Genomic DNA, 72,089 nt, shown 5'->3' with positions numbered 1-72,089 from the left:
CTGATCTCCCTTTGCTCTGCGGCTGCTTCCCACTATCTATCTACCTTACGTTTGGTAGTGTATATATGTCCATGCCTCTCTTTCGCTTTGTCACAGCTTACCCTTCCCCCTCCCCATATCCACAAGTCCATTCTCAAGTAGGTCTGTGTCTTTATTCCCGTTTTACCCCTAGGTCCTTCATGACATTTTTTTTTTTAATTCCGTATATATGTGTTAGCATACGGTATTTGTCTTTCTCTTTCTGACTTACTTCACTCTGTATGACAGACTCTAGGTCTATCCACCTCATTACAAATAGCTCAGTTTCGTTTCTTTTTATGGCTGAGTAATATTCCATTGTATATATGTGCCACATCTTCTTTATCCATTCATCCGATGATGGACACTTAGGTTGTTTCCAGCTCCGGGCTATTGTGAATAGAGCTGCAATGAACATTTTGGTACATGTCTCTTTTGGAATTATGGTTTTCTCAGGGTATATGCCTAGTAGTGGGATTGCTGGGTCATATGGTAGTTCTATTTTTAGTTTTTTAAGGAACCTCCATACTGTTCTCCATAGTGGCTGTACCAATTCACATTCCCACCAGCAGTGCAAGAGTGTTCCCTTTTCTCCACACCCTCTCCAGCATTTATTGTTTCTAGATTTCTTGATGATGGCCATTCTGACTGGTGTGAGATGATATCTCATTGTAGTTTCGATTTGCATTTCTCTAATGATTAATGATGTTGAGCATTCTTTCATGTGTTTGTTGGCAGTCTGTATATCTTCTTTGGAGAAATGCCTATTTAAGTCTTCTGCCCATTTTTGGATTGGGTTGTTTGTTTTTTTGCTATTGAGCTGCATGAGCTGTTTATAAATTTTGGAGATTAATCCTTTGTCAGTTGCTTCATTTGCAAATATTTTCTCCCATTCTGAGGGTTGTCTTTTGGTCTTCTGTATGGTTTCCTTTGCTGTGCAAAAGCTTTGAAGTTTCATTAGGTCCCATGTGTTTATCTTTTTATTTCCATTTCTCTAGGAGGTGGGTCCAAAAGGATCTTGCTGTGATTTATGTCATAGAGTGTTCTACCTATGTTTTCCTCTAAGAGTTTGATAGTGTCTGGCCTTACATTTAAGTCTTTAATCCATTTTGAGCTTATTTTTGTGTATGGTGTTAGGGAATGATCTAATCTCAAACTTTTACATGTCCCTGTCCAGTTTTCCCAGCACCACTTATTGAAGAGGCTGTCCTTTCTCCACTGTACATTCCTGCCTCCTTTATCAAAGATAAGTTGGCCATATGTGCGTGGGTTTATCTCTGGGCTTTCTATCCTGATCCACTGATCTGTCTGTTTTTATGCCAGTACCACACTGTCTTGATTACTGTAGCTTTGTAGTATAGTCTGAAGTCAGGGAGCCTGATTCCTCCAGCTCCGTTTTTCGTTCTCAAGATTGCTTTGGCTATTCGGGGTCTTTTGTTTTTCCAAACAAATTTTGAAATTTTTTGTTCTAGTTCTGTGAAAAATGCCAGTGGTAGTTTGATAGGGATTGCATTGAATCTGTAGATTGCTTTGGGTAGTAGAGTCATTTTCACAATATTGATTCTTCCAATCCAGGAGCATGGTATATCTCTCCATCTATTTGTAACATCTTTAATTTCTTTCATCAGTGTCTTATAATTTTCTGCAAACAGGTCTTTTGTCTCCTTAGGTAGGTTTATTCCTGATATTTTATTCTTTTTGTTGCAATGGTAAATGGGAGTGTTTTCTTGATTTCATTTTCAGATTTTTCATCATTAGTGTACAGGAATGCCAGAGATTTCTGTACATTAATTTTGTATCCTGCTACTTTACCAAATTCATTGATTAGCTCTAGTAGTTTTTTGGTAGCATCTTTAGGATTCTCTATGTATAGTATCATGTCATCTGCAAACAGTGACAGCTTTACTTCTTCTTTTCCGATTTGGATTCCTTTTATTTCCTTTTCTTCTCTGATTGCTGTGGCTAAAACTTCCAAAACTAGGTTGAATAAGAGTGGTGAGAGTGGGCAGCCTTGTCTTGTTCCTGATCTTAGTGGAAATGGTTTCAGTTTTTCACCATTGAGGACAATGTTGGCTGTGGGTTTGTCATATATGGCCTTTATTATGTTGAGGAAAGTTCCCTCTATGCCTACTTTCTGCAGGGCTTTTATCATAAATGGGTGTTGAATTTTGTTGAAAGCTTTCTCTGCATCTATTGAGATGATCATATGGTTTTTCTCCTTCAACTTGTTAATATGGTGTATCACATTGATTGATTTGCGTATATTGAAGAATCCTTGCATTCCTGGAATAAACCCCACTTGATCATGGTGTATGATCCTTTTAATGTGCTGTTGGATTCTGTTTGCTAGTATTTTGTTGAGGATTTTTGCATCTATGTTCATCAGTGATATTGGCCTGTAGTTTTCTTTCTTTGTGACATCCTTGCCTGGTTTTGGTATCAAGGTGATGGTGGCCTCGTAGAATGAGTTTGGGAGTGTTCCTTCCGCTGATATTGTTTGGAAGAGTTTGAGAAGGATGGGTGTTAGCTCTTCTCTAAATGTTTGATAGAATTCGCCTGTGAAGCCATCTGGTCCTGGGCTTTTGTTTGATGGAAGATTTTTAATCACAGTTTCAATTTCAGTGCTTGTGATTGGTCTATTCATATTTTCTATTTCTTCCTGAGTCAGTCTTGGCAGGTTGTGCATTTCTAAGAATTTGTCCATCTCTTCCAGGTTGTCCATTTTATGGGCATAGAGTTGCTTGTAGTAATCTCTCATGATCTTTTGTATTTCTGCAGTGTCAGTTGTTACTTCTCCTTTTTCATTTCTAATTCTATTGATTTGAGTCTTCTCCCTTCTTTTCTTGATGAGTCTGGCTAATGGTTTATCAATTTTGTTTATCTTCTCAAAGAACCAGCTTTTAGTTTTATTGATCTTTGCTATCGTTTCCTTCATTTCTTTTTCATTTATTTCTGATCTGATTTTTATGATTTCTTTCCTTCTGCTAACTTTGGGATGTTTTTGTTCTTCTTTCTCTAATTGCTTTAGGTGCAAGGTTAGGTTGTTTATTCGAGATGTTTCCTGTTTCTTAAGGTGGGATTGTATTGCTATAAACTTCCCTCTTAGAACTGCTTTTGCTGCATCCCATAGGTTTTGGGTCGTCGTGTCTCCATTGTCATTTGTTTCTAGGTATTTTTTAATTTCCTCTTTGATTTCTTCAGTGATCACTTCGTTATTAAGTAGTGTATTGTTTAGCCTCCATGTGTTTGTATTTTTTACAGATCTTTTCCTGTAATTGATATCTAGTCTCATAGCATTGTGGTCAGAAAAGATACTTGATACAATTTCAATTTTCTTAAATTTACCAAGGCTTGATTTGTGACCCAAGATGTGATCTATCCTGGAGAATGTTCCATGAGCACTTGAGAAAAATGTGTATTCTGTTGTTTTTGGATGGAATGTCCTATAAATATCAATTAAGTCCATCTTGTTTAATGTATCATTTAAAGCTTGTGTTTCCTTATTTATTTTCATTTTGGAAGATCTGTCCATTGGTGAAAGTGGGGTGTTAAAGTCCACTACTATGAGTGTGTTACTGTCGATTTCTCCTTTTATGGCTGTTAGTATTTGCCTTATGTATTGAGGTGCTCCTATGTTTGGTGCATAAATATTTACAATTGTTATATCTTCTTCTTGGATCGATCCCTTGATCATTATGTAGTGTCCTTCTTTGTCTCTTCTAGTAGTCTTTATTTTAAAGTCTATTTTGTCTGATATGAGAATTGCTACTCCAGCTTTCTTTTGGTTTCCATTTGCATGGAATATCTTTTGCCATCCCCTTACTTTCAGTCTGTATGTGTCTCTAGCTCTGAAGTGGGTCTCTTGTAGACAGCATATATCTGGGTCTTGTTTTTGTATCCATTCAGCCAATCTGTGTCTTTTGGTGGGAGCATTTAGTCCATTTACATTTAAGGTAATTATCGATATGTATGTTCCTATTCCCATTTTCTTAATTGTTTTGGGTTCGTTATTGTAGGTCTTTTCCTTCTGTTGTGTTTCTTGCCTAGAGAAGTTCCTTTAGCATTTGTTGTAAAGCTGGTTTGGTGGTGCTGAACTCTCTCAGCTTTTGCTTGTCTGTGAAGGTTTTAATTTCTCCATCAAATCTGAATGAGATCCTTGCTGGGTAGAGTAATCTTGGTTGCAGGTTTTCCTCCTTCATCACTTTAATTATGTCCTGCCACTCCCTTCTGGCTTGTAGAGTTTCTGCTGAGAGATCAGCTGTTATCCTGATGGGGATTCCCTTGTGTGTTATTTGTTTTTGCCTTGCTGCTTTTAATATGATTTCTTTGTGTTTAATTTTTGACAGTTTGATTAATATGTGTCTTGGCATATTTCTCCTTGGATTTATTCTGTATGGGACTCTCTGTGCCTCCTGGACTTGATTAACTATTTCCTTTCCCATATTAGGGAAGTTTTCAACTATAATCTCTTCAAATATTTTCTCAGTCCCTTTCTTTTTCTCTTCTTCTTCTGGAACCCCTATAATTCGAATGTTGGTGCGTTTAATGTTGTCCCAGAGGTCTCTGAGACTGTCCTCTGTTCTTTTCATTCTTTTTTCTTTATTTTGCTCTGCAGCAGTTATTTCTACTATTTTATCTTCCACCTCACTTATCCGTTCTTCTGCCTCAGTTATTCTGCTATTGATCCCATCTAGAGTATTTTTCATTTCATTTATTGTGTTTTTAATCGATGCTTGATTCATCTTTAGTTCTTCTAGGTCCTTGTTAACTGTTTCTTGCATTTTGTCTATTCTATTTCCAAGATTTTCGATCTGGGAAATAGAATCTTGGATCATCTTTACCATCATTATTCTGAATTCTTTTTCAGGTAGACTGCCTATTATCTCTTCATTTGTTAGGTCTGGTGGGTTTTTATCTTGCTCCTTCTCCTGCTGTGTGTTTTTCTGTCTTCTCATTTTGCTTATGTTACTGTGTTTGGGGTCTCCTTTTTGCAGGCTGCAGGTTCGTAGTTCCCGTTGTTTTTGGTGTCTGTCCCCAGTGGCTAAGGTTGGTTTAGTGGGTTGTGTAGGCTTCCTGGTGGAGGGTACTAGTGCCTGTGTTCTGGTGGATGAGGCTGGATCTTGTCTTTCTGGTGGGCAGGTCCACGTCTGGTGGTGTGTTTTGGGGTGTCTGCGGACTTTTTATGATTTCAGGCCACCTCTCTGCTAATGGGTGGCGTTGTGTTCCTGTCTTGCTAGTTGTTTGGCATAGGGTGTCCAGCACTGTAGCTTGCTGGTCGTTGAGTGAAGCTGGGTGCTGGTGTTGAGATGGAGATCTCTGGAAGATTTTTGCCGTTTGATATTATGTGGAGCTGGGAGGTCTCTTGTGGACCAGTGTCCTGAAGTTGGCTCTCCCACCTCAGAGGCACAGCACTGACTCCGGGCTCCTCAATTTGGGATGATGTGTTGTCTATTCATGTATTCCACAGATGCAGGGTACATCAAGTTGATTATGGAGCTTTAATCCGCTGCTTCTGAGGCTGCTGGGAGAGGTTTCCCTTTCTCTTCTTTGTTCTCACAGCTCCTGGGTCTCAGCTTTGGATTTGGCCCCGCCTCTGCGCGTAGGTCGCCGGAGGGCGTCTGTTCTTCGCTCAGACAGGACAGGGTTAAAGGAGCAGCCTCTTCGGGGACTCTGGCTCACTCAGGCCGGGCGGGAGGGAGGGGCACGAAGTGCGGGTCGAGCCTGCAGCGGCAGAGGTCGGCGTGACGTTGCACCAGCCCGAGGCGCGCCGTGCGTTCTCCCAGGGAAGCCGCCCCTGGATCCCGGGACCCCGGCAGTGGCGGGCTGCACAGGCTCCCGGAAGGGCGGTGTGGACAGTGACCTGCGCTCGCACACAGGCTTCTTGGCGGCGGCAGCAGCAGCCCCAGCGTCCCGCGCCCGTCACTGGGCTCCGCGCTTTCAGTCGTGACTCGCGCCCGTCTGTGGAGCCCCTTTAAGCAGCGCTCTTAATCCCCTCTCCTCGCGCACCAGGAAACCAAGAGGGAAGAAAAAGTCTCTTGCCTCTTCGGCAGCTCCAGAGTTTTCCCGGACTCCCTGCCGGCTAGCTGTGGCACATTAGCCCCCTTCAGGCTGAGTTCTCGCCGCCAGCCCCAGTCCTCTCCCTGCTCTCTGACCGAAGCCCGAGCCTCAGCTTCCAGCGCCACCCCCCCTGGCGGGCGAGCAGACAAAGCCTCTCGGGCTGGTGAGTGCCGCTCGGCACCGATCCTCTGTGCGGGAATCTCTCCGCTTTGCCCTACCCAGGTATGTGGGGAGTTTCTTGCCTTTTGGGAGGTCTGGGGTCTTCTGCCAGCATTCAGTAGGTGTTCTGTAGGAGTTGTTCCACGTGTAGCTGTATTTCTGGTGTATCCGTGGGGAGGAAGGTGATCTCCGCGTCTTACTCTTCCGCCATCTTACCCGGAAGTCTATCCACTATTTCTACCAGCACTGATGGGGCTCTCGTTGATATCTGGCCTGTGAGAGATCCATTTCCAAAGTCCTTTCTTAGAGTCTGCTTTCTCAGACATGCCTGGCACCAACTGTTATGGGTTGGATTCACCATGAACCAAATTCTGAGACAGAGATTTGTATACAGGGGCTTTACTGGGAGTTGCTCTTGGAATCAACTCCTGTGGGGAAACAAAGAAGCAAGATTGTGTAGAGAGAAGAGTTGAACAGTGAGGCAGTCAAAACAAAGACCATGGGCTATCCAACAGAGCTCCGGAGTTGGGATGGTCCTCCAGAATTGCCCAAATTGAAGCAATGAGGTTAGGACTTTACACACCTGCATCAACCAGTCTGGATATGTGAATTGTCTCTAGGAAGAAGGTGTGACCTCGGACTAGGCAAATATAGACTGGCTAAGTCTTCCTCTTTAGCCAAGGAAGATTCTCTGAGAGAGACTCAGCTGAGAGCTGAGAGCTGCCAACACTCCCAGCAGCTGAGGGAAGGAGTTCTTCTGACCTGGGTTTGGCACGGGTATCTGGACTACACACCACACCATCCACTACACAGACCAGGGAGAATCAGTGTCTCTAAACAAAGACACATTCCCTATTTCTTCTACATACCTGCAGTTGGCCATCTTTTATTCCTTAGTTTAACTCAGCTTTACTCAGGTCCATTATATGTGCTTGGCACCAGGAATATAATGATGAATCTCTATATTCTCAATGCCGATTATTTCCTCCCTGCCTCCATGTCTCCCGTAAGAGAATGTGCCCATTCCCCTTCTCGAAGAGTCTACTTCCCTAGTCCCTTCTTCAGAGTTCAGCTGCTACGTTTTCTGTCCTCTAGGCCTCAGCTGATTGGTGCAAGGGTGCCAACTGGACCCAAGCTGCACCAATCTGACTTTCTGTTCTGGTATTTTGGGACGGGCACATATGGACCCAAATCAGTCTTTTTTATTTATTTTACTAGAAATTCCATATAAAGCCAAGGCTGCAACAGAAATAACTGGCTTCTGTGTCCTGAGAAACAGAGAAAACAAGTGGGAAAGCAGCATAAAGTAGACTTGCAGAAAGAAGCAGGGACAGAGATCATGAGTATCCTGTGTCAAGATGATGATTCTGGCTGCAAGTATTAGAAAATCCCAGCTCAGCTTTTCTTACACATACCACAAACTGGATGACTAAAACCACAGACGTTTATTTCTGATAGTTCTTGAGGCTGGAAGCCAAGATCAAGGCGTTGGCAGGTTTGGTTCCTCTCAAGGCCACTCTCCTTGGTGTGCAGATGGCTATCTTCTCTCTGTGTCCTGTTCATGTGTCCCTGATGTCTCTCCCTCTTCTCATAAGGACACAAGTCATAAGGACTACCCTTATGACCTCATTTAAGCTTAATTATCTCTTTAAAGCCCCTAACTCCAAATACAGTCACATTCTAAAATACTGGGGTTTAGGACTTCAACATATGAATTTGGGGGGAACAGAATTCGGCCCATAACACCTTATACAACAGGAAGTGCTCTTAATGTAGCCTCCAGGTACAGCTTAATGACATAATCAAGGTCTCAGGTATTGTCCCTGTTCTGTTCCTCTTGGCTTCAGGTTCATCCTAAGACTCGTTCCCCCTGTAGCTGAAAGGTGACTGCCAATGGCAATTGGGATTATAAACTCTCTTTTTAAGTTTGATAATAGAAAAAGATAACTCTCCACCAAGTATGGAATATATGGAATACAAGATGCCCCACGTCAATCTCTTTAGGCCAACCTAGGTCACCATGCTTACCCCGGGACCAGTAACAGCCATAAGAATGTCATCTGTTAATTGGCTTAAACGAATGAAGATCTACCCCCAGAAATGAAGATATGGCTGTCTTCTCCTGAAGTTAGAAGGGGAAAGGATGGTTATCTGAACATAATCAAGAATTTGTCAGGAAGGAAGAAGGGAGAATGGATGTTGGATACCTTTGCTGTCAAAGCTTGAGAAAGAATCCCCAGTGGGGACAGGAAAGGCAGGGAGAATTCGTTGTTACAACCGTTCACCTGCCAGCAGTATATTTCTTCCCTTCATTTCTCTCTAGCCACGTATCTCAGAATAAATCAACACGGAGGAAAAAAAATCAGATTACACTTTCCATACCTGTTTCCTTACCCTCTCCTCCCATTCTCCTCTCCCCACTACCTTGCCAACGGTCCTCAGTGCACCACCAAGGAAACAGAGAGTAACTTTCCTTGTCCACAGTAGAATTCAGTTTCACCTTGTATTGTTGAAAATATTAGAAAACAAACTTGATGCTTCAGAACATTTGTTCTTCAGGACTTTTCAAAACTCTTGTCCAAACTCATAATAAATAACAAGGGAGGCCAGGTTTGGGATCACTGACCCTCATTTCTTCTGAGTGTTGGTTCAGTTCTTTTTCATCTTAGCCATACTCCTTCTCATCATTGGTTGTATGCAGACAAGACTCTTGATTTTAGGCAATAGAGAAACAGCATAAACCCAACTTTTTCTCTTCCTTAAAGAGGCAGCTGTTCAACAATTAGCAGTAGGTTTACACTGAAAATATTAACATATAAAATTAGGTTCCCATCTGAGATCACAGACCATTAGATCTAAACTTTTTCTCTTTCTGAGTGAAAATTTCAATAATCCTTGGATTTGTGTATATGTGCAGTCTTTCCCACATAGTTTCCAGGTATTGGCTAAAGATTAATTTTTCCATTTATGTACTTTTGAATCAAAGCTGACTGAAGGGCTTTGTCTTTTCTGGGCATTTGTGGCAATAAAATGTGTACTTTGTGTATTTAATTGGGTGTTAATGGAAGTGGAGCTCTGCTGCAGGTGTGAATTCGTAAATATCTACAATCACATTGCTTTGTGCTGGGAGCATGGGTGTGTGTTTGTGGGGAACTAACATGGACGTGAGTCTGGATGTGAACGGGAAAATCGGGGTAAGGGGCGTTACACAGGGTCAGTACAGGTCTTCATTCTCAGGGAGGAGGCAAGTTGCTTCTCAGTTTCCCAGTGACCTCAGTCCAGCCTGTCAAAAAGCTATTTGGCTTCTCATACAGCAGCCTCTGATTTCTATCCCAGGAACTCCTTTCTTTCAGCTTCCCTTGCCAGAGAATTCCCTGCTTATTCCTTTTCCTTCCACGTCAGTGAGGCCAAAACCCTGCCCTGCTTCTTACATGGCCCCAGAGCAGGATTTGCTATTTAGAAACTAGTGGGAACAATAGGAAAGGGGAGGGAGGAGGAATGTGTGACCAAGACCTTCCTCCTGACTCCAGACCCACATCTACCTCAAACTAAATCCCTACTCTGGGGGACTTCCCTGGTGGTCCAGTGGTTAAGAATCCACCTTCCAATGCAGGGGACGTGGGTTCCATCCCTGGTCAGGGAACTAAGATCCCACATGCCACGGAGCAACTAAGCCCGCACGCTCTAGAGCCTGGGTGCCACAACTAGAAAGAAGCCCACGCGCCGCAACGAAAGTTCCCGCGTAACACAACTAAGACCCAACACAGCCAAATAAATAAATAAATAAATATTAAAAATAAAAAATAAAACATAAATCCCCACTCTGTTTCCTAACCACAGTGCTCTCTGCGTGCCTGGCTCTGAAATACCCAGGGGAAGCCCTAGGTCTGGCTCTTCTCTAAATGCAAATAAATGCTATTGAAGTCTTTCTTTACCCCAAAATTCGCTCTTAAAACTCCCATACTCAACGTAAGTAAAAAAGAAGGAAGTGAGAATACAGGAGAAAATGTGTGTGTGTGTGTGCGTGCGTGCGTGTGTGTGTGTGTGTGTGTGTGTGTTTGGGAAGGGAGGGAGGGAGCTGTTTTAATTTACCACATGATTGTCATTGTTATTAGACTTAAATAGGATAAAAATAATACAAAATTAAAATAAAAATCCCCAAAGTGCTTCAGGATCAGGCGAGTGGGGTAAAGTTTTTAGATGTTTGTTTTGGTTCTGTCTCTTTCTGTACAGCAGTGAGCAAGTGAAAGAAGCAATGCCAGTGGAAGAGGAAAGCAAGGGGGTCAGTCCTGAGGCCTCAGAAGAAAGCTACAGATTGAAAGTTATCACCGGCTACACCAGCAACTGGCCCAAAATGGGCACTGGGATTGACTCCCCAGCAGCCACTATCAGATTACAGTATTATAAATCATGGTAAGCCCATCCTCTTTGCTACTGCTTGGTTTGGAAATGAACTAATGACCAAATTCTGGCCAATGACACATGAAGGGAAGTTTGTTGTGGGAATTCTGGGAAATTTTTCCCTTGTCTTGCTACCAGCTAGGAAATGAAGTCACTACCTGGAATAACAGAGTATAAAAATTGAAAGTCTGAGTCTTTGTTAACACAATTAAGCCACTTGGGGTAGCCCTTCCCTGGAACTACTGTTATGTGTGATAGTAAAAATTTTTTTCAATATTTAAGACCTCTGAAAGCATCCTTCTAGGTATATGCTCCTTTCTCATAATCCCCTGGAACTCTCACCACACCCACCTCCTGACCTGTTTTGTCCATAAGAGCTACCCCCAGAGAGTCAGAATTGGAGAGTGTCTCTTACTATGTCCCCAGGGATAAAACAGGGTATAAAGCGGAGTCCTAAGGCTACATCAGGGGACGCAGTGTCACACATAAAAGCCGAGTTCAGCTATAGTAGAAAGAGTGCAAGACTATATATATGTCAAGTACAGTACTAACGAAATGAACTTTTAAGAGTTATTATTATATAACATGGTTTCCATGGAAAATGGATTTTCAGTTTGAGACAACTGATTTACAGAATACAACCTATGGTAAATTTAAGACTGTATATGGTTCTAGCTTTCATTGAAATCCTTAACTGAGGAATAACCTGGCCTGACCTAGATGTTTGGAGATTTTTATCCTAATATCAGGGATGAGAGGAAACACAGATTTGACTCCATGCCACAAGTCAGGGCTTCACTTGGCCCAGTGGGCATGTGTGTGCACGTGAGGGGAGGGGCTGGAAAGGACGGGAAGCAGAGGCCAATCTCATGGTTTCTCCCTACACTCCAGTGCTGTCATCAGGCAAAATAAGGTTAAAAGGAACATTTAGAGCTGTCTTGAAAAGTCAGAGAATCAAAAAGACCAACTGTACCCTGCTGAGGTTCCATCTCCTAATACTGGTGTGATAAAAGAGATGTATATAGGCTAAATGCATGTGTATGAATCTTAGATATCTCTTCGGAACCAGATGGAAAAACCCTTTCCTTCTTTGCCTGTCCTGTCTGTACCCCAGGACAGCCGTGCCTTTGAGTAGGAGGGAGTTTGTGTGGCTGACTCAACCAGTTATCAGTCTACAAAGAGTGGACCAAGCGGGAAATAACCTAATTTTCCCACAGTCCCCGTGACTAGGATTTCCCCCTTACTAAATTACTAGCTAGTGGAAAATATGTCTTAATAATCTGTATTCCTATACCCCCTTAGCCCAATGTGATAATAACTACCTTTAACTAAACACATGCCAGGCACATATCTTACATTATCTCATTTAATCCTCACACCAACACTGTAACATAGATGTTACCATGCTTGTTTTAATTATGCAAAAATAGAGCAGTTTGGTTAACTGACTTGATTGAGATCACATAGCAAGCATTAAAGTCAACTCTGAAACCCACACAGTCTCAAAGAACACATCTTTACTAAGCAGCTGTGACCAGGGTCCTCAAGACTGCCCTCAGGCTCAGTGATTCACTAGAAGGACTCACATAATAACTCAGAAGAGCTGTTACACTCCTGGTTACTGTTCACTATGGTGAAAGGATACAGATTACAACTAGCAAAGGTAAAAGGAGTGGGAGGAGTCCAAGGGAAACCAGGAACAAGCTTCTAGTTTTCTTTTCGCAGTGGAGTCATAGGAACAGCACTTACAGACAGCTGCTTCTCCCAGCAACAATGTGTGTCAATAAATAAAGAAGACTGCTGACCAGGTAAGCTCACCTGAGCCTTGGCGTCCAGGGTTCCTGGTAGGGATTGGTCACGTCAGCATAGAGTGCCCACATGACTGACCTTACTCAGTCCCCCGTCCCTCCAAAGGTCAAACTGACTCAGCACGGCCCAAGGCCCCAACCATAAATCTCATTGTTGGCATAAACTATCTGATGTGGCTCAGATATGGGAACAGATGTATATGTATAACTGATTCACTTTGTTATAAAGCAGAAACTAACACACCATTGTGATGTGACTCAAATCTTTGATGAATTAATCCGAATGTCAGTTTGGGATCAGCTCACATTCCCAGGGCCATAGTCAACAGGCTGAACAATTATATTGATATTTCAGGGTCACTGTAGCTCTTGTCTTCTACAAGTCAGAAGGCGTATGTGAATTTTAGAGGGATATTAGAGTCTGCTGAGTTCCAAGCAATTGAGAAGAAAATGAGACATTAGATAAAGAACAATAAAAATATTTTAATACATGGATAATACAAAAGAGAAAGAGAAATGTATTTAAATATTCTTAAAAACAAATATGCTTTTTTAAAAATTGTAAGGTACTCTGGACCTACGAGTGGTATAACTGCTTTTCATTTATTTTTTCGTCTGCGTTGGGTCTTCGTTGCCGTGCGTGGGCTTTCTCTAGTTGCGGCGAGCGGGGGCTACTCTTCATTGCAATGTGCAGGCTTTTCATTGCGGTGGCTTTTCTTGTTGCGAAGCATGGGCTCTAGGCACGCAGGCTTCAGTAGTTGCGGTGTGGGGGGTCAGCAGTTGCGGCATGCAGGCTCAGTAGTTGTGGCACACAGGCTCAGTAGTTGTGGCGCACAGGCTTAGTTGCTCTGCAGCATGTAGGATCTTCCCAGACTAGGGATCAAACCTATGTCTCTTGCGTAGGCAGGTGGATTCTTAACCACTGCACCACTGGGGAAGTCCCACAAGTGGTATGACTTTGGACTTAAATGAGCATCAGTTTCCCCATTTATTAAAAAATACTAATAAAAATTATGCACATACACATACCTTGCTGTGTTCTGTTGATTAAATCATGCAATATTTACTTGCTATCTACTATGATCCAATCACCATACTCACTATGAGAAGTCAGTAAACAAGCTCTCATAGAACTTAGTCTTGTGGGAAAGACAGAAATCAATTAATTAATCACACTGATGCTTAATTACAAATTTAGACAAGTGCCCCAAAGTGAAGGAACATGGTTGTACGAGAGTGTAGACCAATGATTTAAACTGGGGGGAGGGAAGGAAGGTCAGAGATCTAAAGGATGAGAAGAAGCTAGCTAACCAAAGGGGAGGGATCAGCAGGAATAGAGAATTCCAGGCAGTGGGAACAGCAGCGAGAGATGAAGAAAAAAAAACAAACGAACGCCAGGGCTGGAAGGATGTAAAAGAGGCTATAATAGAGAGAATGAAGGAGAGCAGCCTAATAAGAGATGTATCTGGAGAGGTAGACAGGGCCAGAACACTCAGGATGTTAGAGGCCAAGGTGAGAATTTTGTTCTTTATCTTAAGAGCAATAGGAAGTCTTAGGATTTTAAGCAGAGAAGAGACTTACCAGATTTTCATTTTAAAAAGATCACTTTGACTAAAGTTTGGAAATAGTGGCTGGGGAGGGAGAGAGGTGTTGGCTGAAAAGAGTACAAGGAGATAATATTGTGGAGGTGCCAGCAGAGTTAATAAAATATAATATAGAAAAGAAAAGTAAACTAACATTAACTAAGTATTTGCTATGTTCTAGGTGTTTTATGTATCAATATACTAGCTGGTAGGTTAACCCTCAGTCTGACTCTAACACCCATATTCTTTCTGTTCTATCATGTACCTTCAGCAAGTATTCCATGAATCCAATTTTTAAACATGAGAAGGATCAAATGCTCAGCATCCCATCGAGAAACTTTTATTATATACTAAATTTTGATATAACATAAGGAACGGACAGAAGAAAAAGGAAATTCTTTCTAGATGGAGTTTCCTAAAGAAAACAGTTTTCAACCCAATTATGTGAGAAAGATAATGATCAAAAATACTTTGTAGATTAGTAATAATTACTCATAAAATTCTTTTTTGAATTTTTTAATTTTATTTATTTTTTTATACAGCAGGTTCTTATTAGTTATCTATTTTATACTTATTAGTGTATACAAGTCAATCCCAATCTCCCAATTCATCCCACCACCACCACCCCCCGCCACTTCCCCTCACCCCTTGGTGTCCATACGTTTGTTCTCTACATCTGTGTCTCAATTTCTGCCCTGCAAACCGGTTCATCTGTACCATTTTTCTAGGTTCCACATATATGCGTTAATATACGATATTTGTTTTTCTCTTTCTGACTTAACTTCACTCTGTATGACAGTCTCTAGATCCATCCACATCTCTACAAATGACCCAATTTCATTCCTTTTTATGGCTGAGTAATATTCCATTGTATATAGGTACCACCTCTTCTTTACCCATTCGTCTGTCGATGGGCATTTAGGTTGCTTCCATGACCTGGCTATTGTAGATAGCGCTGCAGTGAACGTTGGGGTGCATGTGTCTTTTTGAATTAGAATACTCATAAAATTTTAATGAATGTGCTTGCATTTTTTAAAAGACTGAATAATTAAATAAAAAATCCTAGCTGTTTCTCAAGTAGAAGCTAAAATGGCCCATCAGAGCTGTCCCAAATTGGGCTTAAAAGGCCAGGCCCTTATACCCTCAGATTGGTCAGTCACTGGATGTGGGCTGTCCTGGGAAGGGTGTGACCTTGGCTGCAGCGGCTCTTTAGAGCTGAAGTGATCCTGGAGACACTGCCAGGGAAGCTGTCCACTTGACAGCACTCCCAGTAGTTGTGGCAACAATCCTTCAGTGCAAGGGGGTCTGGGCAACACATCACCATGCCCACTATGTCTCCACAAAATATCACCATATCTCTTTAGGTCTCCCTCATACTATCCCTCTCTACTTGGAGGAAAGAAAAATCCCACAAATACTTTAAAGTAAATTTCAGAATAAATTCAAAAGAGATAGACAGATGATAGACTTACTCAAAAAGCATTTTTTGAACATCTACTTGGTACACAGTGTCAGAACCAGTTATTGTACAAAGGTGTAGAAGGAACAGAGCTAGAGTCAAGTCAGGTACATAAACATTTACGATATCAGGCAGGATGGCACTGCTCTGTGAGTGGTATAGACTGAGTACCACAAGAATGCAAAGCAGGATCACGGAGGAATTGAGGAGGAGGCATACTGGGGAAAGATGCAAGGAGCAAAGAAAACTTTGATAAAATACACTGTACCCTACCACCCCTCTTTGCCCTGTACCAGTCCTCTTTCTGAAGCTGTTTGCGTGAATACTAGAAATAAGGACGCTGCTGAAGTGAGTTTTACACAGATGGGATCTCAAAAAAGATCTCTCCAGTCCAAACACTCCTATGGTCTATTTTCCTAAATTTGTAGCAATAAGCTTATTCTATAGAGGCCATGCCACCAATTATTGCCACTAAAGGCATATTAGAGTGAAAGGATCCTGAGTTACAAAGTTAAGAGAAACCTGGGGTTCACCTTCAGAGTTGGCCACTTCCTGAGGCAAATTACACACTCCATGCGCCATAAAATTGCCATAATTATACCTATACCACATCCTAAATATACTAAATTAAAACATTTAATGGAATGGCTAAATGTAGGAGCTCACTGGATATCTGCCCTCTTTTTTTTTTTTTTTTTTTTTTTTTTTGCGGCACGCAGGCCTCTGACCGCTGTGGCCTCTCCCGCCGTGGAGCACAGGCTCTGGACGCGCAGGCTCAGCGGCCATGGCTCACGGGCCCAGCCGCTCCGCGGCATGTGAGATCCTCCCAGACCGGGGCACGAACCCATGTCCCCTGCATTGGCAGGCGGACTCCCAACCACTGCGCCACCAGGGAAGCCCGGTATCTGCTCTCTTTATTCCTCTTATCCTAATTACACCCACTACTCAGGAAGGTGGAGCCTATGACTAGAGTCTCCACAGACCACAGTCTTCACAAATTGATCACTTATATTGATTGTGTTTTCACATGCCCTGCTCATGTCAGTTACTGGATGCTGAGAATATGAAATTGAATAAGACATGGTCCTGATCTCAAGCAGCTTACAGGTTGGTGAACAGGCAGGGAGGGCGAGGTGTGAGTGACAAACAGTATATCAGTAACTAGAATACAGCAAGGTTATTGTTAGAGGTAAGCCCAGGTAGGAGTTCAGAAGAGGGATGCCAGAGAATAGAAGAGCTGAAAGACCCTCAAGAGTATAAATACATCATATCTTTTGAATATTGAGAAGCTGATGCAAAAAGAAGTTAAGTGATAACTGAAGGTCACACACCTACTTATTAGTAAAGTCTGACTAAACCCAAGAACTCTTAAGCCCAGCCTGGGGATCCCTTCCTGTTTCTATTCACTTTCTCCCCCAAACCTAAGGCATCTGGAAGGGTTTTCCCACTTCAGATAACTCTAATGATCTAAGGCCTTGTCAGCTGCAGGGGGTCAGAATCTTCCCCTGAACTTATCCTCTCTGACAATAGCTCGCTTTCATTCCCACTCTGGGCACCAGTATGCCCAAGCAAGAAGAGCCTAGAAAGGCACTCCTGAAGAAAACACATGTTGGAAGTCTTTAGACTCTTGGCTTTATATTCATTATGTTGACCAGCAATAAAATCACTGGGACTCCAGGAATAAGCTATGATTTACAAGCCTAGAATTTTAAAGGCTCAGAAGATAGAGGAAAACTTAAGGAAACTTTAAAGGAGAAAAACAAATAGTAATTATCTTTTTCTCCTCTTTCTCCAATTAACTCTAAATATTTAGTGGTAGCGCTGAGAGGGGTGTCTAGGTCTACAGTGGTGACTGTGCAGTCACACACACTCTGCCTCACCACAGCAAGACAGTGACAAACCATCTTCATTTACAGCACAGTGGCTGAACACAGCATTACTGAATTGTCCAGTTAGTTTAGCATTACATAGTTCAAACATCACAAAAGTAGTTTGGAAAGCATTTACAAATAGTTTCCATTAATTAATTTTCTTTTATTTGAAAGTTAGAGCTTTTAAAACTCTCTTTGTAAATATATGTATGATAATAAAGACTGGATGTATGTTAATTGAAATATTTAATTAAATAATAAAATAAGAATAATGAGTTAATTGAAATTGTTGTGAAATTGGTACAGTGATTCATGACTCAAATATTTTCATCTGCTAAGGTTAGCTCTGGTAGCAACTATTCTCAGGATTAGGTTCATATATCTCATTTAGATAAATTTAGTATTCTGACATTAACAGTTTTGTGATCCATACAAAAGCAAATTCTCTTTTTTTCTGACCGTAAGGGAATATATTTTCATTGTAAGTAATAAAAAAATATTAAAAAGTGAAAAAGTAAAAAAAAAATTACCCATAATTACACCAGGCAATAACCATTTCAATAGTGTAATATATATTTGTATGTATATTATATGCATAGGAACCTACATATATTTAAATTACTTTTAAATTATTATTGGGAATTCCCTGGCAGTCCAGTGGTTGAGACTCGGTGCTTTCACTGCCAGGGAGCCTGGGTTCAATCCCTGGTCAGGGAACTAGGATCCCACAAGCTGTGCAGCTCAGTCCCCCATAAAAAAAAAAGTTTAAAAAAAAAGTAAATTATTACTATACTATACATAATCATTTCCAACTAATTGTTTTTCTTATTATATTTTGAACCTCCCTGGGGGGAATATCAGAGATTATTGCTACCATCAAAAACTTGAGGATAGGGAGACAAGATGGCAGAGAAGAAGGACCTTGACCTCACCTCCTCTCACGAGCACACCAAAATCACAATTAACTATTGACCAACCATCGATAAAAAAGACTGGAAGTTATTCTACATCTAAAGACATAAAGATGAAACCACAACACGATGGTAGGAGGGGCGTACTGATGATATAATCAAATCCCATGCCATATGGGTGGATGACCCACAAGCTGGAGAATAAATAGATTGCAGAATTTCTCCCACAGAAAAGAGAGCTCTGTGCCCCATGTCAGGCTCCCCAGCCTAGGGGTCCAGGGTCAGGAGGAAGAGCCCTCAGAGCATTTGGCTTTGAAAGCCAGTGGATCTTGACTGCAGGAGCACCACAGGACTGGTGGAAACAGAGACTCTACTTGAGGAGGGTGCACACAAGTTCTCACACCAGGACCCCAGGCAAAAGCAGTGACTTCATAGGAGCCTGGGCCAGACCTACTTGCTGGTCTCAGAGAATCTCCTGGGGAGACGGGACAATTGTGGCTCACCTTGGGGATGCAGACACAGGTGGCAAGGATATCAGGGAGTGTTCATCTATGTGAACTCTTGCTAGAAGCAGACGTCTTGCTTGGGTCATTAGCACCAAAACCTGTCCCTACCAACAGCTGCCTGTAGGCTCCAGTGCTGGGATGCCTCAGGCCAAACAACCAACAGGGAGGGAACACAGCTCCACCCATCAGCAGACAGGCTGCCTAAAATGTTCCTAAAAAGAGGAGCCCACAGCCACCTCTAGACACACCCCTTGACATGGCCCTGCCCACTAGAGGCCCAGCTCCACCCACCAGTGGTCAGGCGCCAGCCCCTCCTACCAGGAAGCCTGCATGAGCCTCTAGACCAGCCTCACCCGCCAGGAGACAGACACCAGAAACAAGAAAATTACTATTCCACAGCCTGCAGAACTGAGTTTGCAAACACAGGTCAGAACCTACCCTGGGACCAGGTTATCTCTGGCCCTTTGGTAACAAGAGGATAGTGTACTGCTGGAAAACATAGGACACCCCTACAGAGGGCCCATTCTCCAAGGTCAAGAAATGTAACTAACCTACCACATACACAAAAGTACAAATAGAAATTTAAGCAAAATGAGATGGTGAAGGAATATGTTCCAGATGAGGGAACAGGACAAAACCCCAGAAGAACAATTAAGTGAGGCAGAGATATGCAATCTACCCAAGAAAGAGTTCAGAGTAATGATCGCAAAGATGATCTAAGGATTCAGGAAAAGAATGGATGCACAGAGTGGGAAGTTATGAGAAGTTTTTAACAAAGAGTTAGAAAATATAAAGAACAACCAAACAGGGTTGAAGAAAATAACTGAACTGAAGAATACACTAGAAAGAATCAATAGCAGAATAAATGAGGTAGAACAACGAATCAGTGAGCTGGAAGACAGAGTGTTGGAAATCAGTGCCACAGAACAGAATAAAGAAAAAAGAATGAAAAGAAATGATGACAGTTTAAGAGCCTTCTGGGACAACATTAAATGCACCAGCATTCACATTATTGGGGTCCCAGAAGGAGAAGAGAAAGGGCCTGAAAAGATATTTGAAGAGATAACCACTGGAAGCTTCCCTAACATGGGAAAGGAAACAGTCACCCAAGTCCAGGAAGCACAGAGCATTCCATACAGGATTAACCCAAGGAAGAACATGCCAAGACACACTGCAATCAAACGGACAAAAATAAAAGATAAGGAGAAAATATTAAAAGCAACAAGGGAAAAGCAACAAATAACATACAAGTGAATCCCCATAAGGCTATCAGCTGATTTTTCCGCAGAAACTCTTCAGGCCAGAAGGGAGTGGCACAATATATTTAAAGTAATGAAAGGGAAAAACCTACAGCCAAGAATTCAGATTTGATGGAGAAATCAAAAGCTTTACAGATAAGCAAAAGCTAAAAGAATTCAGCACCACCAAACCAGTTTTACAACAAATGCTAAAGGAACTTCCCTAGGGGGAAAAGAAAACGCCACAACTAGAAACAAGAAAATTATGAAATAGGAAAGCTCACCAGTAAAGGCAAACATACAGTAAAGATAGGAAATCATCCACACACAACAAATATGATATCAAAACCAGTGATCATGAGAGGAGGAGAGGACAAATGTAGGATATTTAAAATGCATTTGAAGTTAGGAGATCAGCAACTTAAAATGAATATATAGAGAGAGAGACTGCTATACCAAAACCTCAGGGTAACTGCAAAACAAAAATCTATGATAGATATACACACAAAAAAAGAAAAAGGAATCCAAACACAACACTAGAGATAGTCATTAAATCACAAGAGAAGAGAACAAAAGAGGAAAGGAAAAAAAATAAAATAAAAGACCTAGAAAAACAAATCTAAGCAATTTAAAAAATGGCAATAAGAACATACATATTGATAATTACCTTAAATGTAAGCAAATTAAATGTTCCAACCAAAAGACATAGACTGGCTGAATGCATACGAAAACAAGACCTGTATATATGCTGTCTACAAGAGACCCACTTCAGATCTAGAGACACATACAGATTGAAAGTAAGGAGATGGGAAAAGGCATTCCATGCAAATGGAAATCAAAAGAAAGCTGGAGTAGCAATACTTATATCAGACAAAACACACTTTAAAATGAAGACTGTTAGAGTAGACAAAGAAGGACATTACATAATGATAAAGGGACCAACCTAAGAAGAAGATATAATAATTGTAAATATACATGCACCCAACACAGGAGCACCTCAATATATAAGGCAAATGTTAACAGACATAAAAGGAGAAATTGACAGTAAGACAGTAATAGTGGGGGACTTTAACACCCCACTTTCATCAATGGACAGATCATCCAGACAGAAAATCAATAAGGAAACACAGGCCTTAAATGACATATTATATCAGACAGACTTAATTGATATTTATAGAGCATTCCATCCTAAAGCAGCAGAACACACATTCTTTTGAAGTGCACGTGGAACATTCTCCAGGGTAGATCACATGCTGGTCCAGAAAGCAAGCCTTGGTAAATCTAAAAAAATTGAAAGCATATAAAGCATCTTTTCCAACCACAATGCTATGAGATTAGAAATTAACTACAAGGAAAAAAAACTGCAAAAAATAGAAACATGTGGAGGCTAAACAATATGCCACTAAACAACCAATGGATCACTGAAGAAATCAAAGAGAAAATCAAAAAATACCTAGAGACAAATGAAAACGAACAAACAATGATCCAAAACTTATGGAACACAGCAAAGCAGTTCTAAGAAGGAAGTTTATAGCATTAAACTTACCCCTTAAGCATTAAACATTAAAGCTTACCTAAGGAAACAAGAAAAATCTCAAATAAACAATCTAACTTTACACCTAAAGCAACAAGAGAAAGAAGAACAAACAAAACCCAAAGTTAGCAGAAGGAAAGAAATCATAAACATCAGAGGAGAAATAAATGAAATAGAGATGAAGAAAATAATATCAAATATCAATGAAACTAAAAGTTGGTTCTTTGAAAAGATAAACAAAATTGATAAACCTTGATAAGCCAGACTCATCAAGAAAAAAAGGGAGAGGACCCAAGTCAATAAAATTAGAAATGAAAAAGGAGAAGTTACAACCAGCACCACGGAAATACAAAGGACCATAAGCAACTACTTCAAGCAACTACATTCCAATAAAATGGACAACCTAGAAGAAATGAACAAATTCTTAGAAAGATACAATCTTCCAAGACGGAACCAGGAAGAAATAGAAAATATGAACAGACCAAATACAAGCACTGAAAAGGAATTTGTGATTTAAAAACTCCCAACAAACAAAAGTCCAGGACCAGATGGCTTCACAGGCGAATTCTACCACACACTTAGAGAAGGGTTAACACCTATCCTTTTGAAACTATTCCAAAAAATTGCAAAAGAAGGAACACTTCCTAACTCATTCTATGAGGCCACCATTACCCTGATACCAAAACCAGACAAAGATAACACACACACACAAAAGAATACTACAGGCCAATATCACTGATGAACACAGACACAAAAATGCTCAACAAAGTACTAGCAAACCAAATCCAACAATAATTAAAAGGATCATATACCATGATCAAATGGGACTTACCCCAGGGATGCAAGGATTTTTCAATATCTGAAATTAATCAGTGTGATCAACCACAGTAAAAAATTGAAGAATAAAAACCATATGGTCATCTCAAGAGATGCAGAAAAAGCTTTGATAAAAATTCAATATCCATTTACAATAAAAACTCTCCAGAAAGTGGGCATAGAGGGAACATACCTCAACGTAATAAAGGCCATATATGACAAACCCACTGCTAATATCATACTCAACAGTGTAAAGCTGAAAGCATTTCCTCTGAGATCAGGAACAAGACAAGGATGTCCACTCTCACCACTTTTAGTCAACATAGTTTTGGAAGTCCTAGCCACAGAAATCAGAGAAGAAAAAGAAAAGGAACCCAAATTGGAAAAGAAGAAGTATAACTGTCACTGTTTGCATATGACATGATACTATACATAGAAAATCCTAAAGACACTACCCAAAAACTACTAGAGCTCATCAACAAATTCAATAAAGTTGCAGGAGACAAAATTAATACACAGAAATCTGCTGCATTTCTATACACTAACAATGAAAGATCAGAAAGAGAAATTAAGGAAACAATCCCATTTACCATCACATCATAAAGAATAAAATACCTAGGAATAAACCTACCTAAGGAGGCTAAAACCTGTACTCTGAAAACTATAAGACACTGATGAAAAAAAACTGAAGACAGGGCTTCCCTGGTGGCACAGTGATTGGGAATCAGCCTGCCAATGCAAGGGATGCGGGTTCGTGCCCCGGTCCGGGAAGATCCCACATGCCGCGGAGCAGTGGGGCCCGTGAGCCATGGCCACTGAGCCTGCGCGTCCAGAGCCTGTGCTCCGCAATGGGAGAGGCCACAACAGTGAGAGGCCCGCGTACCGCAAAAAAAAAAAAAAAAAAAAAAAAAACTGAAGACAACACAAACAGATGGAAAGACATAACATGTTCTTGGATTGGAAGAATAAATATTGTGAAAATGACAATACCACGCAAGGCAATCTACAGATTCAATGCAATCCCTATCAAATTACCAATGGCATTTTTCACAGAATTAGAAAAAAAAATTACAACTTGTATGGAAACACAAAAGATCCCAAATAGCCAAAGCAATCTTGAGAAAGAAAAATGGAGCTGGAGGAATCAGGCTCCCTGAATTCAGACTATACTACAAGGCTATAGTAATCAAAGAAGTATGGTACTGGCACAAAGACAGACATAAAGATCAATGGAGCAGGATAGAAAGCCCAGAAATAAACCCATGCACCTATGGTGAATTAATTTACAACAAAAGAGGCAAGAATATACAATGGAGAAAAGACGGTCTCTTCAGTAAATGGTGCTGGGAAAACTGGAGACAGCTACATGTAAAAGAATGAAATTAGATCATTCCCTAACAACATATACAACAATAAACTCAAAATAGATTAAAGACCTAAATGTAAGACTGGATACTATAAAATTCCTAGAGGAAAACACAGGCAGAACACTCTGACATAAATAGCAGCAATATCTTTTATGATCCATCTCCTACAGTAATGGAAATAAAAACAAAATAAACAAATGGGACCTAATTAAACTCAAATGCTGGACTTCCGGGTAAGATGGCGGAAGAGTAAGACGCGGAGATCACCTTCCTCCCCACGGATACACCAGAAATACAGCTACACGTGGAACAACTCCTACAGAACACCTACTGAATGCTGGCAGAAGACCCCAGACCTCCCAAAAGGCAAGAAACTCCCCACATACTTGGGTAGGGCAAAGCGGAGGGATTCCCGAACAGAGGATCGGTGCCGAGCGGCACTCACCAGCCCGAGAGGCACTCACCAGCCCGAGAGGCTTGTCTGCTCACCCGCCGGGGCGGGCGGCGCTGGAAGCTGAGGCTCGGGCTTCGGTCAGAGCGCAGGGAGAGGACTGGGGCTGGCGGCGAGAACTCAGCCTGAAGGGGGCTAATGTGCCACAGCTAGCCGGGAGGGAGTCCGGGAAAACTCTGGAGCTGCCGAAGAGGCAAGAGACTTTTTCTTCCCTCTTGGTTTCCTGGTGCGCGAGGAGAGGGGATTAAGAGCGCTGCTTAAAGGGGCTCCACAGACGGGCGCGAGTCGCGGCTGAAAGCATGGAGCCCAGAGACGGGCGTGGGACGCTGGGGCTGCTGCTGCCGCCGCCAAGAAGCCTGTGTGCGACTGCAGGTCACTGTCCGCACCGCCCTTCCGGGAACCTGTGCAGCCCGCCACTGCCGGGGTCCCGGGATCCAGGGGCGGCTTCCCTGGGAGAACGCACGGCACGCCTCGGGCTGGTGCAACGTCACGCCGACCTCTGCCGCTGCAGGCTCGCCCCGCACTCTGTGCCCCTCCCTCCCGCCCGGCCTGAGTGAGCCAGAGTCCCCGAAGAGGCTGCTCCTTTAACCCTGTCCTGTCTGAGCGAAGAACAGACGCCCTCCGGCGACCTACGCGCAGAGGCGGGGCCAAATCCAAAGCTGAGACCCAGGAGCTGTGAGAACAAAGAAGAGAAAGGGAAACCTCTCCCAGCAGCCTCAGAAGCAGCAGATTAAAGCTCCACAATCAACTTGATGTACCCTGCATCTGTGGAATACATGAATAGACAACAAATCATCCCAAATTGAGGAGCCAGGAGTCAGTGCTGTGCCTCTGAGGTGGGAGAGCCAACTTCAGGACACTGGTCCACAAGAGACCTCCCAGCTCCACATAATATCAAACGGCGAAAATCTTCCAGAGATCTCCATCTCAACACCAGCACCCAGCTTCACTCAACGACCAGCAAGCTACAGTGCTGGACACCCTATGCCAAACAACTAGCAAGACAGGAACACAACGCCACCCATTAGCAGAGAGGTGGCCTAAAATCATAAAAAGTCCGCAGACACCCCAAAACACAGCACCAGACATGGACCTGCCCACCAGAAAGACAAGATCCAGCCTCATCCACCAGAACACAGGCACTAGTACCCTCCACCAGGAAGCCTACACAACCCACTAAACCAACCTTAGCCACTGGGGACAGACACCAAAAACAATGGGAACTACGAACCTGCAGCCTGCAAAAAGGAGACCCCAAACACAGTAACATAAGCAAAATGAGAAGACAGAAAAACACACAGCAGGAGAAGGAGCAAGATAAAAACCCACCAGACCTAACAAATGAAGAGGTAATAGGCAGTCTACCTGAAAAAGAATTCAGAATAATGATGGTAAAGATGATCCAAGATTCTATTTCCAAGATCCAAAATCTTGGAAATAGAATAGACAAAATGCAAGAAACAGTTAACAAGGACCTAGAAGAACTAAAGATGAATCAAGCATCGATTAAAAACACAATAAATGAAATAAAAAAATACTCTAGATGGGATCAATAGCAGAATAACTGAGGCAGAAGAACGAATAAGGGAGGTGGAAGATAAAATAGTGGAAATAAGTGCTGCAGAGCAAAATAAAGAAAAAAGAATGAAAAGAACAGAGGACAGTCTCAGAGACCTCTGGGACAACATTAAACGCACCAACATTCGAATTATAGGAGTTCCAGAAGAAGAAGAGAAAAAGAAAGGGACTGAGAAAATATTTGAAGAGATTATAGTTGAAAACTTCCCTAATATGGGAAAGGAAATAGTTAATCAAGTGCAGGAGGCACAGAGAGTCCCATACAGAATAAATCCAAGGAGAAATACGCCAAGACACATATTAATCAAACTGTCAAAAATTAAACACAAAGAAATCATATTAAAAGCAGCAAGGCAAAAACAACAAATAACACACAAGGGAATCCCCATCAGGATAACAGCTGATCTCTCAGCAGAAACTCTACAAGCCAGAAGGGAGTGGCAGGACATAATTAAAGTGATGAAGGAGGAAAACCTGCAACCAAGATTACTCTACCCAGCAAGGATCTCATTCAGATTTGATGGAGAAATTAAAACCTTTACAGACAAGCAAAAGCTGAGGGAGTTCAGCACCACCAAACCAGCTTTACAACAAATGCTAAAGGAACTTCTCTAGGTAAGAAACACAACAGAAGGAAAAGACCTACAATAACGAACCCAAAACAATTAAGAAAATGGGAATAGGAACATACATACTGATAATTACGTTAAATGTAAATGGACTAAATGCTCCCACCAAAAGACACAGATTGGCTGAATGGATACAAAAACAAGACCCATATATATGCTGTCTACAAGAGACCCACTTCAGACCTAGAGACACATACAGACTGAAAGTAAGGGGATGGAAAAAGATATTCCATGCAAATGGAAACCAAAAGAAAGCTGGAGTAGCAATTCTCATATCAGACAAAATAGACTTTAAAATAAAGACTACTAGAAGAGACAAAGAAGGACACTACATAATGATCAAGGGATCGATCCAAGAAGAAGATATAACAATTGTAAATATTTATGCACCAAACATAGGAGCACCTCAATACATAAGGCAAAAACTAACAGCCATAAAAGGAGAAATCGACAGTAACACACTCATAGTAGTGGACTTTAACACCCCACTTTCACCAATGGACAGATCATCCAAAATGAAAATAAATAAGGAAACACAAGCTTTAAATGACACATTAAACAAGATGGACTTAATTGATATTTATAGGATATTCCATCCAAAAACAACAGAATACACATTTTTCTCAAGTGCTCATGGAACATTCTCCAGGATAGCTCATATCTTGGGTCACAAATCAAGCCTTGGTAAATTTAAGAAAATTGAAATTGTATCAAGTATCTTTTCTGACCACAGTGCTATGAGACTAGATATCAATTACAGGAAAAGAGCTGTAAAAAATACAAACACATGGAGGCTAAACAATACACTACTTCATAACGAAGTGATCAGTGAAGAAATCAAAGAGGAAATTTAAAAATACCTAGAAACAAATGACAATGGAGACACGACGACCCAAAACCTATGGGATGCAGCAAAAGCAGTTCTAAGAGGGAAGTTTATAGCAATACAATCCCACCTTAAGAAACAGGAAACATCTCGAAAAAACAACCTAACCTTGCACCTAAAGCAATTAGAGAAAGAAGAACAAAAACATCCCAAAGTTAGCAGAAGGAAAGAAATCATAAAAATCAGATCAGAAATAAATGAAAAAGAAATGAAGGAAACGATAGCAAAGATCAATAAAACTAAAAGCTGGTTCTTTGAGAAGATAAACAAAATTGATAAACCATTAGCCAGACTCATCAAGAAAAGAAGGGAGAAGATTCAAATCAATAGAATTAGAAATGAAAAAGGAGAAGTAACAACTGACACTGCAGAAATACAAAAGATCATGAGAGATTACTACAAGCAACTCTATGCCAATAAAATGGACAACCTGGAAGAAATGGACAAATTCTTAGAAATGCACAACCTGCCAAGACTGAATCAGGAAGAAATAGAAAATATGAACAGACCAATCACAAGCACTGAAATTGAAACTGTGATAAAAAATCCTCCAACAAACAAAAGCCCAGGACCAGATGGCTTCACAGGCGAATTCTATCAAGCATTTAGAGAAGAACTAACACCTATCCTTCTCAAACTCTTCCAAAATATAGCTGAGGGAGGAACACTCCCAAACTCATTCTACGAGGCCACCATCACCTTGATACCAAAACCAGACAAGGATGTCACAAAGAAAGAAAACTACAGGCCAATATCACTGATGAACATAGATGCAGAAATCCTCAACAAAATACTAGCAAACAGAATCCAACAGCACATTAAAAGGATCATACACCATGATGAAGTGGGGTTTATTCCAGGAATGCAAGGATTCTTCAATATACGCAAATCAATCCACGTGATACACCATATTAACAAATTGAAGGAGAAAAACCATATGATCATCTCAATAGATGCAGAGAAAGCTTTCGACCAAATTCAACACCTATTTATGATAAGAACCCTGCAGAAAGTAGGCATAGAGGGAACTTTCCTCAACATAATAAAGGCCATATATGACAAACCCACAGCCAGCATCGTCCTCAATGGTGAAAAACTGAAGCCATTTCCACTAAGATCAGGAACAAGACAAGGTTGCCCACTCTCACCACTCTTATTCAACCTAGTTTTGGAAGTTTTAGCCACAGCAATCAGAGAAGAAAAGGAAATAAAAGGAATCCAAATCGGAAAAGAAGAAGTAAAGCTGTCACTGTTTGCAGATGACATGATACTATACATAGAGAATCCTAAAGATGCTACCAGAAAACTACTAGAGCTAATCAATGAATTTGGTAAAGTTGCAGGATACAAAATTAATGCACAGAAATCTCTGGCATTCCTATATACTAATGATGAAAAATCTGAAAGTGAAATCAAGGAAACACTCCCATTTACCACTGCACCAAAAAGAATAAAATATCTAGGAATAAACCTACCTAAGGAGACAAAAGACCTGTATGCAGAAAATTATAAGACACTGATGAAAGAAATTAAAGATGATACAAATAGATGGAGAGATGTGCCATGTTCTTGGATTGGAAGAATCAACATTGTGAAAATGACTCTACTACCCAAAACAATCTACAGATTCAATGCAATCCCTATCAAACTACCACTGGCATTTTTCACAGAACTAGAACAAAAAATTTCACAATTTGTATGGAAACACAAAAGACCCCGAATAGCCAAAGCAATTTTGAGAACGAAAAATGGAGCTGGAGGAATCAGGCTCCCTGACTTCAGACGCTACTACAAAGCTACAGTAATCAAGACAGTATGGTATTGGCACAAAAACAGAAAGATAGATCAATGGAACAGGATAGAAAGCCCAGAGGTAAACCCACGGACATATGGTCACCTTATCTTTGATAAAGGAGGCAGGAATGTACAGTGGAGAAAGGACAGTCTCTTCAATAAGTGGTGCTGGGAAAACTGGATAGGGACATGTAAAAGTATGAGATTAGATCACTCCCTAACACCATACACAAAAATAAGCTCAAAATGGATTAAAGACCTAAATGTAAGGCCAGACACTATCAAACTCTTAGAGGAAAACATAGGCAGAACACTCTATGACATCAATCACAGCAAGATCCTTTTTGACCCACCTCCTAGAGAAATGGAAATAAAGACAAAAATAAACACATGGGACCTAATGAAACTTCAAAGCTTTTGCACAGCAAAGGAAACCATAAACAAGACCAAAAGACAACCCTCAGAATGGGAGAAAAGATTTGCAAATGAAGCAACTGACAAAGGATTAATCTCCAAAATTTATAAGCAGCTCATGTAGCTCAATAACAGAAAAACAAACAACCCAATCCAAAAATGGGCAGCAGACCTAAATAGACATTTCTCCACAGAAGATATACAGACTGCCAACAAACACATGAAAGGATGCTCAACATCTTTACTCATTAGAGAAATGCAAATCAAAACTACAATGAGATATCATCTCACTCTGGTCAGAATGGCCATCATCAAAAAATCTAGAAACAATAAATGCTGGAGAGGGTGTGGAAAAAAGGGAACACTCTTGCACTGCTGGTGGGAATGTGAATTGGTACAGCCACTATGGAGAACGGTATGGAGGTTCCTTAAAAAACTACAAATAGAACTACCATATGACCCAGCAATCCCACTACTGGGCATATACCCTGAGAAAACCATAATTCAAAAAGAGACATGTACCAAAATGTTCATAGCAGCCCTATTTACAATAGCCCGGAGATGGAAACAACCTAAGTGTCCATCATCGGATGAATGGGTAAAGAAGATGTGGCACATATATACAATGGAATATTACTCAGCCATAAAAAGAAATGAAATTGAGCTATTTGTAATGAGGTGGATGGACCTAGAGTCTGTCATACAGAGTGAAGTAAGTCAGAAAGAGAAAAGACAAATACTGTATGCTGACACATATATATGGAATTTAAGAAAAAAAATGTCATGAAGAACATAGGGGTAAGACAGGAATAAAGACACAGACCTACTAGAGAATGGACTTGAGGATATGGGGAGGGGGAAGGGTAAGCTGTGACAAAGTGAAAGAGCGGCATGGACATATATACACTACCAAACGTAAGGTAGATAGCTAGTGGGAAGCAGCCGCATAGCACAGGGAGATCAGTTCGGTGCTTTGTGACCGCCTGGAGGGGTGGGATAGGGAGGGCGGGAGGGAGACACAAAAGGGAGGGGATATGGGAACATATGTATATGTATAACTGATTAAATTTGTTATAAAGCAAAAAATTTTTTAAAAAAATCTCAAATGCTTTTGCACAGCAAAGAAAACCATAGACAAAATGAAAAGACAACCTACAGAATGGGAGAAAATATTTGCAAACAATGCTACCAACAAGGAATTAATTTCCAAAATATACAAACAGCTCATGCAGCTCAATATCAAAAAATAACAGCCCAATAAAAAATGAGCACAGTATCTAAATAGACATTTCTCCAAAGAAGACATACAGATAGACACCAGGCATCTGAAAAAATGCTCAACATTGCTAATTATTAGAGAAATGCAAAGCAAAACTACAGTGAGGTATTACCTCACTCTGGTCAGAATGGCCATCATCAAAAAGTGTACAAATAGGGAGTCCCCTGGTGGCCTTGTGGTTAGGATTCTGGGCCTTGTCTGCCATGGCCTGGTTCAATCCCTGGTTGGGGAACTGAGATCCTGCAAGCAATGCAGCACAGCCAAAAAAAAAAAAAAAAAAAAAAAAAGTCTACAAATAGTAAATGCTGGGGAGGGTGTGGTGAAAAAGGAACACTCCTGCACTGTTGGTGGAAATGTAAATTGGTGCAGCCATGTTGGAGAACAGTAAGGAGTTTTCTTAAAAAATTAAAAATAGAGTTACCATATGATCCTGCAATCCCACTCCTGGGCATATATCTGGAGAAAACTATAATTTGAAAAGATACATGCACCCCAATGTACATAGCGGCACTATTTACAGTAGCCAAGACATGGAAGCAACCTAAACGTCCATCGACAAATGAATGGATAAAGAAGAAGTGCTATAGGGACTTCCCTGGTGGTGCAGTGGTTAAGAATCCACCTGCCAATGAAGGGGACACGGGTTCGATCCCTGGTCCAGGAAGATCCCCCATGCCGCAAAGCAACTAAGCCCGTGTACCACAACTACTGAGCCTGTGCTCCAGAGCCCATGAGCCATAATTACTGAAGCCCGCATGCCTAGAGCCTGTGCTCTGCAACAGGAGAAGCCACCGCAATGAGAAGCCCACACACTGCAACAAAGAGTAGCCCCCACTCGCTGTAACTAGAGAAAGCCCACACACAGCAATGAAGACCCAAGGCAGCCAAAAATAAATAAATAAATAAATAAATTTATTTCAAAAAAAAGAAGTGCTACATACATACAATGGAATATTATTCAGCCAAAAAAAGAATGAAATGTCTTTTGCAGCAACACGGCTGGACCTAGAGATTACCATACTAAGTGAAGTAAGCCAGGCAAAGACAAATATCATAAGATTTCACTTATATATGGAATCTAAAAAAAAAGGGATACAAATGAACTTATTTACAAAACAGAAATAGGCCCACAGACATAGAAAACAAACTTATGGTTATCAAAGTGGGTGGGGGGAAGGATAAATTAGAAGTTTGAGATTAATATATACACAATACTGGATATAAAATAGTTAGCCAACAAGGACCTGCTGTACAACACAGGGAACTATACTCAATAATTTGTAATAATTTATAAGGGAAAAGAATATAAAAAAGAATATATATATATATATATATACACATATATATCTGAGTAACTGTGCTATACACCTGAAACTAACACATTATAAATCAACTGTACATCAATTAAAAAACAAAAACAAAAAACAACTTGAAAGTTTCTAGAGTAATGAGTCTTATTACATTACCATTTAACTTGCCTATGTGTCATGTTCAGAGGACAGAAGTATCTTGAAGAATGACTATGGATTATCATAAAATTAATTAGGTGGTCAATTGACTCTACTATTTCAGATTTGGCCTCTTTAGTGGAGTGAATCAATATAGCCCCTTCCATCCAGTCTGCAGCTATTGACATGTCACGTGCTTATTTCTGTATAATAAAGTATAAAAACCAGAGCAGTTTGCTTTCACCTGGTAGGGTCAGCAATATACTTTCAAGGTTTTGCCTCAGTTGTCTATGTTAATTTTCTTGCTCTCTGCCATAATCTAATCCACATCAGCAAATTACAAGCCACAGGCCAAATGCCATTATTTTGTATGGCTCACAAGCCAAGAATGGTTTTTATATTTTTAAATGGTTGACAAAGATCCAAAAATGAATACTATTTCATGACACATGAAAATCATATGAGGGACTTCCCTGGTGACCCAGTGGTTAAGACTCTGTGCTCCCAATTCAGGGGGCCTGGGTTTGATCCCTGGTCAGGGAACTAGATCCCGCATGACACATCTAAGAGCTCACTTGCTGCAACTAAAGATCCTGCATGCCACAACTAAAGATCCCACACACCACAACAAAGATTCCACACGTGGCAACGAAGATCCCACGTGCCACAACTAAGGCCCGGCATGGCCCATAAATAAATAAATAAATAAATAAAATATTTTTTTAAAAAAGAAAATCATACTAAATTCAAGTTTCAGTGTTAATAAATAAAGTGTTATTGAAACATAGCCACATTCATGTGCTATCTGTATGTTACTGATGGCTGTTTTCACACTACAACCACAGAGCTGAACAGTGGCAACAGAGATCATATGGCTCACAAAACCTAAAATATCCACTATTTGGCTCTTTACAAAAAATGTCAACCTCTGATCTAGTTCACAGGGACCTTGATTGTCTGGAAATACCACAGAAGGTCATGTCAGCCCACAACATGGATGACATCATGCTAAGTGGAAATGATGAGCAAGGAATAGTGAATATCCTGTTTGCCAGAGTGATATACCTGTGTGGCATAGGATGGGAGATAAGCCGCACTAGATTCTGGGCCCTGCCACTTTAGTGAGTTTCTAGGGATTGAGTGGTCTGGGTCAAAATAAAGGATAAGTTGCTAACATTGCACTTCCCACCAAGAAAAAGGAGACACTTTGAGGGTCTCTCTTGATCTGAAGGGCAATAAATATTTGAGTGTGCTGCCCGTTTGAATGGGCCCATAAGCAACAAAAGGCTCTGCAACAGGTCCTGGATGCAATGAAGAAGCTGTCCTGTCACTTAGGCCTTATGGCCTTGCAGGCCCATATTCAGCTTTTGCAGCAGACTGAATGCCACTAGAAAGTGGCAATAGGAGAATCACAGGGTAGCCATCTAAAGTGTGCGAGTAAAGCCGTGTTTCCTTCTGCAGATAACATCTCTTTGCAGAAATGTGTCCTGGAGTTCTACTGAGCCTTGGTAAAGAGTGAATGCCTGATCATCAGCCCTCAAATGACCAAGAGGACTGAGCTGCTTATCACAAATATTGTGTTGAGCAGACACAATCGTCCTCATAGTATTTATAATATTAGTCTCCAAAATGTATTGAAAGAATAGCTAGTTGCTTGAACTGGTGGTGGCAGATTTCCAGGACATCTACTCCTGCTTCATTGCCTCTATCTTCACATCATCTTCTCTCTTTACAGGTCTGTGTCCAAATTTCCTCTTCTTGTAAAGACACACGTCATATTGGATTAGGGTGCACCTTAATACTTTCATTTTAACTTAATGACCCCTTTAAAGACCTTATCTCCAAATACATACATCTCATATTCTGAGATACATAGGGTTAGGACTTTAACATATGAATGGGGGTGCACAATTCAGCTCCTAACTTTTAGCCCTAATTTTGTATGTGTATTCCTATTTACTTGGGTCCATACTAACATACTATATAATGGAGATGTATGGGCATAAACAAATAGAAATAAAGTACACCATGTAAACTTCACAGTCTTTTTATCAAAACCAAGGATGAAATCCCTAACAAATGGTACAAGTCCCTGAGAGTTGAAGGGGTGCATCCTTCAAATACGTGGTTTAGTTTACAAATTACAACCATTTTGCCATTTTACCAGGTATTTTCTAAAATCATGTTTATAATTTGTTTAATAGGTAAGCATTTACCATTATGGTAAAATATTCATTGGTGACCACGAATAAAAGTAAGACTCCTTTGGGAATGACGATTGTGAAACATGATATTCTGGGCATTTTTTAAATCAAGAAATTCCCTGACACTAAGGAAAGCTGCCATATCTGATTATCATCTTGTGTCACATTTCTTACCCTTAGCACTCTGTAGACCTTGATGTCTTCTGGAATTAAATACTAGTATAAATCCTCCTTTCTCTCCTTTTAGGGGACTTTAAGGGGGACCTAGTTGCTTAAAGATTATTTCTTTTTCTCAAGTCTTATTGTTGGTCATCCTATATCAATTTTTCCTCTGTGTAAAGTTTTCATCTGCTGATTCAGCTACTCCTTTCTATCAGGAAAGTCTTCTTCTTTCACATCTCTGAATCTTTCCTATAAAGATATTTCAATATAAATATTTCATTTGGGGGGCAGGGGGCTCTTACCACTAAAGGAATAGCAATTATTCTAGTATCAGATTATCTTTGGTCTCCTTCACTATCATTTTCTTTCTAACTGCTTTCATCTTTATCTCTTTTCTCAGACACTGTTAAGCACTCGTCAGGTCTTAATTTATTTCGTTAACCCTTACAACACGCCTATGGGTAACTGCTAACATTATTCCTGTTGTTTTGGTCAGGGGCCCAGCAGGGGACACACTCAGGCTGGAGGGATTTAATAAATACTTGATGAAAGGATCATTTACAAAGGTATGGACAGAATGTAGGGCGGCCACAGGGGAGAGTGAAGGGCTCTAGGCTTCATAGCACTCAGGTACTGTTACCCCCCTTGGCCTTGAAGGATACAGGGACGGAGTGATGACTACTTCCCTATGACAGAGTGAGCTATTTCAGTAAGGGCCCTGGCCAGGAAATATGGCCTTCAGTTAAGGAGTACAGCCCTGTGGTCTCACAGGAAGAGGGCAGGGGCAATGAACACCCCAGCTTCACTCTCTTCTCCCGCTTTGACTTCCTTTGAATGCTTCCTATTGCCCAGATTCAATTAGAAGTTAAAAGTCAAGGAAGTTTATTGGTACAGTCCATATAGATCAGTCTCCACCTCCTAGGACACAGAGCAGAGTAGAGAAGCATGGCTAATAGATCTAGAGGGCAAAATTAAGATATTTAGCATATCCATTTTACACCCCAGTACTATACCATTCAGACTCCAGCAGCAGATGGTTAGGAAGGATATATATATATCCTCGGAGATATATATATCTCCTTTTCAAACTAAACAAAACAAAAGGAAGAAAAAGAGAAAATGAACATTTTTTTAGAGCCACATATCACATTACTTTTGGAAACCACTGTATATGAACTATAAACTTCTTTGATTGTTACAGTGCTTAATAGCATCCAGCAGATGGCAGCATTGGAAAAGGATAGCACTATTTAGAAATGTTTAAAATATTTTTCACAATTGTCAGTGACAGATTACAAACTTCCTAAATGGAAATAACCATTTTAAAAAGAGTGGTTGGGTCTTCCCTGGTGGCGCAGTGGTTGAGAGTCCGCCTGCCGATGCAGGGGACGCGGGTTCGTGACCCGGTCCGGGAGGATCCCACATGCCGCGGAGCGGCTGGGCCCGTGAGCCATGGCCACTGAGCCTGCGCGTCTGGAGCCTGTGCTCCGCAGCGGGAGAGGTCACAGCGGTGGGAGGCCCGCGTACCGCAAAAAATAAATAAATAAATAAAAATAAAAATAAAATAAAAAGAGTGGTCCTAAATAACAAAATGCGGAAAAACTAAACTATTGTCAAATAATAGTATGGCTCTAGGAAGGTGGTTATTCAAGAGTACATATATCCCAGTACTTAACTGATAAAAATCCTCAAATCCAACAGACACGTATCTATAAATATACAGTACCATATAATGTCTTTATAAGATTTGCATAAATTGTTAAAATTTTAAAGCTTGGGTTGTAGATATGCAAGACATAATCTATAAATTGCGCTCAAAGCAAATGTAATAACTAGAGGCAATTATTCATAAAATATATACAAAGTGTCATATTTCAGATGCAGTGGCAAATTACAACCTGGATCTCAAGAGACTTCACATCAGCTATGAGAAAAAGATTAATTTGCTTTTATGTGTCATTTCTAAACTGCTTTAATCATACCCAACATTCAAACGTGTAAAGTTTTAAAGATTCAGCTAAATACTGTCAGTATTTTAGGCTAGGTACTTAGCTAGATACAGAGAACAAAAATTTTGAAAACACTCTGGTCCTCTAAACCCTGAGTCTGATATGGAGGCAAGCAAACCCAACAAATTAGAATACAGTTGGATCTTGCTCTAATACAGCAAGATGCTCTGTAACTGGGAGGCCCAGCTCAACTAACTCCATCTTGGGAGTCATTCAAGACTACCAAGGAAAGAGGATTGAGGCATTGAAAGATGAGCAGGTGTTCGCAAGGATGACCACAGGGAGAAGGTCACCCCATGTAGAAGAAATAAGTAGAAAGGGAGGGCAGACATGGCAGTGTTTAACCAAAGGGAATTTTGGCCCCCAGAAGATATTTGGTAATGTCTGGAAATATTTTTAGTTGTCACAACTGAGTAGGTGTTACTGGTATCTAGTGGACAGAGGACAGGTGTGCAGCTAAACATCCTACAATGCTCAGGATAGCCTCCCACAGCAAACAAATTCTCTGGCTCCAAAGAGTGCCGCTATAGAGAAACTCCACTCTAACCACAAACTGCATTCTTGGAATGGCCAGCTTGCAAGGAGGGATAGACAAGAGGCAAGAGATGAAGCCAAAATGATAAAGAGGGCATAAAATTAGGGAAGCCTCACTGGCAAAAAAAAAAAGTTTAAATTTTATCCTAAATGTGAGAGAAAGCCGAACATGATCAAATTTACATAGCAGGAAAACTTCTGTGGCTGCCGTGAGAGAATATATTAGAGATGGCTGGGTTGAGAAATGACAAAGAAACTGAGATTGTTTAACAATTTCACTTCTTTTTTTTATCAATAGGAATATTTTCAGAATGAAAAAAATAGAACTAAGTCTGGTAAAAGGAAACTGAAACCCAAGACTGATGACAAGATTGTAAGGGGGGCGGGGGACTTCCCTGGTGGTCCAGCAGTTAAGACTCCATGCTTCCAATACTGGCGAAGCAGGTTCGATCCCTGGTAGGGGAAATAAGATCCCACATGCCGTGTGGTTCGGGGGCGGGGGGGCCCCAAAAAACAAACAAACAAAAGATTGTAAGAGGATAAGTAGCTGTTCTAAATGATTTCAAGATTTCTGACTCAGATAAATTAAACTGCCACATGTGCACCTCCTTTCCTGAATCCCTCCCTCTCACTGGCCAGCACCGCTGCCCTTTCCTCCCTCTTGCCAGACCTGGTGCCTCCAAGCCCTTCCCTTGGCTCCCTTTTATTTATCCCACTAGACTGGCCACCCAGACCTGACTTGTTCTTCCGGTGTTGATTTGGGAACTATGCACTCAGTCCTCGGCACCACTCCTGAGGTTTAGAGATACTCCACCCCTTAGCCTCAAGCATAGCAGAGACTGACTAGAAGCTTGGTGGAAAGCGGGAAAGAGAGGATTTGACAAATTATCTCCTAAATGATAGGAGAATCTGCAGATGAGATTAGCAAAATGATTTTGTCAGTTCAGAGATGAGGGTGAGAACCAAAATCCTTTCAATTTCCTAGAGTGTTCCACTTCACCCAGCACCCCCCCAACCTCTGTTTCCTACCACCCTGTCCCTCGGTCACTCAGCTCCAGCCACACTGGCCTCTTTCTGCCTCAAAGAGTTTGCATTGGCTGTTCCATCTAGATGAGAAACAGTTCCCTACGGAGCTTTAACTATATGCCCAGATCCAACCTCGAGATCTTTTTTTAACGGGCAGATCTATTTTTCCTTCTGAATCTGGCTCCCTACCCTTTTTTCCTTCACTTTCACCTGTACTGGCACCTCCACCCCACCCCACATCCACAGTAACCCACGCTTTTTGTAGAATATTTAAGTAAATAAGAAAACACTAAGCAACACAGAAATATAAGGATGACACCTGAGCTTCACTCTTTACCCACCCTCTCATCTCCTTTGGATCCTCCTTACTAGCTGGAACCGGGTGGAAGCCAGAGAGGAGGGAAGGTCATTGATGCAGTCCATGGAGATCAGTTTATGCCTCTTAGGGCACACAGCAGGCTAGAGAAAGGGACCTTGGATCTAGAGAGGAAAACTAAAGATATTGAGCACAATTTTTGTTCAGACCACTATACCTGGGCTCCACCACCCAGGTTAAGAACTAAAGCATTACAGATATTGATAGGGATAGAGTAGGCTAGTTAAACAGCTAGCTGTACAAGTCCCAGCAGGGAATTATAGACGGAGAGGGAAACCCAGGGAACTTTGGGAGACCACTGTAAGTTGATGATCGCTCAAGAAAGCTATGGGAATGCCAGGGAACGAAGCAGGCTTGCTTAACTATAAAGCCGTAAATAAAAGCACGAGACACGCCCCAGGTCACTAAGTGAAAGAAAAAAAAAAATGAGGCCTGCATTCTGCTGGTCGAGTTCAGCAAGAGTGTGATCCTTAGGACCAAGGACAGGAATTTAAGGGAAAGGTGACACTCCAAAGTAGGAGACCCTCATTATATGGAAACCTGAGATGATTCAACATATTTTAGTGTGTGTTACCACCTTCCTGCTGATTTGAGTAAAGCGCTATGACAGTCTTAGCTCGACCTCATAGGGTCAAACACTCCCCTGCCCATTATGAAGAAGGAGCTAGTGATGTAAGCCTGACGTCTGCTTGAAGAATGAGGAAGAAGGCGGTCTTTTCCCCTCCCCCACTTTCCTTTGATTATACAAAAGTAGTCTGCTTAATCCTCAGGGCAGACCCCCCTCACCCGCCCGCTTGCATCCCTCACGAGCGTCCTATATTAATAAATTGACTTCTTGCCTCTCACTTTGCCTCTCGCTGAATTCCTTCTGTGCTAAGACACAAAGAGACTTAGCCTCAGTAAGTCCAAGACACCAGGTGAGTGATACTAATTAAAAGACGGTGGGTTCAAGTCCCAATCTGGGTTTTGGCTGGGTTCAAGTCCCTGAACGTGGGTTCAGGTCCCGATCAGAGGTGCACGGTTCCAGTATCACTGACGCTCCCAACAGACCCCACTCGAATCTCAGTTCCCTTTCTCCCTCTCCAAAGGCAACTGCTATCTTGAAGTATGTGCTTCTCATTCCCCAAAACGTTTTTATATTTCTACTATAAATGCACATATATAGAAATTTACATAATGTTGTTTTTATGTCTGTAAACTTTATATAAATGGTTGTGTACGAGTTTCCTTGCTACTACTTTTTTTGCTTCCCTGTATTACTTTGAGAACTAGCCATGTTATACATGCAGCTCCAGTTGCTTTATTCTCAGCGCGGTATTCTATCTCTTTGTACAAATCACCACAGTAACAGCTAACTGTTCACAATTTTTTCTCTTTTTTTTTTTTTTTTTTGCCATGCCACGTGGCATGCAGGATCTTAGTTCCCCTACCAGGGATCGAACCTGTGCGCCCTGTGTTGGAAGCACAGAGTCTTAACCACTGGGCCACCAGAGAATTCCCAAATTTTTACTATTCTAAACAAGGTTGTAATTTATATTCTCACAGATACCTCCTTATGCACATGTGTAAGAATCTCTCTGTAGTATGGAACTAGGAGTAGAATTGTAAGACTAAGAACTCAAGAAAACAGAGCCTGAGGTAAAGATTAAGGTACTGCCACTTTATTTAGAAAGTACAAGCCCAGGGCAGTGAGAAAAGGAAAAAAAGAAGTGAAGCAAGAAAAGATACAAAACAATACAACGCAATTTATTACCCTGTATCACAACAAGCCATAAGATAGTGGATCACTTGGCAGATGTGTTCACACAGCATGTGAAGCTTTTCCCAGAATGTTTGAAGGAGAAAGTACATCACAGCACAATCTATAAAATGAAAAAGGGAGAGGGGATTTATCTGCCCATCTCTCTTCCCCTCACCCTCTTCTCATAGGTCAAGGTTCACCCCACAAGGAGCTGACTACTTTCCTACCCCTGCATTTAAGGTCGCATCATCTGGCTTTTTGGCAGCCTCTCCTAGAGCCAAATCCTATAACTGACAAATCCTATAATCCTATAACCTGTGTGTAGCATTATATCCAAGTCTGGAAGTGTAGAGACCATTAATTATGAGTAGGATTTGGCATAAGTAATATGAGGGTTATGAAAGTCTGGGCTTTCAACTCAGCCTCCAGCCAGCTCAGGGAGCTTGGCAAGGTCACAAGCAAAGGCAGCAGTATTAGTGAAAACTGGGAGGTGGACAGTGCCTTTAGAAAGAAGGAATCTGAGGAACTGCACAAGGTTTGTGTCCAATAAAGTACAAGCATACCTCAGAGATGTTCAGCTTCAGTTCTGGACCACCACAATAAAGTAAGTATTGCAATACAGCAAGTCACAGAAATTTTTTGGTTTCCTGGTGCATGTAAAAGTCATGTTTATGCTATACTGTAGTCTTATTAAGTGTGCAATAACATTATGGCTAGAAAAACAATGTACATAACTTAATTTAAAATACTTTATTGTTAAAAAAATGCCAAAACAATTTACAATAGTAACATCAAAAATCACTGATCACAGATTACCATAACAAAGATGATAATAATGAAAAAGTCTGAAATATTGCAGGAATTACCAAAATGTGGTATAGAGACATGAAGTGAGGAAATGCTGTTGGACAAATGGTGCTGACAGACTTGCTTCAATTTGTAGAAAATGCAATATCTGTGAAGCGCAGTAAAATGAGATATGCCTGTATGTGTCTTTTCAGCCTTATCTGATGTTGCAAAATTGCTCTCCAAAGTGACTGTACCAATTTATACTTCCATCAGCAGTCTATAAGAATTCAAGTTGTTTCACACTTCCAACACATCATTGCCAACACTTAGTATTATGCTTCAAAAATTTAGCCAATCTGATGGATACATATTGGCACTTCATATTGTTGTTATTTTCTTAATATTTATTTATTTATTTATTTGGTTGCACCAGGTCTTAGTTGTGACATGTGGGCTCCCTAGTTGTGGCATGTAAACTTAGTTGTGGTATGCCTGTAGGATCTAGTTCCCTGGCCAGGGATCGAACCCGGGCCCCCTGCATTGGGAGTGCGTAGTCTTAACCACTGCACCACCAGGGAAGTCCCCATATTGTTTTAATTTGCATTTAATTTATTAACAGTAAGACAGTATCTTTTCACTCAGTGAATTCTCTGTTCAAATATTTTTCCAATTTTTCGTTCAGGTTCTTTGTCATTTACATACTGAATTGCAGTTCTTTAAATCTTCTGAATAAGAATCCTTTTTCATATTGCAAATTTTCTCCCAGTCTGTAGATTATATTTTCACTTTGTGTGTGATAGCTTTTGATGAAGAGAAGTTTTCATTTCTATCAATTATTTCCTTTACTCCAGAGTTTTATCAGGAATGGCTACTCAAATTTATCAATTATCACTTTGAAGTCTTTTGATATGATATGATTTCTCAAAACATTAATATAATTAATTATATTGATAGTTTTCCTGCTATTGAACTATCCTTGCATTCCTATAAACCTTAATTGGGCATTGTTTATTATTAATAGGATAGATTTCTGAATTATATTTATTAATATTTTATACAATTTTTGCATCTATATTCATGTTGCATTCTAGAATATATTCACATAATACTGCATTCATAGAATATATTCTATATTCATCTGTATTCTCTAATTCTGTTTTCTGTATTATCCTTATCAGGTATTGGTATTAAAATCAGCTGGATTAACAAAAGTAATTAGAGAGATTTCCGACTTTTCCATGTCTGCCTGAGGCAAAAGGCCTTAGTTAAATTAAGTGTGACTACATAAACCCACCTTCCTAGAATTCTGTCCCTTTCCTGTCAATTTTCTTCTTCTTCCTTCAAATTCCTCAGCTCCAAAAAATATTTTGTCCAGGGCACACGTTGAAAACATCCCTTCCTGGGGGCCGAGGCAAAAACCTACCTTTCACTCTAGTAATAAGACATCCCTTTAATAATAAGCTAATCAGTGGCATATGGCTATATGTCTAACTGCCTCTCAAAAACAAAAATCAAAAAAGCATAATTTGTAGCATTTGCCAATAAGCCACCATGGCAAATTTCAAGCTACCAATGTGATATCACCCAACATGAAATTGGAAAGAAATGCCCACAATTGACTCGTGGAAGCCAGTGAGAACTGGCTCCACAGTACCACTGAATCAAGGCCCTACCTCCATACCTGTTAGAGAACTATGCCAGATTGTGGAAGAATTAAAATATTAAACAAAGAAGGTTGGACTTTACCCTGTAGATAATAGAAAGACCAGTACCGACCTTTGACCTGAGCAAATACAGCTCCTTTCCTGGGTCCTAAGCCTCAGGGCTTCCCTTCCCCACCCTCCGTGCTTTGGAGGGTCCTTCTCAAAATTTTCCAAGTCCCCATCCAGTGCCTGGGACCAGCCAAGGCTACAGCGTCCCCACACCCATTTCTTCCCTTCAGGACACTCTCCAAACCCTATCTGCTGTACTCTCCCTCTCTCTTCCTCCCCTAAGATGGGTTGCCCAGATACCTAAAGGAGTTCCAAACTTATGCCTATGGGTTGACACAGGGAGGTCCATGGCTATGCCCATAGCCAGCTCAGTTCTATAAAGGTGCCTGGAGAGAGCAATATTTTTTTGTGGGATTCTGCAAGATTGAGCTACCAGAATAAGGTAGACATGCTGATGTGGGGTAACTCAAACTGTTTATATGGACAAGGACTCTTGCATTAAGATGTTTGGCCTTTCACAATTAAGCCAGGTATAAAGCCATAAGCTTAGTGCTAGAATACTGTGAAAGAAAGGAAAGAAGATGACTGAAATGAAATGTAGGGCTTAATGACTAACTAATATTGTAAATGAGTGGGATGGGAGGAGAGACACTGATTTAAATCATCTATCTAGAAGCAACATGAGAAGCCCTCACAGCACACAGCGAGCGACCAGCAGAGGACCATCTTAGAAAACAATCCTCTCAGAATGAGGATCCTTTACAGTGAAGTTCAACTTCATATTTCTTAAGATGACAGCTGGTGCATGGTTCCTCTGAGAGTCCAATTTAGCATTTTTAGTAGAGGGAGGTTCCTCAGTGCATTTCTGTACTTCAAAATTAATTACATGTTTCCTTTACTCTTTCAAGGATTATGGAAAGAACTCTGAATTTTATAAACAATTCCAGCACTGTCCTATAAAACAACGCTTGGTTCAAAATACTCACTGATTCAGGATTAAGTCATAACATACTGGCATTAGAAGAAAATTTAGATGTCATGGAATATTTGCTGGATCTTACCTGCCATTATCTGTTCCCCAGTTTCTTGATAGCAACATTTTAATGTCCTTTGGAGAAACACCTTCTTCCCTACTCTTGAGTTCCTGTAGTTCAAGTTGGGGCACTTCACCCCCATCCTGGGTCCAGGGATGGGCATGTGACCTGGGATTGGACAATCAGCATAGCCTTTTGCCCTGGCTCTCATGATTGTCCCAAGGATATGCACATATCCCATTCCAGGCCAGTAGACAACCACGGAATTTTTTACTAGAATTATCAAGAAAATGATACTATCTTTCCACTGCAGTTATTAAATCATAAGAGTATAATCTAGAGTTGTCAAAGGGCCAGCACATGAAGGCCTGCTTGAACATAAAACCAACAAAGAAGAAAATAAAGATAAGAATTAGACAGAGAATCCTCATGACCTCATTGGCCATCAATCCAAATCCATGTACTGTTAGACATGAAACTAGTACTGTTATAGATGAATTGTGTATGACCGAAAGTCATATGTTGAAGCCTTAACCCTGATGTGACTGTATTTGAGGATAGGGCATTTAAAGAGGTAATTAAGTTTAAATGAGGTCATGAGGGTGGGCCTTAATCCAATAAAACTGGTGCTCTTTTACAAAGAGACAGACAGACACACACACACACACACACACACACAGAAAAGGCCACCAGAGGACACAGCGGGAAGATGACCATGTGTAAGCCTCTCTCCTTGAGGAGAAATCAAATCTGCTGACACCTTGATCATGGACTTTCAGCCTGCAAGACTGTGAGAAATAAATTTCTGTTTTTTAAGCAGCCCATTCTGTGGTATTTTTTTATGGTAGCCCTAGCAGACTAAGACAAATGCTATTCCTGGACTTTTCACTTACAGGAGTCAATATATTATCCTTTTTATGGAATACAATTTGAGTTGGAGTTTTGACTCTTTTTGTTTTTTTGTTTTTTATGTTTTTTTGACCATACCTCCAGGCTTGCGAAATCTTAGTTCCCCGACCAGGGATTGAACCCAGAGCCACGGCAGTGAAAGTGCTGAGTCCTAATCACTGGACCACCAGGGAAGTCCTGGAGTTTTGACTCATTTATAATGGAAACATAATTGCTTCAAATAGTATCAGGAATACAGAATTAAAAAATAACGGACGGGGAATTCCCTGGCAGTCCAGTGGTTAAGACTCTGTGCTCCCAGTGCAGGGGGCACGGGTTCGATCCCTGGTTGGGGAACTAAGATCCCACATGCTGTGCACCAGGGCAATAAAATAAAATAAAATAAAAATAAAAATATAAAAAATAACAGACCCCCAAATACAGAACTGGCTAATTGAGGTGAGGTGCAGGGTAGTGAGGACTCTCCCATTCCCCAGGTAGGAATGATTATCAATTCTTGCTTTTTGATAGGAAAGTAACGGATTAAATTACTGCCTATTTTATCTTAGGATTCTCCATGTATCAAACAAACAAGGCTGGATGTTTAGAGACCTGACAGAAAATACGTTTAGAGAACTTGACAGGAAATTTATTATGTTGGAATGTTTACTTTTTAGTAAGGTCCAACAAGGAAGAGCCAAGTTTTATTTGAAGCTGGCTTGTCTAAAAACAGAAAAAATAGAAAATACAGCTTTTTCCTATGGTTGATAATCCAAGATGACTGAGAGTAACAGTCTTGGGCTTCCAAGATTAGAATATCCAAATTCCATACTCCAAACTGAAGTGGATGCTAAGGAAGCCAGGATACTGATGCCCACAGATCACTCCCAGTCACTTCCTGTTATTCATTCCCTGCCTGACAGAAGAACAATTGTTCCATTTGCAAAAAGCCAGTCACTAGAATGTAGCCAGAAAAGAAGGGGATAATTAGTTCTGTCTCCCCACCTCTGATAGGCCATGATAGAGGTCAAGAAGCTATGAGCTAGTGGGTGGCCAAGCAGCAATGTTTGTTTCCAAGAGAGTAGGAAAAAAAGAATTTTGGTTTTGGTCACAATCCCAAGGAATGTGAATAGAAAAAAAATGCACCAATATTATAAGGGAGTTGTATTGCCTTAGAAACCCCAGGCTTGGAAAACAAAGCCCTATAATTACTCAACCCCTAAGGCAATTAATACTCAAGTCCCCCAAACCTTCCCCAAAGGAATTTGACTGCTGGAAGAAAAAAAGGAATCTTCCCTAATGACTACTTCAGCTGTGGCCACGTGGGACGATAAAGACGGGAAGGCTTTTCATATAGCGGAGCCCATGACAAACAGACTGGCGAGCAAGGAACTTATGCCACTGTTAGGGCAAGAGTCTCTGCTATTCCTGTTCTTCAGGATGTCATGTATGCCACAGAACAGCGGGCATTATATACCGTCTCCCTTTCTTCTCCTTTGAAAGTGTTAGCTTTAAATTATGGTAATCCGGGACTTCGCTGGTGGTGCAGTGGTTAAGAATCCGCCTGCCAGTGCAGGGGACACGGGTTCGAGTCCTGGTCTGGGAGGATCCCACATGTCTTAGAGCAACTAAGCAAGTGCACCACAACTACTGAGCCTGCGGTCTAGAGCCCGAGAGCCACAACTACTGAAGCCCGCATGCGTAGAGCTCGTGCTCCGCAACAAGAGAAGCCACCGCAATGAGAAGCCCGCGCACCACAACAAAGAGTAGCCCCCGCTCTCGGCAGCTAAGGAGAAAGCCCGCGTGCAGCAACGAAGACCCAACGCAGCCAAAATAAAATAAAATAAATAAACAAAAAGAATAAATAAATAAATAAATAGATATTAAAAAAAGAAAAAAAAATTAAAAAAACCTGTACTTTACTATCCAGACATGAGGAAAGTGACATAATTATGCTTATTTCAAAATTTGGGCAACTCTTTATGAAAAGGAGATTTCTCAAGGACGTAGAGGTCACTGTTAGCTGTTTCTCTATTTCCCCGGTCAAAGTAATCTGCTTCTAACCCAGAGCTTTTGGATCTAGTAAGAACAATGTTGTAGACTAAGGAAGAGGAAAACAATGGACATGTGATTTATGGATCCAGTCTCATTAAAAATCTAAGTATAGAGATGAAGTTAGACATGTGAAGATGGAAAAAAAAAGAGTTTCAATGGTCCTTATACCTTGTGTTCTTTTGCCCCTAAGGCCACATCCAGTCCTGTGCTTCCTGTGGTTCAGTTATGTGAACCAACAAAAATCCATTTTTCTATTCAGCTGCTTTGATCTGTATTTCTGTTTCTTGCAACCAGAGAATCTTAACTACTAAAAATTGTTTTGCATTACTCCTGGGATAAATTCCAGAATCCCTGACTGACCACAAAGCTTTCTTCTCCAGTCCTGATTCAGGTCCCTCTCTCTCCTTACTAGACTCTAAGAGCTCAGGCAACTGCAGTTCCCTGTACATCTGGGTCTCTTCTACCTCAGGGCTAATACGTGCTATTCCTTTTCCCTAAAATGATCTTCTTAAGTCCTACGTATCCTTCGGATTTCCACTTACGTGCACATCAGAGAAAATGCTTCCCTGATCTCCCAATCTAAACCAATATATCCCTTCTATGTTGATCTCAGTATCTTGTCATTGGGGGGGCAGGGAGGGGGTGGGCTTGATGTGATTTGATTTTGTTGTTTTGCCTTCAGAGTATTCATACCATGTGTAATACATACCTGTTTACTTTTTAATCATCTGTCTCCCTTTCTAGAGTGTAGTCTCCCCTACAGAGGTAGACACACAAGTGGCCCAGGGGTCACAGAAGCCGAGGGAGGATTCAGGGAAAGTAGAGCAGCGGCAGGCCCGATTGCTGCCCCACAGCAGCGAGGTGAGCCAGCCGCTAAGGGACCATTCATGTGAGCTACAGAAGGGCCTGCCCCCATCTTCTGAAATAAAAGCCAAAATGGCCACGGCTCACTCAGCCATCAAAATCTTCCACGTTAATATCTCTTGTGGCCCACGCTTAAAGGGAAACATACTGGGAAGGAACGTTGGAGAAATGGAGTTCAGCCTAGCCAATCTGACAACGTTCCAGAGCCACCACAGTTACTTAGGCCAAAGTGACTTCTGCCTGAAACAGTTCATTAACAACCTCCTAGTACTAATTCCAGCCATCTTTCCACAGTCCTCATTGTCCTCAGCTTCTACCATATTGGACAGTTGGGACCAACCTTTCCTTTGTGAAATCACTTTTCCATTTTCTTTCATCAAACTATACTCTCCTGGCTTCTCTCTCTCTCCTTGTATCAGATGGGATATGGCTTGTATTTCTCTTCCCATCCTTACATATAGATATTCACCAGTATTCTCTGCTGTTCCCCACTTCTTCCCCTACAGTTTCATTCACTCTGTCATTTTTACAGTTTTAAGTATTAGTCTCCTTGTCTCCAGGGACCTCCCCCTGTATATAATGAATAGGGCTTGGAGCATAAGTTCAAACAGCCCTGTATCCAAATCCCAGTGATGCCACTTATTGCTGCATGGCCTTGGATGAATTAAACTTTCTGAGTTTCAGGGAATTCCCTGGCGGTCCAGTGGTTAGGACTTGGCGCTTTCACTGCTGTGGGCCCGGGTTCAATCCCTGGTTGGTTGGGGAACTAAAATCCCGCAAGCCATGCGGTGCTGCTGGGGCGGGGGGGGGGGGACTTTCTGCGTTTCAGTAAAATAATATAAATGACACCTAGCTATACTATCAGGAGGGCATGGAGCACCCTCTGGAACATGATGTTATCCGATAACTGTTAGGTCCCTTGCATTTCTTTCCTTTGCTTCCCCATTCCCTCCTCCAAACTGCTAGAGAGTCAATTTCATGCTAGACGTTACATTCCTGCTTAAAACTAGAGTAAACGAATCATCCAGGTTTTAAAACTGAAAGTACCTCATCCAGGGACTCCCCCTTAGTCCTGGGCAAAGCTAGCATCTCCACTGGCTCCACTGTGCCTGCTAAGTGGAGTTAGAACACTATGTTCATCAAACCTCTAGGGGACTGTGACATGATTTAGTGGCTTCTGCAAATGGAGGTATTGGAATTCTACAAAATGTCTGTTTTATAGAAGGAGTGCTCTGCTGAAAACCCCAGGCCTAGAGGAATGAGTTCAAACGCGATTGCGTGGCACCCAATACCCTTGGTGATCTAGCCTGCAAGCTCCTCCAGCCTCCCTTCCCACTGTTTTCACCTTTTCACTCTACACTCTGCTCGCTTAGCCTCTTCTGTTCCCCAGGTGCAATGTTGTACTTCAGGTGTCTGTACCTTTAATGTCCCACCCCCGCTGACCGACTTGCCCCTCCCCCCCCCCGTTGTCATGGGCCCAAACTCCTGCTCCTCCCTCAACACCCAGCTCTAGCAACACTTCCGTTAAGTCTTCAAGGTTGCCTTTCCCCTTCCGCCTTCTCCACTCCTCGTGTGAGATCATCCTTCCCTGCGTTGTGACACACTGTAGTGTGAATGTGTCTCTATGACAGTGCTTAGAGGACTATAAATTCCTAGAAAGGAACTGTGCCTTCTCTGTGAGCTCAGGCAAGTTGCCTAAGTCTCAGTATCTATCAGGTTGTGTGTGATGATTGCATTATACAGCATATGCAGAAAACAAAAACCTGGCACGTTGTAGAAACTCAAGAATTTTTTTTTAAGTGTTGTTAAAACCAAGAACTTCCACTATCTGAACCTAACCTGTATTTTCAAACTTATTTCTCACTGTGACTCATCATGCATCAAACAGTCCAGCCAGAAGCTCCCTTTATTATACCCTTTACTTCTCCAAGGTCCAATTCAAAGAAAACTGCTAAGGGGAAGAAGAAGAAGAAGATGAATAAAAACCCTCAATATCCTCTTCCGTGATAGTAAAAGAATACGTTTCCTTGGAAATTATATTCTCTGTGTTTACAGCATAACACTACATATTGTGGCCTTTTAGAATAGTGCTGTTCAAAGACTGTAAAGCCATGTTGCACTTTTGCAACTACAGACGTTTACGTGATACTTCTTAGAATTCTTATTTTAAGCCAAACAAAATAAAGCAAACATTGTGGTCTCTTGAGCTTTATCACAGTACTTGTTCATGGCCAAGCCAAAATTCCCCATGAGAAAACAGTAGGAAAGATAGTATTTCATAAAAAGATGAGAAAACTAAGTCATGCAAATGTTATATACATAGAGAGAGAGAGATAAGAGCACAATGAAGACAGGAATTCAGGGCTTTCTCTACTGTTCTCAAGCGGGGCTGGGGGAGAGACTAGGCAGCTACTGACAACCTAGCTTACTGCCCCTATCTCGGTTCAGGGTGGGATTTTGATTAGGGTGGACACCAGCGATAGCTCGATACTCCTAATCCAGGGAAGGGAATAGAGAGCTGGAGCCAGAAACAAGTAGGGAAGGGATCAAGAGGGGAAAGAGGGAGGAAGAATAAAGGAGTGAGTGCTGGCTAATTTTCCTCCGCCCTGGTTTTGCCAGGGGCGAATGCTAGCTCCCTCCCTTGTGTGCTCTGGCAGAAGAGCAGTGCATTCCAGTCAGGTAGGTCTCTGCACGTGCAGCTTGTGTTACTGGATTGCGGAAGACGAAGTGGGGGTAGGAGGGAAATTCATAAAAGGATCTTTCTTGTTTTTCTTTTCAAAAAATGGTAAAAGGAAGGAAATAGAACACATTAATACAGAGAACCATTATTTCTTCATAGATTAGTGGTTCAAGCTCTTTAGCCTTCCATTTTCTCATCTGAAAAAGCAGGGGATTGTGTTGGTTCCGAATTTCTAGGGTTTTGTATTAAGATACCTTGAAGAGGACTTCCCTGGTGGTCCAGTGGTTAAGACTCCGGACTTCCACTGCAGGGCCCATGGGTTCGATCCCCGGTCAGGGAACTAAGATACTGCACGCCCCGCAGCTCAGCAAAAAAAAAAAAAAAACCAAAGACACCTTGAGGAAGTAATGACTGTTTTCATGGAAATAAGGCAGGAGATAAGAAACTAACACTTAGCAACATTCACCTTGTGCCAGGTAAACTGGACTTGCGTTTGAAACGCATAGACTCAGTATCCAAACAGCCTGGGTTTGTGTATGTGTCCTGCCACCTTCCAGCTGTGTTTCCTTGGGGAAGGTACCTAACCTCTCTGTGCTCCATGTCCTCAGCAGTAAAATAGAGACAATGATACCTACTCCAAAGGGTGGCTGGGATTAAATGAATCTAATCAGATATTTATGTAGTATTATGTACATAGAACAGTAACGGGCATAAAGTAATTGCTCTACAAATACTATTATAATGACTACTACAACTCTATAAAGTGGACATCCACTGTTTGCAGATGAAAAACAAAATGGGTAAGAAAACCAAGACTTCAGAGCTTTGAGCTTTTCTGACTTCCAGCAGTTTAGTCTCTTAACTGCTACCCTATACCAGTTAAAAGGAGTGAAAGTCACAGCATTTTTTAGGCAGCTCGGGAAATTCTACCAGTTACACAACGATCAGTCAATCAAAACCATTCAGTGAATACAGAGTAAAACCACAGGTCACAGAAGTCCTCCAACCCCTAGCGCAGCTTTCCAAAGAGTGTAATAATAGCTAATTAGCCTAGGTAAAGAAATGCCCCGAAGGGATTACTCTTGTGTTGGGCTGAAGTCCAAAGAAAAGACTGACATCTAGTCTAAAGGTTCTCAGAAATGCAAATTGCCTACTTGAAATTCCAGGGGATTTAAATCTCTGCATGGAGGAGTCTCTCTGGACTGGAGGGAGAAAGTTTTTTGAAGAAGTAATTGGTAGACCCTTTCCCCCCCGCAGGGAAGGTTTTGTTGGGTGGGTGTGGGTGGAGCACCATGTTAAGGACTCCAGATTCAGAAATCAAAGGGTTGGGGCTGGGGATGGCACATGGCCTGAGGGGGGGGGAGGGGTGTTTCAGAGTCAGATCAGGTGCTACAGATGAGAAAACGCAGACTGTAAGAAATAAATGATTCGTCTGTTTCTCTATTTTTTAGGGGGCTTAAAATGTGAGGACCTGTGACGATTCCATTACACTCAGTAGCCCTCCCATTATGGGAAGAGGAGCCCTGAACCAAATCAGTAGTTACTGAGAGTTTACAAGAGAAAAAGGACACAGGCTAACTCTTGAAAAAGCTACAAGGTATAAAAGAAGAAAAGTAGTCCAGAAAGTACTGGGCTGGAGCTAGAGACATGGTATTTGAATTTAACTTAATCTGTTCAACAACTACTTATTCCTTGTTATTTTTTTGCCAGGAACTCTTCCAAAAGCTGGTTAAATAGTTCTGCTCAGACAGATATGGCCCTTAGGGGATTTAGAAAGCTAGTGAAGGAGGAAGAGAATTCACAAGTAAACAAATATATACACTGTAATTGTAAGTTATAGTGGTGCTGTAACAGAAAAAAAGAGGATGCCATATAAGAGATAACAGGGTATAAGGAATCTACTTTTGACCAAGCAGGAAGGCTTCTCTCAAGAGGTGACATATAAGGAAAGCCTTGACAGGTGAGGCTTGACCATGAATGGAGGAACTGGAGGAAGGAGAAGCATGTGAAACAAAAGCTGGGAAGATCCTTAAGGAAGAGATGATGGAACAAGCAGGCCGATCTAGATTACCCGACCTCCAGTACAGCAAATACTACTGTTTTTCTTCCCACAATAATTACTTAAGATGTGTAAATCTCATACAAACAAATTCAATTGATGGATTCACCTTTTTTATGTACGTTTTGAAGATGACCTTAGCCCAAACCCAGTTTTTCTCAGGGTACTGAGTCACTACACAAAGCCAGATGCCCTCTCGTGCAGATAAAAATAGCTTTTCCAGATCTACTGTTATAATTGGCTTTTTTCCAGGGCTTTATGCTCTACTGAAACTAAACACTTAAATGAGCAATATAACTCTGGTTTTTAGCCTAGGAGAAACGACAACATTTCTGGTTCTGCTGTGAGATGTAGGGGTGAATTTTAAACTGCTGAGTTATAATTAATCCTCTGTAACACTGCAGAAGCAAAACATCTGTGATCCTCGTGCAGTAAAAGAGCCCTGTACCAAGCACGTAAGTAAGTAAAACAAGTAAAATGCACACGAAACAAGGCACTGAGGACGATTCTCAGTAAAGCAGCCCGGGATTTGTGCTTCGACATATAATTGAGACAGGCTCAAAAGGCCTTGCGACATCGTGACACGTTGCTCACTTTGGCCAGCAGAGGGAGACCAGTGAGTCGTCAAGCACCAAATGGAGCCACACCCTGAAAATGGTTGCTTATTATCTGTCTCTTCTCTGATTTTTCAAAAACCACAAGAAGAAAATGAAAAAATCTTGTCCAGAAACGCTTCAATTTTCAAAACTGAGGTTAAAAGTCACGTAACATAAAATTAACCATTTTAGAGCGTACATTTAATACCTCCACAGTATTGTACAATTATTCCCTGTCTAGTTCCAACACATAAGAAATGCTTAAATTTCATACAGAGAGAACTTACAAAAGCCCAGCCCTGTCCTCTCCTCATTCCCTCGCATTGCTGGTTTTGCCTCCACCGGCATCGCGTTGGGAATGGTTCCCGCGCATTCTCCGAACAGCCTTCTTCACTGAACAATCCACAGAACCTGATCCAGGGTTAAAATTACATGTTCGAAAACCAAAACCATCTCAAGTCTTCAGTTCTTTCTCTGGGAATCACGCAGTTGCAACAGCCAGTATGAGTAACTGTGTAAAAATTCTATACATATTATGTTTTGCCCTTTCTCAACAAAGAAATGAATACATTATTTTGCTTTAAATATAGTTACAAAACAGAAATTAACAACGTAATGCACCAACACCTTCCAGACTTTGATGTGAAATTTAAAGTTACTTCCAACCAGAGTGAAAATTTAAGATGTTTCTAGGCTGGAACGAGAGCCAAGATTTTAAGGGCACCATGTCAACTGGTTAGATAACAAATTTGAGAAAAACAGAACTAAACAGTTAATGTAACACAAGCTGAAGGTTTACAACCTAAATCCACTATTTTATTAAAGAATTTAATCTACTTCATGGGGCCTTGGCCCAGGGAAGGGTAAAAAAATGCCAAACTGGAGAGGCAGGGGGGAGGGGAATTGCTGGTGGTGACTCTGGGAAAACAGGAGGGAGGGAAACTGAAGAGCAAATGAGGCCGGATCCGCCCTCACAAAGAGGCAGAAACTGTCTCAACAGCCACCAAATCCAGTTCAGGGCGGTTTGAGCCAGTTTCTGAGCTGGATTGAGAACAACAGCCTCGGCTGAGACTTGACGAGGGTGAAATGGAAAATACAAACTGGACTTTGCAGAAAGAAGTGGAGTTGGCCTGGACCCGCAGGAGCCTAAAGCTGCTTCCTGGAGTGGCAAAGTCAGATAAAATATAAGGCCTGGAGCCGGAACAGCGGCCTATTGCGGAAGGAAAAACGACAGAGCAATGCCTCTGTGCCTGGATCCAGTCCGCATTTTCCCTCTTACTGCCCCTAATTGTGGCTGGTAAGGGAAAAGGGCCTCAGGGTATCAGTTTTCAGAGAAAGCTGGCTGCGGTGTGGGGGAGGGGAGGATTATGTGTCCGGAGGTTTAATGAGGGTTCTGGGAGGGGGGAGGGGGTAGAATGTGTGAGAGGGTCTGAAGGAGAGGGAAGGACACTTCACACCCTGCAGTTCACACCGCCTTTTCGCACCTCTGCTGCATTATTGCACAACCTCAGTATACAGGGCACAAAGGTGTCCTGGGAGCACCCTGCGTACACTTGGCCCTTGTACATATAATTGCTCCTGCGGCCCTGTGCATTAACGACAGTGCCGTCCACATGCTCTTTTCATTCGTGCTCTAAAATACATACAAGCTGTACATACCTTCTCAACCGAGGGACATAGCAGTATTAGGTAAGCGTGGAATGACGCCCCTGGCCGCGCTTCCCCTCCCCCAGGTGTCGGAACCTGGGACATCTGATTAGCCCCACCCTCAGGTGGCTCCTCTGAGAGCCCAGCCGTCTGAGCTGTGGTCCGCAGCTGTCGAGGGTGTGCACATCCTGCGGCCAGGTTGGGCTCGGAGCCTTCCTGGACCAGTTACATCTCCTGACCACCCGCCCCACCCCTTGCCAAACTCCAAAGGCTGCCTAGGAATTCTAGCCCAAGTCCCGACCTAGCTGGGGGGGGCGGGGCAGGGCAGGGCAGATTTCGGGGTGTGGGGTGCTGAACTCTCTTTCCCCTGAGTATCCCAAGGATGTTTAGAATCTTCCAGAGGCATAAGATAAGTGTCTCCAGACCCCAAGGCTTGTTTGAATTGGAAGGCAGCCCTGGTGCGGGGAGGGCTGTGAGGACCCCTGTGAGCCTACGGATCTCTCACACACACACGAACACACATGAACATTCACACTCAATCAAAACCGGCTCTGTGGGGTTTCAAAATGCCCTGACAGATTGGGGGAGGGGAGAGGGAGAAGGTCAAACTAAAAGATGTCACCGTGCTATTTTAATCTTTATACCATAGACGTATGGGGAGACAATTGGAAAACATCCGCTGTGCATTATTTATGTGCAACAATCTTTCATAAACGAAGCTTGTCACTAGCATGTCCTAGTTGACGCTATTACACAAATAACTTACGCAGCACTTTTACATTCATTTCATTAACTGTTAGACTGGGGCTGCTATGGACTCTGCTAGAGGTTTTTTTGTTGTTTGGGGGTTTTCAGTTTGTTTTTTAGTAGAGGGCAGTGTTTCTCCCCACAAGAACATGCAGGAGGCTATAGAAACGATGACGATAACAGTAATAATCAGAATCATAATACTGAGAGCTTACTATAAGCCAGACACAGCACCAAGTGTTTCATACATTAAATTATCTTATTCAGTACCCACCATATACCTCGGAGTTAGACATTATCGCTCCCATTCTAGAGATGAGGAAAATGGAGCTTGGAGAGATTAGGTATTTCATCAAATTAAGTGGCAGACCAAGATTCTGGTTGAATCTTTGCTTTTAACCCCCTGCTAAACTGCCACCTCACTGGCAAATAGTTACAAACTTTTTTCCAGACCCCACTGTGTGTCAGCCTCCTTTCAGCTGGGGGTTAAGATGGTTACGTGAGAGGCAAGGATTGGTTCAGCGATGAGGACGTGGTTCCTGCCTTCAACAAGCTTTCAATCTAACGGCTGTTTTTTCAAGGACAATTCAGGGCTGCCGTACAAGGGATTTTTTTTTTCCTGCCTCTGGGTTCCAGAGGCCATCTGGGAATTATAGTTTGGAATTTCCCTGCCATTTCCATGCTGTGCGGGAGGAACATTTGAAGTCAGGACTGCCCTGGTACTAGCAGACAGCACCGGCAGGCCGGGTGGAAAGGGGCAGGGCGAGGCCTCTGGGGAGCCGTAGCCATGGCAACCCAGCCTGCTTTCCAGAACAATGTATCTAACCAGGAAAACAGCTCCAGAGAGCTTTCTCTTCATAATCCCCGCGGCCCGTTGGGCCAGGGAACGCACAAAGGGGATCCTTTCTTTGTAGAGAAATGACTCTTTACAAGGCCCAGAACAAAGGAAAACATTTGTTGTGTAAGGTCCGTCTTTGTAGTTGGCTGGAATAAAATCAACAAAGCGCAGTTACTTATTTCCTCTCCACTATTCACAGGAAATGAACACAGCTTTGTTGCGCAAGCTTCCTATTTTGGGGTAACATTTGTTTAACTTTTGTTTTATCCCCATTTTACAGATGGGAGATTAGTAATCATGAATGAACTGGCTGTAAAACTATAATTAAAACACTGTTGCGTCCTTTAAGAACACCTTGTGAAGCTGGCCCTGCCTTTTTGCCTATTTTATAATAATTCTACAGATAATGTGAAACAGGGTTGATGTCCACGTGCTCAGGGGCCTGGGAGCTACCAGGTCTCCCTGGGCTCAAGTCCTCCCACTCTGGGCTTCCAGCCACTCGCCACCCCCCCCAGCCAGCAACCAGCAACCGCAGCCTGGAGGAGGAGGTGAAGGAGGAGGCGGCGCAGGGGGAGGGGGAGGAAAGTGAGAGGGGACAGCAGAGGAGAGGAAGGGGGAGGGGAGGAGGAGAAGGAATGAGAAAGACATTCCAGCCCCACCCCTGCAAGTCTCCACTCCAGCAGTTCAGAAACTCCTGCTCAGAAGGCTGAAAGACAGTGTGCCGACCAGTGACTGTACTCCTCCAGGCTTTCAAGTGATCTACAGCCAGACTACACCCGTAGCATTGAAGACTGTCTGTAGCTTCGCTGAGCCAGGGCGTGACCTCCCTAAAGATGACATCAGGACCGTGGTGTCAATCTCCAGCCGCAAGACCAAGAACAAAAGTTACTGTAAGCTCAATAACAAACGATCTTCCATAAAAGCCCACACCTATAAATAATGTAATTTTTAAACAGTTATGAACCAGAAAGAGTAAGAGCTCAGCTACCTCATGGTAATGAAAGCCCTGCTACCTGATTCTGGGTGCCCCAAGGGAGCCCAATCCATCATAAAATCTCCAAGACCAAAATCAGATTGGCCTGCCTCAACATTGCCTCTTTGCGCAGTGATGGGGGAGGAAGGAAAATGGGTCACATTCTCCTCCAGGTGAATTTATAGGAATTGCCTGAGGGTCTTCTTTAAACTACACTTTCTACCCCATCCCCAGAGATTCTGCTGCCAGAGGATGACTTAATGATAGGTGTCACCCCCCCCACCCACCCAACTTGGAACAAAGTTGAGAACTACTGCCAGTGTCACCCTTGTAAAGAGTTAATTGGATGAACTATTGATACTAAATTAAGGCCTAAATTTGTTGGCCTTTCCCTTGTTAATAATATTTCAGCAGATACTGTTAGCTTACCCTGTTTTGGGAAGTGCAAACAATGGATCTTTACAGTGAATTTCTAAAAACTCTGAGAGTGTTGGAAATTCCTAGAACTCAGGGACTTAAAATCCCTCTCCCCAAGTTTGATCCTTGTAGTATCAAATATTCGTTCAACATTCATTGAACCCTTCTTCTTAATGATCAGGCACTTTGTTACTTTTCACTACACTAAACCTGTGAATTTTAAAAATCATGTAAAACATGAAACTTACTTTCAAAGAGCTTACAGGATGGGAAGGAAGATACCCAGGAAGTCAGCTATTGCAGAATGGTATGATACATGCTTTGTAAAGATGGGAACAAGAAGGTGTGTGTGGGAGGAGAAAAGGACATGAAAAACAGAGTAAGCCTGGGTGGAGCAGTGAGATAGTCGGAGAGCTTCTTGTCAAGAGCTGAAAAATGAGATGGAGTTAGCTAGAGTGATACCAGAGCTCGGGAGTCAGAAGTTAGTTTTAGTTCCAGATTATCAGTCAGTCAGCTATCAGGCAGACATAAAAAAAACTCAAAAGAAAAAGGAATCCAAATTGGAAAAGAAAGAGTAAAACTGTCATTGTTTGCAGATGACATGATACTATACATAGAAAATCCTAAAGATGCCACCAGAAAACTACTGTTGCTAATCAATGAATTTGGTAAAGTTGCAGGATGCAAAATTAATGTACAGAAATCTCTTGCATTCCTATACACTAGCAATGAAAGATCAGAAAGAGAATTTAAGGAAACAATCCCATTTACCATTGCAACAAATAGGAATAAACCTACCTAAGGAGGCTAAAGACCTGTACTCAGAAAACTATAAGACGGTGATGAAAGAAATCAAAGATGACACAAACAGATGGAGAGATATACCACGTTCTTGGATTGGAAGAATAAATATTGTGAAAATGACTATACTATCCAAAGCAATCTACAGATTCAATGCAATCCCTATCAAATTACCAATGGCATTTTTCACAGAATTAGAACAAAAAATTTTACAACTTGTCTGGAAACACAAAAGACCCTGAATAACAAAAGCAATCTTGAGAAAGAAAAACAGAGCTGGAGGAATCAGGCTCCCTGACTTCAGACTATGCTACAAAGCTACAGTAATCAAGACAGTATGGTACTGGCAGAAAAGCAGAAATATAGATCAATGGAACAGGTTAGAAAGCCCAGAGATAAACCCACGCACCTATGGTCACCTAATCTATGACAAAGGAGAAAAGACAGTCTCTCCAATAAGTGGTGCTGGGAAAACTGAACAGGTACACGTAAAAGAATGAAATTAGAACACTCCCTAACACCATACACAAAAATAAACTCAAAATGGATTAAAGAGCTAAATGTAAGACTGAACACTCTAAAACTCTCAGAGGAAAACATAGGCAGAACACTCTTTGACATAAAATCACAGCAAGATCTTTTTTGACCCACCTCCTCGAGTAATGAAAATAAAAACAAAAATAAACAAATGGGACCTAATTAAACTTAAAAGCTTTTGCACAGTAAAAGAGACCATAAACAAGATGAAAAGACAACCCTCAGAATGAGAGAAAATATTTGTAAATGAAGCAGCTGACAAGGGATTAATCTCCAAAATATACAAACAGCTCATGCAGCTCAATATCAAAAAAACAAACAACCCAATCAAAAAATGGGCAGAAGACCTAAATAGACTTTTCTTGAAAGAAGACATACAGATGGCCAAGAGGCACATGAAAAATGCTCAACATCACAAATTATTAGGGAAATGCAAATCAAAACTACAATGAGGTGCCACCTCATACCAATCAGAATGGCCACCATCAAAAAATCTACAAACAATAAATGCTGCAGAGGGTGTGGAGAAAAGGGAACCATCTTACACTGTTGGTGGGAATGTAAATGGATACAGCCACTATGGAGAACAGTATGGAGGTTCCTTAAAAAACTAAAAATAGAACTACCATATGACCCAGCAATCCCACTCCTGGGCATATACCTGGAGAAAACCATAATTCCAAAAGATACATGCACCCCAATGTTCAGTGCAGCACTATTTACAATAGCCAGGATATGGAAGCAACCTAAATGTCCATCAACAGAGGAATGGATAAAGAAGATGTGGTACCTATATACAATGGAATATTACTCAGCCATAAAAAGGAACAAAATTGTGCCATTTGTGGAGACGTGGCTAGAGACTGTCATACAGAGTGAAGTAAGCCAGAAAGAGAAAAACAAATATCATATATTAATGCATATATGTGGAATTTAGAAAAATGGTACAGATGAACCTACATGCAAAGCAGAAATAGAGACACAGACATAGAGAACAAACATATGGACACCAAGGGGAAAGAGGGGATGGGATGGATTGGAGATTGGGATTGACATATGCACACCACTATGTATGAAGTAGACGGCTGGTGAGTGTCTACTGTATAGCACAGGGGAAAAAAAGAAGGTACAATCTGTTTGCAGGACATATATTAAGTTAGACTTAAAAATGCATTCAAAAAAAAATACATTCCAATGTACATTAGGTGCAGACAAATATTGTTTAATTCCTCTTATATGAGGTACCTAGAATAGTTAAATTCATAGAGTCAGAAGTACACTGGTAGATGCCGGGGGGGTGGGGGAGTGGGGAGTTAGTGTTTAAAGGGGACAGAGTTTCAGTTTAGGAAGGCGAAAAATTCGGGAGATGGATGATGGTGAGAGTTGCACAACAATGTGAATGTACTTAGTGCCACTGAACTGTACAGTTAAATATGGTTAAAATAGTATGCTTTATATTATGTGACTTTTACCACAATAAAAAAACATAAGGAAAAAGAAATACTCAAAAGATAAAGGCAAAGAGGGGAACCTGAAGTCCAGTAGGTCAGGACCTTTGCAGGACTGGAACTAGAGGACTAGCCTAGCAGGAGAACTGATCTGTTTCCTTGTCCAGGAGGCTTCCATGCATCTTGTTAGAATAAGAGCCACTTCACAAGCATGAAGAATCCTGCAAAAAGTGAGCTACTGACCTGCAGGTCTCAACACTGCAGCACTTTAACATTTCAATATGTTATTTATAACTTTAGGTTTATTAGTTCAATTACACATTATTGGACCTGCTATCAGAGTGCGATTAAATACCTGATGCTGAGTCAATACTGTTTTCACTGAAATTTTCAGTTAGTCTGCTAAGACCTGTTCACACATGCTATGCTAAGATCTAGCACCAGCAATTAAGCTAGGATCTCTCCCGTACCATGTACCTAACATCTGATCTATTCAACCGCTTCAGCTCTTAAAGAACAGGAAAAGAGAGATTCCTTAAGAGGTTTGCAAATGTTGGAGGGTAGAGTGTGGAAAGTCTGTTTTCATACTACAACCCCAATTTCTGGTCCCTCCAGCAAGCAGCTTTTTCGGACACTGCTTTTCTCCTGGTAACTCATCAGTGATGTTCACCAAATATTTCTGCGTTTCCAGTTTCTGGTCACAACATAAGATTGAATTATCTGATCACTGTGAAACTAGGTATATATACTTTGGTCAATAAGATAGGAGAGGAGGTGGTATGTGTCATTTCCAGGAAAAAGCTTTAGGACACAGTAAACCATTCACCACTTTCCCATCCCGGCTCTGGGAGATCACAGAAGCAAGTGTTGAGCTGAAAACCTCTTTCAGCCAGAGTCTTCTAGCCAAACCACACTGGTAGGTAGGATGAGAGACAAATGAACTTTTGGTGTGTTATGCCATTATGAATTGGTGGCTATTTGTCACACAGCATACTCTAGACTATCTTGATTGAGTCACCTCAATATCCATTCCTCTACCCTACTTCCTTCCTAACAGAAGTCACTATCACTATACAGTCTTCTGTTTTCAGAGACACTGACTCCAGCTCCAGCTCAGGGTGGTGGATCTTGTTCAACATAAGCCAGTCATGGTAATATTCTCTTACCAGTCAGTGATTGAGAAATTGGAATGTGACCTAAGTCTGGCCAGTGAAATGTACAAAGAAGTCTGCTGGGAAGACTCAGAAAAGTTTCTCAAAAGAATTTTTAAAAAAAAGAGAAAGAGAAGAGTTACTCCTTTCTTCCCCTAACTGTTGTCATATATAGATATGACACTAGTTATCTAGCACTATGTTGCAATTTACATTTATTATCTCGAATATTTAGTATTCCACAGTGTAAGTCAGGAATTCAGGAGCAGCTTAGCTGGGTGGCTCTGGCTCAGGGTCTCTCATGAAGTTATGGTTGAGATATTTGCTAGGGCTGAAGTCTTCTGAAGGCTTGACCAGAGCTAGGAGATTTACTTCTAAGATGGTGCCCTCACATGGCTGTTGGCAGAAGGTCTCAGTTCATTGCTGGTTCTTGGCAAGAGGCTTGTTACTTGCCTTGTGGACCTCTCCATTGGGTTAATTGAGTGTCCTCATGACATGGTAGCTGGCTTTTCCCAAAGTAAGTGATCTGAGAGAAAGTATAAGGAGGAAAACACAATGCCTTTATGTCCTAATTTCAGGAGCAACACACTGTCATTTCCATGACATTCTGTTCGTAAAAAGTGCATCACTAAATGAAGCCCACATTTAAGAGGAGGGGGATTATGCTCCACTTTTGTAGGGATGAGTATTAAAAAATTTGTAGGTATGTTTTAAACCAACACAGATGTAACAGCAGGAAGGCTGTGCTGAGATTATGAGGGGCTCCAGCCTAAGGGTCCTCTCATGCTGAGGAAAACAGAGCAGATATGGAAAGGCCCTTGATGGCATTACTAAGCCTGCAACCTACCCTGGACTACTGGTTATGTGAGAAAAAATAAATTTCTTTATGACTATTTTAGCATGTTTGAGATGAGGTTGGTTGATATTTGCAACTGGAGTTGATATTCAGCATATTTGATCATCTATATGTATTGTAAATTAACATATATATCAATATATAAATGTAAAAAAATTAAATATAATTTCCATTTCTAAATTATAAAAGATATATGTATATATATATGTATGTGTATATCTGTATAAAACTTTTTATTTATAAAAGATATGTGTATATATGTGTGTGTGTGTGTGTGTGTGTGTGTGTGTGTGTATCTGTATAAAACTTTTTATCCTTGTAGGTATGGATGTGTCTGTGTAGAACTGTGTACCATAGGATAAAAGCTGGGTGCAGATTGTTCTTCAAATTATTCTAATTTCCAAGTAATTTGTTGATTTTTCAAAATACTTGGTGTTACTCTTTGATGCAGCTCTCACTAGCTAAAAGATGCTCCAGTATGAATCATGATTCCATGGACAGAACTGCCATAAAATTTTTCCAACATTTGAATTGAATTGATAGGCATCAAGTGGCTTGTAATATAAATAAGTTTTCAATTTTTCTTAACACCAGCAGTGTTTTTCACGGTGCTGATTTCTCAGTTTCTGCTGAACTAAAAGCCATTCCATTCAAAATTTTTCTAGTAAAACATTTTTAATAATAATAACTTTTATATAATCAATATACATATTATCAACAATCAGATAGGCAATACCATTTAAAAATAAGACAAAGATAATCCTTTAGGCCAGATGAAAGGTGGCAATTAATGTGTGCTCATGTGCCATGTTAGGTTGCCTGGGTTCAAGTGCTGGTTGGTCAAATAAATTTAAATTATTTTCTATGCCTCAATTTTCTCATTTTAAAAATATGATTCGAGACTTCCCTGGTGGCGCAATGGTTAAGAATCTGCCTGTCAATGCAGGGGACGTGGGTTCAATCCCTGGTCTGGGAAGATCCCACATGCCACGGAGCAGCTAAGCCCGTGCACCACAACTACTGAGCCAGCTCTCTAGAGCCCGCGAGCCACAACTACTGAGCTTGTGAGCCACAACTACTGAAGCCCATGCTCCTAGACCCCGTGCTCCACAACAGGAGAAGCCACCGCAATGAGAAGCCTGTGGACCGCAATGAAGGGTAGCCCCTGCTTGCCGCAACTAGAAAAAACCCACGTGGAGAAATGAAGCCAAAAATAATAAGTAAAATTTTTAAAAAATTATTTTAAAAAATGATTGATGATGATTTCTTAAATGAGTTAATATACTTTTAGACTAGAACCTGACAGAAAACGTATTAGTTAACATTTTTATTGATAAAATTAATGTTCTTGATCAATGGGCATTCCATGAATTTTAATGAATTCATCACCATTAAATGGATATGAAATTCAACATGAATATTAAAAAGTGGCTTCTATACCTCAGATCACTCTTGGCTCCAAACTGACTCCAAGAGCCTTGTCTTTTCCTGCATCTTCCCCTCTGTTTTGAGAGTATCTGCAATGCCAGCAGAAAGTACAGAGCTCTATCTATCCATGGCTACATTTGCCCCTGCTATGACCTGCCCACTGCATTTTTTCTCCTTTTTTCGCTCAAAGCTAAGATTCTACAGAGACTACATCTCCCAAAAGCAGTTGTATGAGGGTCACTTGGGACCATCAACAGGGGATTCTTAGGTGTATCCTGGGTCTTGGTTGCTGGAGTGCCAGAGCCACATCCGAGGCCCAGTCTTCCCCACTGGGCTTAGGATCCAACTCTCACCAAGGCAGGTGCCTTGTACATGTGGACTAGACAAGTGGTACCAGAGCCCAGCCCAGTAGTGACTGGCATGGACATCAACCAAACAGAAAGGACACTGGTCACAGTTCTGAAGCAGGGTCATTTACCCTTTAGCTGCTTGAACTTAGGAAGGTCTGGGAGGTTCTGGGGCGGGGGCCAGGATGGTCAGGGCTGCAAGGATGAGGAGAGACTCATGGGCTTAGGGCATGATTCTTATTGCCAAAGAAGTATTTAAAACAAAAACAAGAAACAGTGCTTCCACACCAGCGCATAACGACTTCATACAGAGGGAAACTCGTGTTTGAGAATGACAGATGTTAATTTACCTTCACAACCCTTCACCATAACTCAGACTACTGATTGGGAAAAACCTGTGTTATGGGAGATATTCTGGAAGATCTCCACATGGGGCTCAGCCCTGGTAATGATTTTTTTTTTATGTTTATTGTTTTATTTTTTATATTTTTTAAATTTATCAACAAAGAGTACTAAAATATCATGAATGTTATTCTTAAGCAAAGTAGGTCAAGGTCATGAGAGTCTTTTTATGAAATATGTTTAGTATCTGCACTAAGAAAGAATGAATAATCTATGCAGATCCACTGCCTGAGGCTCTTTCTCTAAGGCAAATATCTTCCCAAAGAGATAAGAGAGAAACTTTCCCTTTATATCCCAAAGAGAACAAAAGATGCACAGAGATTTCACTTTGGGCAGAATTCTAATTGAATGTCTCCACTGAGGATCTTTACCATTATTATGCAATTAGGAAAACAAGAACCAATTTAGTTATTTCAACCAGAAGATATTTAAATAAAGGAATTGGTTAAACTTGTTGGGAAATCTGGAGAGGGGAAGGTGACATTTGAGTAATCAACACTACCATTCCCAGGCTAGGAGAGCAAAATCATTAAGCAGAGGCCAAGGGTGTGTGCAGGTGAGGTTTCTGTTATTGGAGCCCAGCTGCCTGAGCTGCAGCCCAGGAACCCACAACCATTGGCTGCTGATCGAGTCACTGCAGCTTTCCCTGCCCCAGACATCACTGCTACTGTTGCCTCTGCCACCAGTACTATTGCCACCTCCATTCTTTTATCCCTGGTGCAGTCTTTGTTGTGTCAACCACTGTTTGAAACTGGAAAAGAGAGTTACATCTCCCCTCCTCTTGCTTTTAATCTCCCTCCATTGGCAGGATCTGACCAAAAATCATCGGATATATGCAGGTTACAGAATATAAGCACCTTACAATGTCCAGCAGAGTACACAAGTGTGAGAATGAGGGCTGAGAACAAATAAGTAAATCACCAGCCTGAGAGGTTGTAAGGCAGTTACACCACGTGGACCTAACATGGTTGAGACACTCTCTCACCTCCCTTGGGAGGTTCTCTGAAGACACTCAATAGTAAAGCTGCAGGTAGCCACTCAAGAGTCTTCAGCCTTCAGACACTGAGGGTGCAGAGCTATATTAGGAGACTAGGAAACTTCACACAATTGTAGATTCCCACCTTCAAGCAAAGGATAAGGGACAAAAGCAGTACTGGTAAAATCTAAATATTGTTTTTGTGAGTAAATCTGGCGGGAAAAGGACATGTGAAATCCCATGGCCTTTTTCTCTTGGTGTCCTAAAGTTCTGTCTCGCTGAGATTAAAGTGCAATCTTTTTTTTTTTTTTTTTGGCGGTACGCGGGCCTCTCACTGTTGTGGCCTCTCGCGTTGTGGAGCACAGGCTCCAGACGCGCAGGCTCCAGTGGCCATGGCTCACGGGCCTAGCCGCTCCGCGGCATGTGGGATCTTCCTGGACTGGGGCACGAACCCATGTCCCCTGCATCGGCAGGTGGACTCTCAACCACTGCGCCACCAGGGAAGCCCTAAAGTGCAATTTTATCCAAGGATGAAAAGCATCATTATATTTGGAAGTCTAAAACTGCAAGCCATTGATATTAGGGCAATATAGATGGAGAGGATAAGGAATAACTTCAAACACTAGCCCCACGTAGGAAGTTACAAGGGTGGGCATTCTGTGGAAATAAAAACAAAGACCTATAGCAAGGGAGTCAGCCACTATCACTCGTGTTTTGGCAAAGACTCAAAGGCAGGCAGAGGAGTGGGAAAACTTCATAGTGAAAAAAAAGGGAAGGTTTCAAATATGCCCCAAATAAATGCCATTGGCATGGGGAAACTGTAGGCAAGCTAACTAGAAGTGGGGCATCCTACATGATAGGTTAGGGTGCATATATGGCTTTTTCTGGTTGGTCCTAAGTTGGAAATGGAAACAAGAATTAGGGAAGCTATCAATTATTAACCAAGTCTTGGCCATATGGGGCTAGTTGTCAAAGGGGTTATTGTTTGGTTTCCTGGACTATCACTAGAGACAGCAATCTGACTTCTACAAGTCTGACTTGCGTGCTGGCTTTCTGAGCTGGTTATTGTAAATAATGGATTGGTTTCTGGGACAGGTAGCTTCAAGTTATGGGTGTAGGGGAGAAAAAACTTTTCTCCTACCCTCTTAGGTTCAGTGCCTGTGCTCTGAGAATTAAGCTGACAAAAGACCAATCAAGAGGAGGCAGGCTTCCCTGGTGGCGTAGTGGTTGAGAGTCCGCCTGCCGATGCAGGGGATACGGGTTCGTGCCCTGGTCCGGGAAGATCCCACATGCTGCAGCACGGCTGGGCCCGTGAGCCATGGCCGCTGAGCCTGTGCGTCCGGAGCCTGTGCTCTGCAACGGGAGAGGCCACAACAGTGAGAGGCCTGCGTACCGCAAAAAAAAAAAAAAAAAAAAAAAAAAGAGGAGAAAAGCACACAAGTTTTATTTGACATTAATATTTTTACAGGGTACGGGGGACTTCATAGAGAACTGGAAACCCCAAAGAAGTGGTTAGACTCACAGGCTGACATACCATTTTAACAAAGGGCTATAAATTGTGGTGAAATGACTAGACAAAGGAAAGGAGTTTGCGCTTCTATGGGCAGTAAATTGTGGGAAAGTGACTACAAAATAAATACACAGGGGAAACTAATGGAAGATAAGGGTTACTTTGCTAAGGTTTGTTTGTGCAGCTTCATCTTGGTGTTGATTCTCTGTCTCTGGTGATAAGAATGGTCTCTTCTTCCTGGCACCCAGAGGCCACCTTTCTCATGGGAAATTTATTATCTAATTTTAGGCAGATAGGGGGAGGCCAGAGAGTCCTTCCTACATCTGCTGTTTCTCAATTGCCTTCAGCTCAAAATTATCAATATGCCAAAACATATTGGTGTTCGGTGACGTGTTCTGATCCCCCTTACAGGTCAGAGTTCTATTTTTCTATATGGTCTGGCCATGGTCCATTTGTATATTCAGTCTCTCAACTCCACATGGCAGACGTAGGGTTGATATCCTACTCCTTCTGACATAGATAATTCTCTTAGGCCTGCTCCAGAATGAGGCAGTACTTAATGATTTCGCTGAGCAATACTGAGGCCAGGTTGAATATGAATAAGAGGAAAGCAATGTAACCAACTAATGTTCCCTAACATATGAAAAAAAAAATGATAGTCAATTTTTAATCCTGCAAGGGGTATTTGAATTTCTCAACTTAATACCTGACACCTCATAGGCCTCTCTAATGGGTAAAATTTCAAGCTTGACAAAATGGAGAATTTTAGCCAATTATTTTGGGACAGCCCCATAACTGAGCTTAGGGCAGATTCTTTAGAAGCAGACCCTACACAAAAGATTTCAATGCAAGTAGTTTGAGAGGTGATCCTAGGAAGCCTTGACTGGGAACGGAGAGGTAAGGCAGTAATTAGCAAGTTACCCTTGGGGCTAGCTGAGACTGAATCATGCTGGGAACCCCTGAGAGGTATCCCACCAGCTGGAGAGGAAGCTGGGGTATTTATTCTCTCATTCTTATCAGTCACTTGCGGAGGGTTTTTCCCAGGGGTGTTAACTCCCCAGCACTTAGAACCTGCTCTGCACCTAGGCTGAGAGAAAGCCACTGTCTGCATGTATAGAAACAGTAAGTAGTGGGGAAATGAGCATGGTGCTGATGGTATCTTCCACACTGGCCAAGAAACTGAGGCCTCAGATTCCCTATAAAGTACTGAGATCTAGGAGAATTCAAAAGTACCTTGTAGCAATTCTCCATGTTGCCTGCCTTCTTTCTCCATTCCCTGTGAGTATGTGTATATAGTAAATCCCACAAAGGTACCATACTTCTGACTTCATTTTCATTTACACCCCAATGTCAGGCTCTGACCTGTTATTTCAGAATTGATTGGGGCTGGATTTAGGGAGAGAAAATTATATGCACCACAGTAGAAAACAATGAAAATAAAACAAAGTATTAGTGTTCCCACCAGATCTGATATCCTGAGGAAGACTTATTGCTTTTATTATTCTTCAGTCAGGGATGCATAACCTGAATCAAATCACGAGGAAACATCAGACAAACCCAAACTGAGAAACATTCTGCAAAATATAATAGATTCTTTAAAAATGTCAACGTTACGAAAGCAAAGACTAAGGAATTTTTCCAGATCGAAGGAGACTAAAGAAACATGACAACTAAATGCAATATGTGATCTTGGATCCCATCCTCAAAATAAAAAATGTCACATAAAGGGCATTACTGAGACAAAATCAGAATATGATTCCTAGAATAAAGTATCAATGTCAAATTTTTGAATTGGATAACTGTACAGTGCTTTCATAACAGAATATCCTTGTTCCTAGGAAATACACACTAAAATGTCAAGACAAAGAGCCGTAATGTAGGCAAATGTGTCTATTGCCAAATGTGTCTTCTCTAAAGGGTTAGGTTGCTTTATATAATGAAGAACTTATACCTATCCTTCTCAAACTATTCTGAAAAATTGAAGATGAAGGAACATTCCTAAATTCATTCTACAAGATCACCATTACCCTGATATCAAAACCAGATAAACACCCTACAGAAAAAGAAAACTACAGGCCAATAACTCTGACGAATATAGATGCAAAAATCCTTAACAAAATATTAGCAAACCAAATCCAACAATAAATAAAAAGGATCATACACCATGATTGAGTGGGATTTATTCCAGGATCACAAAGATGGTTCAACCTATACAAATCAATCAATGTGATACACCACATTAACAAAAGGAAAGAAGAAAACTACATGATCATCCAATAGATGCAGAAAAAGCATTTGACAAAAGCTTAAAAGCTTTTGCACAGCAAAGGAAACCATCAACAAAACAAAAAGACAACGTACTGAATGGGAGAAAATATTTGCAAATGATGCGACTGACAAGAGCCAAAATAGCCAAAATATACAAACCGCTCGTACAATGAGATATCAAAAAAAAAAAAATCCAATTGAAAACTGGGCTGAAGACTTGAATAAACATTTTTCAAGAAGACATGCACAGGCACATGAAAGTCGCTCAATATCACTAGTTATTAGAGAAATGCAAATCAAGACCACAATGAGGTATGACGTCACCCATGTCAGAATGTCTATCACCAAAAAGCCTACAAATAACAAATGTTGGAGAGGATGTGGAGAAAAGGGAACCTTTGTAAACTGTTGGTGGTAATGTAAATTGGTACAGCCACTATGGAAAACAATATGGAGGTTCCTTAGAATAGTTAAAAATAGAACCACCATATGATCCAGCAATTCCACCCCTAGGTATATAACTTGAAAAGATGAAAACACTAATTTGAAAAGCACATGCAGCCCAATGTTCACAGCAGCACTATTTACAATAGCCAAGATGTGGAGTAACCAAAGTGCCCAACAACAGATGACTGAATTAAGAAGACGTGGTGTATATATATATATATATATATATATATATATATATATATATATTAGTCATAAAAACGAATGAAATACTGCCATTTGCAGCAACATGGATGTACCTAGAGAATATTATGCATAGTGAAATATGTCAAAGACTAACACTATATCACTCATGTGTGGAATCTAAAAAAATAATACAAATGAATGTATATACAAAGCAGAAACAAACTCACAGACATAGAAAACAAACTTTTGTGGGGCGAAGAGAAGAGGGGAGGGACAAATTAGAGGTATAAGATTAACACATACAAACTACTACATATAGAATAGATAAGCAACAAGGATTTACTGTAGAGCACAAGGATTATTATATCCATTATCTTGTAATAACGTATAATGGAATATAATCTGCAAAAATACTGAAAAAATGGGTTGTTTTGAAACTCTTGATTCAGGATGATTTAGTAAAAATTATGAGAATTAATGCTTCTTTTGGTACACACACACACACACACACACACACAAATTGATTGTGGCAACTTAGCCTAAAGTCTCTGCTTCCGTAGGTAATATGCTAAGGCTATGGCATTAATCTTTCTTCAGCCTCTAATCATTAAACAAAATGAAAAACAGACTCTAGAACTGGCTTGGAGTGGAGCTTTACCTAACCAGGGGTTTTGCTTTTGCGGACCTGAAATGGAGATAGATGAACAGACTTTCAATAAAACTGATTCTTTCCCAAGCTGTTAACTAAATCCTGATAACATATTGGCAATCTTTATTGATTGTTGCTTGTAAAATATGGTTGTCTGATCAGGTAGTGTGATTGACTATCAACATAAAACCACTAAAGCAAGAAAGGATAAGAATCAATATAAAAAAAAAAATCAGAGTAGAACTCCTGGACAGTAAGTGGATATGTACTAAGGTCTTGGGCTGTAGCATGTAGAGTGAGTTACAAACTTGGCTTCACCTGCATGACAATGAGAATATTACTTCACTTTTTTTTTTGGCCATGCCACACACGTGGCATGAGGGATCTTAGTTCCCTGACCAGGGATCGAACCCGTGCCCCCTGCAATGGAAGCCCAGAATCTTAACCGGTAGACCACCAGGGAAGTCCTGTTACTTAACTTCTTTAAACCTGTTTCCACGTCTGTAAAATGGACCTAATAACAGTGCTACCTTCCTATGGCTCTTAGGAAGATTTAATGTGATGATGTATGTGACTCGGTTGGGATAAACTTGATCTACATATGTCTTAAAACTTAAAATATCGATCAGGGCTCAGTGAAAGAACACAGCCACTATGTGTATTATTAGACAAGGAACTCAGATTACACAGCTGTGGGAGGAGCTGAGGAAGTAAAGATCTGGAAGGGGAAGTTGGAGGAATAGTCACCATAAGCAATACTTCTGAAGCCCTGGAGTGCGTGGACAAGTGGAAGCTTACAAGGAAATCTGAGAAGCCAAACACATCCATCAGCCAGTGTAGAACTGTGAAAGGGGAGTTCACTGAGCACCCCATGGGAAGCTATGCCTCTCCATAACTATAACCTCTGTGTGTCCACTGCTACATGTCTGGTGGTGGGCCTACAACTGCTGTTGATCAGCAGGGCTAGCAGCTGGAAAGAAGAGTCTAACATAGAACAGAGAAGACTGGACAACCTAGAGGCACTTGAGCATCTCGACATTTGCTCATCACCATGAAGACCTTCAGAGAGACATGACTACTGTTTCACTTCTGCCTCTCAAATCATGAGCAAGTTCCTCTTGTGTTCAACTCTAACCTGCAATCATACAGGGAAAGGGATTCTAGGAAATGCACTCCCAGATTAGCCAAATTGACAACAGAACAATCCAACATACCTCAAATAATACTGGCTTTAAAAGTATAGCTTATTTCTTGCAAATCAAAACCAGAATGAGATACCACCTCATACCTGCTAGAATGGCTATTATCAAAAAGACAACAAATAAAAACTGTTGGTGAGGGTGTGGAGAAAAGGGAACCCATGTGCAGTGTTAGTGGAAATGTAAATTGGTGTAGCCAATATGGAAAACTGTATGGAGATTCCTCAAAAAATTAAAAATGGAAATACCATATGATCCAGCAATTCCACTTCTGGGTATTTATCTGAGCAAAATGAAAAGACTAATTTGAAAATATATATAAACAC

Source organism: Mesoplodon mirus (genome assembly GCF_964341445.2).
Source record: "Mesoplodon mirus genome assembly, chromosome: 11".
In the NCBI taxonomy this organism is placed as follows: Eukaryota; Metazoa; Chordata; class Mammalia; order Artiodactyla; family Ziphiidae; genus Mesoplodon; species Mesoplodon mirus.
Note: the sequence above shows the minus strand (reverse complement) of the source record.